Source organism: Pinus tabuliformis, chromosome 2_2 (assembly GCF_031772625.1).
Source record: "Pinus tabuliformis cultivar Carrire ecotype Pingquan chromosome 2_2, CPIR1, whole genome shotgun sequence".
NCBI lineage: Eukaryota > Viridiplantae > Streptophyta > Pinopsida > Pinales > Pinaceae > Pinus > Pinus tabuliformis.
This window is the reverse complement of record NC_142300.1, coordinates 745077563-745149651: the sequence shown is the minus strand read 5'-3', so window position 1 is coordinate 745149651 and position 72089 is coordinate 745077563. Positions and strand designations below refer to the sequence as shown.

The 72089-nt window shown below is 36.1% G+C and overlaps 2 protein-coding genes across 2 annotated transcripts; one reads left to right on the top strand and one right to left on the bottom strand.

The window, feature by feature from the left end:
• Positions 1-37212: 37212 nt before the first annotated feature.
• On the top strand, positions 37213-40676 carry LOC149194832 (metacaspase-6-like). The gene is made up of 3 exons (XM_089407817.1): positions 37213-37477; positions 40073-40378; positions 40495-40676. Exons 1-3 carry the CDS (start codon positions 37213-37215, stop codon positions 40674-40676), a joined length of 753 nt encoding a protein of 250 aa, XP_089263943.1.
• Positions 40677-44086: 3410 nt separating this feature from the next.
• On the bottom strand, positions 44087-47314 carry LOC149194831 (aquaporin NIP1-1-like; the record flags this gene model as incomplete). Its single annotated transcript, XM_089407815.1, has 6 exons — positions 44087-44254; positions 44565-44645; positions 44862-44960; positions 46305-46382; positions 46507-46701; positions 47081-47314. Coding segments are annotated over 6 exons (855 nt in total), but the record flags the coding sequence as incomplete, so codon positions are not given.
• Between the last annotated feature and the right edge of the window lie 24775 nt (positions 47315-72089).

Genomic DNA, 72089 nt, shown 5'->3' with positions numbered 1-72089 from the left:
GAGGAACGAGTGATAAATTCGGGTAGCGGCTGATTCCAGGTAAGGTTTGGAATTTTCCAATCATGGCAGTGTTACAAGAATGGCTAATAGGATCACTCTTCACAGCTGTTCCTCAAAAGGGGTAAACAATCAAGTGGAGGTGAATGATCGGCCAATACAAAGTGGAGGTGATGATGAGAATAGGACCAAGGCTTCAATGGCTGAAGTACTACATTCACGATGGTTATTTACTGGAAATTGGTTCATTTTTTAATGAGATTAAATGCTGGTGGAAACATTTGCTCATTGCTTATGTTTATTTTTTAACGAGCATGAAGTCCGCGTTAAAACTGCTCGATTAATCCAGTCGCATAATAAGGATGTCTCATATATAAAAACGACAATTTTCCAAAGCTTTTCCCCACATCCTTTCTTTATGCAAGTTAGGAAACGACCAATCCTACAAGTTTAAAGGGTTAGAGGACCTACAAATTTAAAAAATAAATGGTCACTCTTCACTTGCACGCCAAAAGGTTTGCATGCCCCCAGGTATAAAATAGAGTTTCAAGGTCACCCCTCAATCTACCGACAAAACATTTGTTTTATCGAGCAAGGTTTACCTCTTTCAGGTTACCAAAGATTGTTCTATCTGCATTGCAAACAAAACACTTCTTCGGTGATGCCTACCGAAATAGACAAAGGCGAGTGGTGCAAACGCCTCTACCCACATAACTTTGACAAGGGAATCTTATTCCAGTCTAACCCCCTTTTCCAATCACAGATGGGAGTGTCAGACTAGTCATATATCTCTCACTGAAACCTATCCTATACCTGAAGTTTTCTTGTCGAAGCAGACCAGGGTGCATGCCCCCTAGGTTTCAGTCATGTCCCCCGAATCACTCGCGCTCATCAGGTGGACAGACTGGAGATTGATGAGACATTCCTTGTGTGAAAAGACCATTCAGGGATGGTATATTACTATTTGCCATGTGTGAATTAGGAAATGAAAGTTGTTCTACGAGCTTGACCACTCTTCCTTCGTGCGGAAAACACATTATTCTAAAGAGTGATGAGACAATGGCTCCCATGCAATAAATATAGTCTCGTCCAAGGAGTAGATTATAATCCAGGGGTCTTTGGACCACCATTACGTTCATTTGAACGATTTTCCCTCTCAATGTTATGGGCACATTGGGAAGGATCCCTAACGGTCGACTGGTTCCTTTGTCAAAGCCTGTTATATTTCTCATCTCAGGCAAAAGTGATGGCAAACCAAGCGCTTTCCAAGCAGTTGATGAAAGGATACTCACAGAAGCCCCTTCATCTATGATGGTACCAGCCATAACCATTCTATATATTCGAGCAATGATTCGAAATGGTACACTAGCCGGTAAACGGGGTCTACCTAGTTGGTTCCAGTCGAAGGAAACAACTAGGTTGCTTGGAGGTGGGGCCGAATAGACAGCCGGATACGACCCTGAAGAACTTCCTTCCTGCGGTAAAGGAATGGGTAGACTGCCCCCATGTTCTTCGGAGTCTGTGCTTACGAAGAGAATTTGGATGGTGTCATCCTTGTTCTCTTCGGTGACTATATCATCTGAAGATGGAACCTCTGAAGGCAAGACTGGGTCAACTGCCGCCTCGACCTTTTGACTTTCGTTTGGTATGGGTTTAGATGGTTTATCTTCAATGATAGACACTTCGGCCGACCACAAGGGCGGGTTAGCCAGATTTCCAACTAGTGACGGACTCGGAAAGAGTTTCTTATATCCAGGAGGAAGTCATAACGGTGAAACTGGACGATCGTCCAAAACTCTTTTAGCCTTGTCTACACACAGTTTACAAGGAAATTTGCACTTTCCTTTTTGTCCAGGGGCTTCACTTTCACTAGTCGATGGTGTGTTTTCAACATGATCATTAGAGGTTGACGACACCGGGTTGTGCAAATGAGGAGACCAGTGCCTTAAGATCCGAGGGATGCAAGGACAATCTCTATGATAGTGGTCTCCTTTGCAAATGACACATGGCGATTTAGGCCTGGTCGGTGCAGTGTCTAGATTTTTGCTAGACGACGCTTGGTTGCCCCTTTTTGCCTTTGGCTCCTTCTTCTTCTCTTTCTTCATCTTTTCCTTCTTCTTCTCAGGTACTTGATTTGTGGCTTTACTAGCCCCATCAAGCAAAGAGGAAGGAGGAGAGGAAGAATTGGACGAAGTAGAGGGTTGGGGGGTAACTCTGGAATTGTCTAGTTGCTGACTTGATTGTTCAATAATTGCGGTGTTCTGAACGACGAAGGTTGAGAAAATCCATACAGGCAAGCCAATTGTCAATCCTGGAAGCGACAATGTGGCCATATGGGGTGCACCAACATCTCCATAAGAGGAGAAGGGACTAGGATTTCCTTCAAGGGGAACTCCTTGGTTGGTGGACTCCATTTTCTCAACCTAAGACCAACGTAGGAAAGGTGATGATTATTCCATTTAAAATAAATTTTAGACGCTTTGACACAACTTGTTTTTTCAATTTTAAAGAGTCGAGAAAAAATAAAAGATGACTCTAGTCGCCTTCGATTTTTAATGAGCCTGAAGTGACAAGTGCTCAGATGGACCTTTTCTGTTAAGGATTCTAAAAAGGAACGAAAGGGACTGCTCTGGAAATCTAGACAGAGGGATTACCAAACCAATCACAAAACTGCAGAATACTTTTTACGGTACGACAGTCAATCTTCCCGAATGCTGTGTTCAGTGCATTGCGATCGATACGGCATCAGACACAGCTTCCTATGGATAAAGGATAAAGCCTATTGTGGTCTCCCAAAACATACCCGATGGTATGTGGGAGCACAAGTCCGTACTGGCACTTATCGTCTCAAAGTGGAGGAATCACCCAACCAACATTGAAAACAACAGTTACCAGGTTTTATGACGTCGGAATACGTCTCTAGCCTAGACTTCTAGATGTTGTGCGTTAGGTTCCAAAGCATTGTTAGATTCATTAAATTTATTTTATAGTTGATCTTGCTTAAGAAATTTTCCTTTCAAGTTCACCACGTGATGTAGATGTACAATTCCTAAAATTCAATCTAAGATGACAAACTGTCGTTTTATCTTCTTTGTGCAATGAAAATCCTAGCTACTAAGGAAAGAGAAACAATATTCTTTCAACAAAGAGCAAAGAGTACACACTATATGCACGGTCCTAAATCAAACCAATCAAACAGTCTAAATGCAAATGCACATGCATGTATTTGTTTTCAGCCTTCTTAATATGGGAATGATAAAAAGAAAGCTAATGTGCAAATCTGAATTATTTTTCAAAGCGACAATTACTAATAAGTTTCTTTTCAAAATAAAAATGAAGACGATGAAAAAACTTTGCGATTTGGAAATGAAAACTTGCTTTCGACACTAGAAAAACTACTAATTCAGATCGAATACAATAGTAACAGGGTAATCGAATATCAAGAACAATCAGATTCTCTTCTATGACTGAAAACGACACTTGCGACACTTTCAAATCAAGAAACGACAGTACAATTACGTTACTTCTTTGTAAAGGAGAACTGAAAATGACTCAACAAATATATAAAAACATTTACAGTTCTTTGCACAATGGAGGCGGAATAACAGCAAGGAAAGGGGTTTCAAACATAGGTGTACTGACTACAGGCAGCAAAACTCCTAAATAGATCTGAAAAGAGTGAACACAAAAACCAAAGTTCAGGAACAAGGCCTTGTTTGATCAGCACACCTGTAACACAGTGAATTTAAAATGCAGCGCACCTACTACACTCGGGAAGTGCGCTGAATTTGAGATTCATAGAACAGACAGTGCACTGGACCAGGGACGAGACTTTGATTGGGTTCTGAGTCACAGTTTGCAGTTCAACTCAGGGATTTTGGCCGAGCAAGTGGTAATTAGTAAATCAATCACAGGGGTAGATCTAAGGAGGTTACTAGAACCACCACAAGGGCAATTAGAGAGCTTGTAAATCAAACAAATGTAGATAAACAATCAATCTATTCGATCCCCAGTGGAGTTGCCATTTTGTTACAGGGAAAAGTGTCTATGCAGAAATGTTAATCCCACTAAGGCTAGTAGCTACCTTAGAAACAAACAAAGTAAAACTACTTTCATTTTCCTTTATGAAAGATAGATGAGAGAAGAATAAAGGAGACCAACCTCTGTCTTGCGCTTGGTTCCTTTGCTTGATTCCTCTCTCTTCTGATAGCCCTTTGCTGCTTGCTTTTCTTGTATACCCAGCTTCACAGAGTACCTATAGAATCAAAGCAGCATAACACTATACTAGAACATGGATCTATTATCATAAACAATCTAGGATCAGATGTAAATTGACGATACAAATGCATAAAACATAAATCACACAAGAGTATGGAGGAAAACTTGAATAGCTTTATTGATAATCAAGAAAGAGCCAAGAGAGTTACAACCAATCGTTCTGATCCAACATCATCCTCTCAGCAAGTGAGCCCTTCTTCACCTCATGAAAAGCTTAGATCACCCAACACTATGATGTTGCCTCAAGAAACCAACAACAATTCCTTACAAGATGCAAAGTTCTAGCCTCTGGATCTCTGGGATGAGGGATCCATATATAGATGTCTGCAAGGGAGATGAGTCAACTTGTGATTTTTTATTAGTTTCTTCCCTCTGATAGTTCTTGCTTCCACTTGGAGATTGATGATCTCTTACTCATCCCTGATCGAATTCAGAGAGGCAAGTGTCACAGGAGAAGTTTCTGGAAGATTCCATGCTTCTCCACCTCGCGGATAGACACTTCCATTTGTCCCTTCTCGCCCATCGCACCCCATAGAAGGGCTTTTTGAAATGCAATGCACCCACTATGTGTATGTAGGTGAGATGCAACGCACTTTGCCTATGGAGCAGGTGAAATGGTCCAGTTTTGACCAGTTCTGAGTAGTTTTTCATGGAGAACTTCTGGGAGAAGCTGTAATCAGTTGACCTTGTTCATTTGGGGGTTGGAACAACACTTTTAGGGAATTAGGAGCCCTTGGTTTATGGACATTTATGCTTGGGGTTGCAGTGCCCAAAAATGTCTATAACGCTGGTGAGTCCTGTGAGTTATCAACAATGGTTGCATCCGTGGATGAAGACACACATGTGAAATCATGGATGGGAGGCTCACGAAAGAAGTTAGGAAAGAACGGAGGAGGGTCGGACATAAGGGAGTCATCCTTTGCTAAGTGTTGATGGTCAAGCTCCCACTCATACTCTTCATGAATGACAGCACATGTTGGTTGTGCAACACCAACTCCGTCAGTGGGTTGTTCCTTGTTCAAAACAAGTGAAGAGTTTGGAATGGACGAACACAAGACAACATCATCTGGTGGAACACTTGAGTGCAAAGACAAAGGTTGAAGAAAAGAATGCATATGAGAACTCGAATGACTCACAACCAAATATACGTGAAAATTTAATGGAGTGATGTTGTGAGAGTGTGAAGGATGAACAAATGTGCGAACATGATCCTCAGCATCATTGGGCAATGGTGGAACAGTTGAATGAGAGAGAGGCGGATAGTCTGTTATGACAGTGCCTGCTCCCGCATGGGATTGCGCAGTTCCATCAATGAAGAAGGTTGAGTGAGGCTTGACATCAAGCTTTCTCTTGGGGCGGGCATATTTCTTAAGAGAGTACTTGAACTGGTCCCAAAGATAAGTGAAATTCATCGGGCTCCTCAGAGCTTGAAAATGTAAGTCACATAGGCATTGCCAAAAATCAATAATGGATTCATGCGAAGCACTCCATTGTTGTAACATTTTCTGGTCAAGATGGTCTCGATCAAAATGATAGAATGTGTCTTCAATAAGATCAAAAAAGTGCTCAAAAGAGTGCATGGTGTCAGTTGGTAGGCTGAGCACCCTAGTAAATGGATATTCATGAAGTGTGTACGCAATCAATAAACTGTTATTTTCATCAGAAAACTTATCTTCCTAATAAATCATGAAAAGAAAGTTATATAAGTGTTGAGGCTAGGCCACTTCGCCTTCACCATCATATGTGTGAGTTGACAAGAGACTGAAAGGCTTCCCCGTGATGGAGACATCTTCATGATTCAAAAAACGCCTTGGGCGAAGTAGAGTGCAAGACTCCTTGAAATATATGCAAAGTTTCAAAATTGGATGAGAGGACATAGCTTGTCATCAGGCCCTCATTCTACTACCATAAATGTTGATGGTGCTAGACCTTCCACCATGTCAAGGGGATCTCTCTGATAAGAACTCCCAATTAGACCTCATACTATTTGGTATAGAAGTCCCAAAAATGGGTCATAAGGTAATGCCTTGACCGGGATGTTGCATAGAGGAAAGTAAGATAACTCTATTAGTAGAAAGGGTGTGACTGATGCAGAGAGTCAAGGAATGTGTACGAGAGTTTCCAATAGATCGAAGGGAGAGGAAGGTGAATGTGAGTTCCAAGTCACAAGGGATTGGTCCCAACTCGACTAGGAACACACCACACAAAGGACATGCACAGCTTCCAGGGGAGCAGTCTACTCGGATGCGGCAGTCACAACAACAAGGTAAGATAACACGAACAATAGTCATGGATAAGTCTAAGATGAGTGTGACGTTGATATAGCAAGGTTCATGACAAAGGTTTGTCTGATGTCCAACAGAGAAGTCGACACGGACAATGACATCATTAATAAGATATGCAAAACATTAACAACAAGATTCATATAATTGAATACAAATCAGTTCATACTCAAGTACATAAGTTAAACAAAATATATCATTAAGGCAACAGAACAGTCCAACTACAATAAAAACACATGCATGAAAATGTGATGGATGTTATTATTAAATAAGTGTAAGTCACAATCATACAATACACCATGTAAGCTTGCTAGCCCCAATAGTGGAATTTTACAGCCACATCATCCTCCTCCTCCAAAGAGGTGTACTAGATCCATGCAGTGGAGAAGCTAAGGTGCATTACAATACTCTCCAAGCCTTCTTCAAGATAATCTTAGTAGAATCTTGGCTGACCAAAAGAATATACAATGAGTTATGGGGTGGGGTGCCCCTGGACATTCCCCTTTGTGATAGTTCAACTTCCCTCATGACTCTTCACCTACACTATCCCTGTTACATCCAGCTATTGACACTTGGCTTACACTTGACATGACTTAACATTACAATGCAGATGTACTCATGTGATACAACATGGCTTCAACAAGCCTTGCAAGAAATCACTGACAGTCGGTCCATTGTGGTGAGACCAAATCTTTGACATGCTTGTGATGGTGAAGTTGGTGAGCTGATTGCAAGCTTGGTCGTCTGTGATGGTGTGCATGAACCTCATGGTGACATCTTGCTGAAGCGAACTCTTGATTTTGTTTCAAATGGTTCATTGGTTTGGCCCCTTCATCCAACTCGTCTGCTAACTTGCTCATGGTCTTCTTGGGTGCGGCTGAACCGGGACCACACTGATGCATAGCCTCTATGCTAATATTCAAGTGTTTGTCAATGATCATGCATGTGAACTTGCCAAAGTACATGTTCAGCTTCAGTTGGACTTGCTCCTTGTCTTCGCCTTGGTGAGTGTGCTAAATGTGTTGGGTTTCATGTGTGCACACAATGACATGCATGCCGCTGAATCCCTTGCATGTGATCAACCCTACTGCTCACCATGTCTACTCTATGTTAGCTGGTGGGATGGATATTTAACATGTCTAGGTGCAGTTTCATCCGTGAGTGCATGTTCCACGCACTGTTGTTCCTAATCCTGTTACAACTCATTCGTCTGTCTGTGCAAATTCATGTTCTTCCTGAGTTGCTACTTGAGAACATGCAACTCCTTCTTTGTTACATATTCTGCCTTCACACTATCTTCATGTCATGACGTCACTCCATAGCTGGAGTCTCCAAAGTTTCATTCATCATCAATGGACCTTCTTGATCTTGCAACTTTGTTCCGCCTCTGTGTTGTCAACAACCTTCCTCTTGCAATTGTTGCAATCATTGACTTCACTGCATTCATTGTGTTCGCTGCATTCGATATGTTTCCTTCAGTTGCTATTCATGATGCTACTTGTTGTGATGCTATTGCTTGATGTCCTAGTCTACGAACAACTTGTCGTATTCATGAGTAGAAAAACTCATAGACACTTGATCGACTACATCCCTAGGCATGCTCTGAATGGTGTCTTTGTCTCTTCTCTCCTGGAAACCATTGTACTTGTACTTCTGAGATGAATATGAACACCTACGATAACTAGAGACATGGAAACACTCATAGCAAGCAATCTATCAGTCGAAAACGAAAATGATCATGAGAATTGACTTGCAACATACCTGGGTAAATGATCTTGAAGGTTGTGCATTTCTGGCTGGAAGGTCGGGAGACTGACTGCCAAGACTGATCGAGGCAAAGTCTGGTTTACTAGGAGACTGGATGACTGCTAGAACTATGCAATGCACAGTCCAGTATGACTATTTACTATTGGGATTGCACAATGCGCAAGTCTAGCTGGGAAGGACTGCTAGCGGAGGGACAGATTTGTGAAATTTCTTGGTCTAAGTAGCCACTATCATCCAAAAATGTGAAAAATAGTCCTGGAGGCGAGGGTTTGGCTGGAATGCACAAATATGGAGAGGAATGTGAGCCTTCCTTTTCCAAATTGCGCAATGTAGCCTTGGTGAAAGCAGAGCCGAGGCCAAGGTTGGCCTGACTCGCCAACGGGCAACTGAAAGCTAGCAAGTCAAAGAATCCATGGAAACACTAAGTGATAGAAAAAGTGATTAATAGTGCATGGAAATCATGAATGAAAGATTCAAAAATAGATTAACATGCATGTGGGTGAGGCAGTTCATCGATTGGGCTAACATCTGTGCAAAACAATTTCATGCATGTGATAGTAGAGAGATAGCAACGAAAACTGAAAGAAAGCTAGAACAAGCTAGTATGCATGTAAGCGACAACAAACATTCAAATAAATCAAGAAAATCGTACTCATAAAAGTGAAAAACTAAAAAGTGATAGAAATGAAACACAAGGTATGGGAAGCGGGCTTATCCCAAAACAACTGAGTTGAATTTACCGACTGCCTCTAGATGTGATGTGGGATGTCAAAGTTATAAGGTTGATGTCAGGAGTGAGCTCCAAAACATCTAGTTGATGAATTTTGATAACATCGAGGTTGTGATGTGCATGCCACAAATCTATGGGAAGCGACATTGGGTGGGAGGTTTATGAATTGTTGCTTGCATGTAACCTCTCACTGCTAAACATAGATCCCTGAGACAAGGGGTGCCTTTGGATGTCGCCTTGGGAGAAGTAGCTTATGCATGCAATTTTGTTTTTCTCTATCCAGGAGGGAATCGTTCAACTCAGCTCCACATGCAAGCTACTGCTTGACTGCTGGAGAAAAATGCACATTTCTGGCTGGGAGCTTGGCTAGCTACCCATGAGATTTACACAATTTCTGGGCAGAGCAGTCGTCTACTGGAGAAAAATGCACATTTCTAGCTGGGAGATTGGCTGGATGCCCATGAGATTTACACAATTTCTGGGTAGAGCAACTGACTATTGCCCACATTTGTGCAAATCCTAGGGTGAATAGATTGCTAATGGGAAAATTTGCGCAAATTCTGCTGGGGTGGTTGGCTGGCAGGATTGTGTAATCCTGGAGCCCAGTAGGTTGTCACAGGGGATTGCACCGTTCCTGGAGGAAAGGATGGTTACCCTCTGGAAATGTACAAATTTCACTGGGAATGCTTAGCCTGCACCTGGACCAAGTCCGAATGAGCAACCTGTCAAGAGAAAAGATCAAACTATGATTGATAGGCTACCTCTAAGAAAGAAAGACACTGAATTTTGAGGACTTGATGAAGAAAGGAAAGCTACTATGAAGGTTGGTAGGGGGCTTCCAAAACAAGCTAAGGAAAGATTTTGGATGGTGGTTGTAGCCACCACAACACATTGCTTCTAGCCTTCGTTCTTCTTCCCATTTTTGCTTCTCATCTCCTGTTCTTCCTTTGACTCTTGTTCTACATGTTGTGATCTCAATTCTGCTACCCATAAGGTCTACTCTTTGTTCTGTTGTCGGTGTTCTCTACTTTCTTTTTCTTTTTCTATCAAATTTGCTAGCATGAAGATTGAATGCGCTTTCACTCTGCAACTTTGTTCTCCCTTGGTTATGTTAGCAACATCCTCTTTCACTATTCATGTATTGGATTGCTGCCTTCTGCCACTACTGCTAGTCTTCCTGCAATGTTAGTGTTGAGCATCTGCATATATTGGCAAGTAAATCAGTGCTTGCTCAATTTCTTCCCAGATAATGCTTTCAACACTCTTTCTTGAAGCATCTCCCTTTGGTGCTATGGTACAGTCACTGCTGGAGAGAAGCTCTTCGTGAGTGTGGTACCTTTGGGACATAAAAGAAACTCATGGAAAGCAAACATTAGCTCTTGCAAATCCAACTTCACATCATGATCAAGAAGTAATCAGGGCATCTAATGAGATGAATTGCATAGTTTTGACTGATAGGGGTGACTGACTAACTATTGGAACTACACACTACAAAGTTCTAACATTCAGTCACTCACCCATGTCACTCAAAACTACACAATTCCTCTCATCAGATGTTCTGATTGCTACTAGCAGTCAGTTTGGAATCTTGATGACTGGAACTGCACAATGAGCAGTTCAATCTGGGACAGGGCCTGGGAGAGACTGAAAATTGCGCAGTCTCAGTGACCAAGATGGGAGACTGGCTCCTGGAACTGCACAATGCAAATTTGGAACCATACCAAGACATACTCTACACAATTCTAGAAGCCAAGGCAGAGGCCTTGAGTTGCCAAATTGCACAATGCATGCAAGTGAATGTGAGATCCAAGTAGGGGGAGCCCAGATCTTTCTATGGGAGTGTGAAAATAGGGAGATACAAATGATGATGCAAGGATGGGTGCATATTTGGTTAATTGTAGATGTATGCATGTGAAACAAGTGCAAAAATTGATTAAATTGAAGGAACATGAAACATGTGCAGGGAGTCACCACAATGAGGACTCTTAGAGAAAAAATTGGGTCATGCATGCGACACTTAAGAAAGAAATGGAAAACTTGAAACAACACTTCTATAAGCTAAAATAAGTTAAAATTCCAACGGTCATTCAACAAAATGAGTGAAAAAACATTCCCACAACCTATAAAGGAAAAAGTGACAGAAAAAGCAACAAAAGACGATAAAAGCAAAACTCACCCCGAAAAGCGACGACACGCTCAAAAGGCTCCTTAATCTCCTAGGGAAGCTAGAGCTAGGTGATAAAATTCATAAGTGATATGTAGAGGATTCCATTACATATATTTGACCAAATGGATTTCATGACGCGAATGCTTGCGATCAAGAACAACAATGAAACTTAGCAAAAATTTCTAAAGATAGCAATGTGTCACCTTTGGGAAACTGATGAAAGATCCCTACTTCCAATGGATGTTCTCCTCTTAGTTTATTCCATTTTTGGGCCATTTCCATGCTCTACTCGAAAATATTGCATAGTTCTGAAGGGAACCGGGCAACCTACCAACACATGCATCAGACAACAGTTGAGGGAATGCTTTTATGCAATTCCTAGGTTGAGTGTGTTATCAAACCATCACACAAAAAGATAGAAAATATAGATCAATGCCTTAGAATTCAGCCTCTTTGACGGGGCAACCTCATTTAAATTACAGAAATGAACAATTCTTAGATGATACGAATGACAAGACCTCCTGTCTATATTTAGGAGTCTAAGGGGTCATAATATAATCAGAGCTGACATAACAATAATAATATAAGGGCACACTAATAATAATAGTGGGCTTCTATGGGGCATAATAATAACAATATGGGGACTACATGGGCACAACAATATAATAAGGGGGTTGTACTAATAACAATAAGGGGTTACACTAGTAGTATAGGGACCTAACATGCCCCTCTCCTTCAAAAAGTGTTGTCCTCAACGCTTGAGTAGTTCTTGATGCTTATGTATAAAATTCTTGTCCTCCCATGTGAAATATTTAGCAAGTAAGTTCTTCCACTTAATGAGATACTCTGAAATTGATTGATTTCGTAGCTGTTGGGTTCTTGCTTCTGTGACTGCTCCAGGATCCAATATGACTTATCCTTCCTCGTCAAGTTCTGGCAATATTGATTGAACGGGGATCTTCTGCAACTTTTGAATGAGTGGCGACACTTCTTCATCTTTATTCCATTCATCCCTTGCTTTGTTTATCCAATCTGGTTGGATAATAGAAATAACACAAAACAATGCTTCCACATCCTCATTCATTCTTGAGAGTGCATCTGCAACAACATTTGGCTTCCCGTTTTTGTAGATGATTTCAAAATCATAACCCAACATATTTGTGACCCATTTTCCTTTTTCTTATAAAGATAATATTTGTTCTAAAAAGTATTTAAGACTATCATGATTTAGTTTTACCTTGAAGTCTCTTCCAATTAGGTAAGGTCGCCATTTCTTAGGTGCATGTAGTATTTCTAACGTTTCCTTCTCATCAATATCTTGCTTGAGATGTAGCCATAAAAATACCCAATCGCCTACATCAAAAATTCTTTCACTGCGATGTTGATTTGCCTCTTATTTCGTTCGATTTGGGCATTATGATACAGGCGTTGTCCTTGATGGCAACTCACTCAGAGGTGTGATACAAGTGTTTTCCTTGGTGGCAACTCAATCAGAGGATAGATCTTAACAGAGAAGGTCAAGAGAGAGATATATGCAGGTTAACCTTGATGAAAGTGTGTATACACATGGGTAAGAAGAACAAAAGGCGCGTATACGTACACACGTAGGTTCATAGAAGGAAAGGCGCGTGCATGTTGGAAAACTATGTTTTGGTCCATGGTATTTTGGTATCATGGTAATTGGTCCGAAGTGTTGACCCCAGGTATTGGGTCCAAGGTATTGTTTCTATATGGTTTTGGACCATGGTATTGGGAGAAGCCTAAACTTATATAAGGAGAAGATCATTAGGCCAAGGGGGGATGTGCATGTAATGGATGGCTGATGATGTGTGAAGATCTAGTATGTTGGTTATGGGTTTCTGATGCTTGGCTCAATCTGAATCAAGTTGGAAATGGTAGTAAAGGTATAAGTAATTATCTTTAGATCTGTACGCGGGTTCTCTTTGGTGAAAGTGGATGTACACACTATTTTGACACAGTCAATTAATGTATACATTATGAGAATTGATGTTTCAGGTTGTTGTTGGTTCTAGTGGTTGTTGCAGAGTTTTGGGCTCTAGTCTGTGTTCAGGTAACTGTATTTTGATGATAGGGTTTCAGTGATTCAGTATTGGGTGATTCAGAGACTGATGATGTAGGTATAAGTTGATGATTTTATTGTAGTGGTGATTATTTTGTATTTATGGATCCAATCTGAAAATTTATGAAATGTGGTCCCTGGAAGAAAAGAGAAGGTTGTAGCCTTCTGTAGGTCAGCACCTACGTACTAGTACTTCAGCTAGTACAAGAGCTAAGGGGGTTGTAGCTCCATTCCAGGAGAGTCTGGAGAAAGAGAGAAGGTTGTAGCCTTCTGCAGGTAGCAGCCTGCATACTGGTATAAGACTGCACCAGTACAGAATCATTGTAAAAAGAAGTTTCTAGTTAAAACAAGATAGAGACGAATTACAGCAAATGGTTTTCACCCATGTTGGGTTTCCACCTTATATCATGGTGTTCATGTGTGCTCCTTATGTGCGATAATATATTCTATTTTACTACAACTGTTTACTGTTAATATGGTTAATAATGTCCTGATGCACTCATTGAAGGTCAACTAATTGAATTATAAGTTTACTGGATATACGCTAGTTGCAATTAACACAGTTGCGTATATACATGGGTATCATTAATTGAAGTAGCTTATATGAATCTGAGTATGGAAATGAAAAAGTGTTTGATTTAATAATACCGATTCACCCCCCCCCTCTCAGTATTATTTCCAACAATTGGTATCAGAGCAGGTCCTTCAGAAGAAGCTTGATCACTTGAAGGAAGATCTATCATCATGAGCAAATACGAAAAAGAAGCATTAATCATGTCACCAATCTTTTATGGGAGCAACCTTATCCATTGAAAGATAAGAACCACAACATATCTACAATTGCTTGGAACAAATGTTTGGGGAATCGTGGAAGGATGATATTCATATCCATAAGCAATTCCTACAGATGCAGCAGAGAGAAAGCAATATGAACTCAATGCCAAAGCTATTAGTGTCTTATTAGGAAGTTTGTCGTAATCAAAATTTGTCAAGGTCATGCATTTCAAATCAGCCAAAGAAATCTGGGACAAAATCATTCTAAGCTACGAAGGAGATGAACAGGTAAAATGAGAAAAGCTTCAAGCTCTTAGAATAAGGTATGAAAATCTTAAGATGCATAGTAATGAAAGCATAGCTAATTACTTCCTACACATAGATGAGATTGTCAATTGTATGAGGAATCTGGGTGAAGAATTTAAGGAAGTTGTCTTAGTTGAAAAGGTTTTAAGATCCCTGTCTGCTAAATTTTATTCCAAAGTTTCTGCCATAGAAGAAAAGGAGGATCTACAAAAAATCACTATGACGCAGCTTCATGGAATCTTAACGTCTTATTAGATGAGGAGCATCAGATATGAGAGAAGCCACATTTGAAGTATCAGCAAATGAATTAGGATACATTTTAGAAGGAGAAGATGAGGTAAATTTTGTTAAGAATCTTGAAGTGGAATCTGGAAGGTTCAAAGGTAAGCTACCTTTCAAATGTTTTTCATGTGGTAGAGTTGGTGACTACGCTGCTAGATGCCCTTAGAATAAAGGAAAGATATCTGATAGAAGTTATTATATCCATGATAAAAGTAATGACACATCCAATAGTGATGAAGACATTAGAATTCTCATGGCATATGAAAATAAGAACGTAGAACCAAAAGAAGTTACCAGATTAAAAGAACAGTTGGAGTCGGTAACCAGAGTAAGGGAGCAATTACAGGATGTAGTAAAAGATCAGAGCATAACAATTTAGAGACTTGAATCAAAGATCCTCTCTCTAAAAGAAAATCTTAAAGAATCAAAGAATTAGAATGAAGATGTTCTTGAAGAACAAGAACATGAAGTGTTCGAATTAAGGCAACAAGTGGAAGAAGGAAGAAAATCTGAGAAAACATAAGGAAGCAATATCTGCAAAAGGAAGAACAACATCAAGTTGAGGTAAATATCTTAAAAATTAAATTAGAAGAAAAGGATAAACTGTTACGATTTCATGATAGTACTAAGATTTTTGATGACATTCTCGGTAGTCAAAGATCCATTACTATCAAAACTAGTCTTGGCTTTTATGAATCTATTGAAGGTGAATCTAGCTCATAAGGTAAGGCAAGGAACTCTAATGAGAATTCTGAAATGCTCAACAAGGAGATGAGAGGAAAACCTCATCAACAACCAAGGAAAGAAATTCCTCAAATAAAATCCTTTACTCCTAACTATGGAAGTGATAGACGATTATTTCCTCCATTGAATAATGTTGAATGTTATGTATGTCATAATCTTGTACATGTTGCACCCATATGTAGAAGTAGAATGGTTCAAGACCATCACACAAGATCATCACATTCCAGGTACTTCAGAGGATATTTTATTGCTTGCAATATGTTTGGCCACAAAGTAATTGATTGCAATAGAAGGAACATAAAACATGTAAGATGTTATGCATGTAACAAATTTCGTCATAAAGCAAGGGAATGCAAGAGCAAAATTCAAACTCCAAAGCAAGAGGATTATACATCATCACATCCCAGGAATTGAAGAAGACAGAATTAGAGATAGAAAGGTGTGACATAACTCAGTTAGCTGACATAACAGGCACAGGGGAAACTGAAAGTGTAGACCTTCAGTATTCCATCTTGCATACATTGATATAATGAAGATAAGTCACGTATATACACGAGCTAGAGGCTGCAGATTCATGTATATGGAGCTCAGAAGAAAAAGGCAGCAGAACGGACTCGGGAAATGGTTCGGTCATGGTATATGATGGTTGGCATAGGATCAGGGGGAGCATATACTTCAAATAATGCATTGTTGGAGTTATGGTTAGAAGTCTTTAGTGATGATGCTTAGGTGGCTAAATGATACATCTTGCTATTTGATCAAAAGAATGGTATTGCTAGTTACAGAACTAGATGCTGATGCTTATGGTGCAGATCATATATGGTGTATGATAGTGGCTAATGACTATCATGGTCTTGAATGGATTGCTAGTCTTTCTTATAAAGACCTTGTATGTGCTTAGGGGGAGCATGGACGGATTGGTACATCTTGGCATATACAAAGGGGGAGCTCAATCAGAGATTTCAGCAGGTACTCAGGGGGAGTATGGACAGCAGAGGGAGAGAAATTCTTGGTCTGCCCTTTGCCCTTGATGTCAAAGGGGGAGAGTGACTTGGTGAGGTGGTTGCCATCAAGTCCAAAGGGGGAGATTGTTGGCATTATGATACAAGTGTTGTCCTTGATGGCAACTCACACAGAGGTATGATACAGGTGTTGTCGTTGGTGGAAACTCAATCAGAGGATAGATCTTAATACAACAGGTCAAGAGAGAGATATACGCAGGTTAACCTTGATGAAAGTGCATATACACACGGGTAAGAAGAACAAAAGGTGCGTATACGTACACATGCAGGTTCACAAAAGGAAAGGTGTGTACATTTTGGAAAAGTAAGTTTTGATCCGTGGTATTTGGTCCATGGTATTTTGGTATTGGTCCGTGGTATTTGGTCCGAAGTGTTGGCCCTAGGTATTGGGTCCAAGGTATTGTTTCTACATGGTTTTGGACCATGGTATTGAGAGATGCCTAAACCTATATAAGGAGAATATCATTAGGCCAAGGGGGGATGTGAAAGTAATGAATGTCTGATGAAGTGTGAAGATCTAGTATGTTGATTATGGGTTTGTGATGCTTGGCTCGATATGAATCAAGTTGGAAATGGCATCGAAGGTATAAGTAATTATATTTAGATCTGTACGCGTGTTCTCTCTGGTGAAAGCGCGTGTACACGTGGTTTTGACACAGTCAAGTAGAGTATACATTATAAGATTTGATGTTTCAGGTTGCTGTTGGTTCTAGTGGTTGTTGCAGAGTTTTGGGCTTTGGTCTGTGTTTACGTAACTGTATCTTGATGATAGGGTTTCAGTGATTCAGTATTGGGTGATTCAGAGATTGATGATGTAGGTATAAGTTGATGATTGTATTGTAGTGGTGATTATTTTATATTTATGGATCCAGTTTGAAAATTTATGAAACGTGGTCCCTTGAAGAAAAGAGAAGGTTGTAGCCTTCTGTAGGCCAACACCTACATACTAGTACTTCAGCTAGTACAAGAGCTAAGGGGGTTGTAGCTCCCTTCCAGGAGAGTCTAGAGAATGAGAGAAGGTTGTAGCCTTCTTCAGATAGCAGCCTGCGTACTGGTATAAGACTGCACCAGTACAGAATCATTGTAAAAAGAAGTTTCTAATTAAAACAAGATGGAGACGAATTGCAGCAGGTGGTTTTCACCCACATTGGGTTTCCACCTTATATCATGGTGTTCATGTGTGCTCCTTATGTGTGATAATCTGTTCTATTTTGCTGCAATTGTTTACTGTTAATATGGTTAATAATCTCCTGATGCACTCATTGAGGATCAACTAATTGAATCATAAGTTTACTGGATATATGCTAGTTGCAATTAACACAGTTGCATATATACGCGGGTATCATTAATTGAAGCAGCGTATATGAATTTGAGTATGGAAATGAAAAAGTGTTTGACTTAATAATACTGATTCAACCCCCCCCCATCTCAGTATTATTTCCAACAAATGGAATTATCCTTTAAAAGTTGGAGAACTTATTGTTGATGCTTGATTTGATCTCTCACTGCTTGAACCTTTTTCTTCTTGATATGTCCTTCTATCTTGAGAGTTTGAGTAGTGGTAATTATTTCCAATTCTTTAAAAGATATGGTTAGATTCATTTCTTCTTTCTTTGGGGTTGGTTCCTGGTGTATATCCTCTTCTTTTGATGTCTCTTGATCCTTTCCTTCCTCCTCTTCATAATCTATGTAAAATAATTTCTTCTCATCACACTTATGACCTTTAGTGTATTTTGTATCACAATTGTAACAAATCCCTTTTTCTCTTTTTTCTTCCAATTGTTGTGGTGTAAACCTTGTAGGTTGTGGAAGGCTAGGAGAAAAAACGCTTCCATAATTATAGTCATGAGTGGTGGGATTCCTTGTTTCCATCATTTCTGTTTCAATTTTTTGTGCCGACCTGAATGCCTTCTCCAATGAATCAGGTTCCCAAAGACGAACCTCATGTTGAATGTTATCCTTTAAAGTCGCTATGAAGACATCAATCCTTTTCTCCTCTGGAATACCATTTACCCTTATATTAAGTTTTTTGAAATCCTCAATGTGCTCTGCCATTCAACCCTTTTGTTTGAGATTTATCAATTGGCGAAAGTAGGTGTTACTCTTTGTATCCTCATAATGTGCTATCATTTCTTTCGTGAAAATAGACCAAGTGACAAGTGCTCTACGAGAACACAACCCTTTATACCATAAAAATTGATCCAGCTCTAAATATGGAGATGCAATACATACCTTTTGTAACAGTTGCACCTCATGTAGATCAAAATATTGCTCCATATGTAGTATCCAATTTATCGAATCCTTGCCATCAAACTTCCTCATATTGCCTTTTCTTGATTTCAGGAGCTCGATCTTGAAACGACTGTAACACTGTAATTTCAAATCTCCAAGTTCTGAAATTTTGTCTTGCAGTAGCCCTACAAGTCCTCTTTCTAACCTAGAAAGTCTGATCAAGATTGGATTCTGTAAGGAAGCGTTATGTCAAATCTCCCACGATGACCTGATTATTGACTGTTTTAGTAGATCGAAATTGTATGAAGTGCCTCGTGTCATTGTTTCAACCTTAGGACCTGCAGTCGATACACAGAAAACTAAAGTCCATCCTACTTCTGTAACTTCTTACAAAATTTCAATTTGATGCTCAGAGAGAAAGTTATGACAATTTTACCAAGGTCACCTATTTAGGATGTAATTCGGGAGCCTGTAGAAATCCTAAATGTCTTAGATTACATCTCCGAAAATGTAGCGAGACAAGATCTGAAATTTGGACTTGAGCTTCACCATGTTTTTGTTTCAAATGGGTTTCAGTTCAGAGTCTGAACCTTCGTAGAAAAAATATTATAGCGAAAAGTTCACAATGACATGTTTGAGATGAAATTTTGGAGCTTGCAAAAACCATAACTTTCTCAAATCATATCTCCAAAAATATAGCGAGACAAGATCTCAAATTTGGATGCAAGGTTCAAACCAATTTCTTCTCAAATGGGATTTTTTTTAAGCATATGAGACTTCGTAGAAAAAGAGTTATAGCGAAAATGCCACGATGACCTGTTTGGAGTAGCGAAACCCTAGAATCCATAGCTCTGATACCAAATGTTATGAAACCAACTCACAAAAAGGTGGAAAATATAGATCAACACCTTAGAATTCAGCCTCTTCGAGGGGGCAACCTCCTTTACATTACACAAATGAAAAATTCTTAGATGATACAAATGACAAGACCTCCTTTCTATATATAGGAGTCTAAGGGTTCATAATATAATGATAGCTGACATAACAATAATAATCTAAGGGCACACTAATAGCAATAGTGGGCTTCTATGGGGCACAATAACAACAATATGGGGACTACGTAATTTGTCAAGACCATGCAAGAACCAGATGCAAACCGAGTCACGGGGGCTTAGCTTGAGGTTATTCAGTGAAGTATGTAAACGAGCATAGGCTATAAAGAAAAACATGAATTTAAATGAAAACACAAGTACCTGAGTAGTGCAAGAAATGTTGCTAATATTTTGAGGAGGAAGGCTCCAAAACAAAGAAAAGGAAAAATTTTGGAGGTTGGTTGTAGCTGCTACAACATTAGTGACACAATGGTAGAACTCTATCTCCCTATATAGACATTGTGTTGTGAAAAGTGGGTCTAATGCGTCTAGAAGTATTGTTTGATTATTTGATCACCATGGCTTCCTCACTAGCTTGAGTTAAAGATATAGTACCTAAAATTCTCTTGATCGTTCAACACACATACCAAGCCAAGTAAACTCTGATGTTTCGATTGGGGATGATGGGTATATTGATGCACAAGTAATGTAGACTGTCAGAGTTTAAGGTTCATATGTGGTGTTGCTCTGCTCCCATCAAGCCTGGATAGTACCCCGATGGAGTCACTCAAGGAACACAAGCATCACTCAGCTGTCAACGAACTTGGACAGTACCTGAGTGGAGTTACTTGCTTCAACTCTTTGCACAGGAAGCCTTTCTCTTCTTTCACCTTTATTTTATTTTTTTCATTTTTCATTTTTCAGAGAACTGTGCATAGGAACTTATTTATTTTATGAGGGGGAAGAGGGATCCTGACTTATTGAGAGTAGAAGAGGTTTTCCCTTCATAGAAGTATGTTATATATACCTTTGACATACTTGTTAAGGTTTTCCCCCTCACCTTACTCTACTTTATTGAGTTGACAAGGGTTAACTGAATATAGAAAGCCGATTAGAGTAGGTGGTACTAGTTATAAGTGCAAGCGTTGTGTTTTCACCAAGACTCACTCTGAACAAAATGCATTTTCCATCAGGGTATCATCAAATCAAGACAACAAGCTCCTCATAAAAAGAGAGGACAATAGATAACCAGTTGTTGATAGTTGTAGAAGTCCTCTTGTACTTCACCCTACTTTTCTCAGGAGCCAAACATGTTTCATGTGAAGCCAATCCTATGGGTGCATAAAAAGCAAGGAAACAAAGAAGAAAAGGACATAAGTAAATGAAATCAAAACAAGCAAGCAAAGAAAAACATGCAAGGAAAGCAAACAAGAAAGAAAACATTACTCCTACTCCTAAACTAAATAATGCATGGGCCTACTCACATAAAGTGATATTTCCAATGTAGCCACCAACTCATTGGTTGACCCATGTTGGTGAAGGCATAGTCATTGAGTAATATATAAAACTAAACGAGTGCACTAAAAAGATAATACAATGAAGACCAACACACTCGAAGTTTAAAAGTATCCATAGAAAATAAAAGAGTAAACGTGCAAGACAAACATTCTATGGACATACCATGGTGTTGCAACACATTACGCACAAATGATGAGCATGTAAACTCTTTTGACCGTGACAAATGAGAAAACATGAAAAAGGAAGACACCTTTCACTTAGCAAGAGTGCTTGTTGTGTATGATTCCTCCAATGCATGAGTGATAGGATCATGTGATTCAGGTGGAGGATGTGAAATTTGTACTATATTGATCTTCAATGTAAATAGGAGAGTGGTGAGGAGCCTAGGGTGTTTCAACACATTTATTATTGGAAGTGGAACTGACCTCAAGGCAATGAGGACCTGACATAACCATCAGCGGGTGCTAAAGTGCCTTGAAAGCTTGAGGGTTTTCCACTTCATCAACAAGTAGATCATCAAAGACTAGTGACTTAGAAAGATCAACAACAAATTAATCAACATGGTGATCGAATGAAGGAGTAAAGAGATCATGACAACCACGATTAGAAAATTTGAGATGTTCATCAACATCCTCATGATCTGATGAATCATACAGAGGGGTTGATAAGAAACAAGATTGTTCACCCTATGAGTTTTCAAAAATAAAATATGATGGATTGGGTGGATTCATAAATAAAGATGTGTCCTCTCCGCAATGCAATGACAGATTGACATCTGGTGTGTTTTGTGAATGATCAGAAGTAGAAAAATTCAGGGATGAATTTTCACAGGACAAGTCAGAAATGGTAGAATCACAAAAGATGCGATGAAAAACTAGATGAGGTGGAGATAGAAGGAGGTCATTCTTCATCGCAGGTTTTTCTTTAGATTCCCACACATAGTGATCAAAAGTAATAACATAGGTTGGATGCGAAACGCCAACTTTGTCGACAACTTGATCCTCGCAAACAACAAATGTGCAGTCTGGAACAGGAGAACACAAGATAGTACAATCCGGAGGGTCAACATAATGATAGGACAGAGGCTGAGAAAACGATTTCATGTGACAACCAACAAGCTTACAAGCCAAATCTGTGCAGATATCCAGATTAGGTGTCATGGGAGAATGTGACATTTCAACATATGGGTTCACAATTTGTCCCAACTTGCACTGTAAAGCTAGACTTGTTTGCTGAGGAGAGGAGGGAGGGTCACTTGTGACAACAACCTTTTGCGTGTTGGGTTTGGCAGCTCTAATAGTGAGGTATGTTGGGAGGGGTTCAAATGATTCTAACACATGTTGATTTTCAGATACGTGAAGAAGATATTGAAATATTTCATTGAGAAATTTCCAATCAATTTCATCTTCTAGGATTTGAAAAGAGAGGTTACAGAATCGATTCCAAAATTGTAAAAAGGATTGATGAGCTTGTTTCCGTAATTCTAGAATTTTTTTATTGAGTTCTTTGTGATCATAATGATAGAAAGCATGGACCAAATCTCTGATCATGTGATCATACGAGTGAATGGAGGTTGTGGGTAATGTGACACACCATTTTAGTGCATTCCCTCTGAGCATGTAAGCGGACAACAAGAAGGAAACATCATCCAAGAGGACTTCATTCCTTTTATGGAAACCCATGAAAGTAACTCCGTGACTAATAAAATTTGCTCCGCCTTCACCATCATATGCGTTACGTGACATGTTATTAAGGAAATCCTTCGACACTTCAAAAACATATCCATGAGACAAACATGTCGAAGGTTTAAATATAATGTAAGTAATGAAAGATGTGTAGATATTCAAAACAGACTTTGAGGACTCAGCTTGTCATATGGACCTCCTTCTACCGCTAGAAATTTTGACAATGTTGGACCTACTAACATGTCAAGGGATCTCCCTGGTAAGAAGTCCCAACTAGACCTCAGACCATTTGGAGTAGCAGTCCCAGCAGTGGGTAGTAAAGCTATGCCTTGATTGTTATAGCACGCACAGGTAGGTGTGATATCTTTGTCGGAAGAAAGTGTGTGACCTTGCAGCAAATCAAGTGAGATGCATCAGGGTTCTATCACATAGAGGGGGAAAGGAAGTGTGTCCCTTAGAATCCTATAATAGTACACAACATGAATGGAACACATGAGCTGAATCCCATCACAAGCTGGAAAATAGAATAGTCGACAATCTGAAGTGATGGGTTAAACCACAAACACATCTGCAACAAGATTCATACAATTGCATGCAAAATAGTTCATACAAAAATGAGTAACTTTAATAACATACATTGATAAAGCAACCATAATAGTCCAACTACAATAACAACATATGCATGAAAACATGTTGGCTTTCTTATATATTATATTAAATGAAAGTTCCATCCATACATACACCATTGGCAGTGACTAGCCCCAATAGTGGAACATTATAGTCAGCAACGCTTGCTCCTCGAAAGAGATGTACTCCCTCTACATTGTGGAGAATCTAAGGCTCATCACAATACTTTCCAAGCCTTCTCTAAGAAATGCCTAGCCAAAAGCTTGGCTCCTAAAAGCATGTTCTATGAGTTATGAGGTTATATTTATAACAAAGGGTGGGGTTACCCTTGACATTCCCCTTTGTGACTCTTTTCCTACCCTCATGACTCTTCAACTTCTTTAGAAAACTCATTACATTACATAGTGACTGTTCACATTCCACTAGTGACACTTATAATTTCACTTACAACATGTTTACATAATATACAATTTCCACATATAACCATGTGGGACAAAATAGGCTAGAGATAGCCTAACAAGACAAAACACTATGACTCTGAGGTTTAGGGAAAGACCAACTCGGCAACATCCACTTGATGCTTCTTGTTCATGTATTGGTGCCAAGCTCAATACTATGTTATGATGTCCCCAAAATTCATAATGATGTCTTGCTAAAAACGGACCCTTACCTCCATGGAATCTGGGCATGTGGTCTTAGAACCTGTGTTTGTCTCATCCTGAAGCATTCAAAACATTGTCATGACCGTGGGTGGACCACTACTTTTCATGTTCTCCATGCTCAGCTACAAGTCATCACTGGTGCCCTTGTTCATCAACTACTCCATGTACCTATTGACCACTGACCAAACTTGGTTCTCGTGCCTTAGCTTTGGTGAGAGATCCTACATTTGTTCACTCTCTTCCTTAGCTACTAGATGTTCCAACTTATCAACCTGTATTGGAACTATTTTCTCTGTCATTATGTCTTGCCTTTGTTCTTCTTCTCATCTCTTTCTCTTCCTTCAACTCTTATTATACTTGTTGTAATCTCAGTTGTACTACTTGCAATCTATGATCATCGTTATGTTGTCTATGTCTTGTACTTCATTTTTCTTCTAGTGTTAAAGCTTCCTGCATGAATGTTGAATGCACTTCCTCTATAAATCTTTGTTCTCCCTCTATTATGTCAACAACTTCCTCTTTCCTTGTTCATGTATTGGATTTCTTCCTTTTTCCACTATTGTTGGTCGTGTTTCCATGTTAGCATTGAGCATCTGCATATATTGGCAAGTATATTGGTGCTTTCTCAACTGCTTCCTCCATACTTCTTTCAATGGTCACTCTTGAAGAAAATCTCTTTGGTTCTTTGGTGCTATGGTACAATAACTATTGGAGAGAAGCACTTCATGAGTGTGATACCTGTGGGATAGAGAAGATACTCATGGCAAGAGAACATTAGCTCTTCCAAACCCAACTTCAAAACATGATCAAGGAGCAAGTAGGGCATCTAATGAGAGAAAATGCATAGTTTTCAGTAACAGGGGTGACTAACTGACTATTGGAAATACGCACTGAACAGTCCCAATAGTTAGTGTGGAAGTTTGATGAATTGAACTGTGCAATGCACAGTTCAATATGCGAAAGGGCTTCGAAGAGACTGTGCATTGTGTAGTCTAAGTTACCAAGTTGGGAGACTAGTCCGTAGAACTAAGCAGTGCACAGTTGGAGTTAGTCAAGGACATGATCTGTTCAATTCCATAAGCCAAGGCAGAGGCCTTGAGCTGCCAGATTGTGTAATGCATACAAGGGAATGTGAGATATAGGAAGGGGGAGCCCATATATGTCCATGTGAGTGTGCAAACATGAGGATCTGAAAGATGATGCAAGGATGAGTGCAGATTTGGTAAATTTTAGATGTATGCACATGAAGCAAGTGTAGCAATCGATTAAATTGAAGGATCAAGAAGCATGTGCAGGGAGTCTCTGCAACAACGACCCTTAGAGAAAAAATTGGGTCATGCATGTGATTCTTAAGAAAGGCAACACAAAACTTGAAACAAAAATTCTACAAGTTAAAACACCAGCAGTCGTTCAAAAAAACGTGAAACAACATTCTCACAAGCTAAATATGAAAAGTGATAGAAGAAACAACAAAAGCTGATAAAAGAAAAACTCAAACTTAAAAGCAACGACATGCTATAAAGGTTCCTTAATCTCCTAGGCAAGCTAGATCTGGATGATTGAATGTATAAGTGAGCCCTCGAGGTGTCCATTACATAGATATGAGAAAATGGAGTTCATGACGCATATGCTTCATATCAAGGACAACTACAACACTTAGCAGGAAGTTCTAATGATAGCAGTGTGTCACCTTCAGGAAACTGATGAAAGATCGCTACTTCCCAAGGGTGATTTTCCTCTTAGCTTCTTACTTTTTCGAGGCACTGCAATGCACTCCCTAGAAAGTTTGCACAATTCTGGAGGGAACCAGGCAATCTCCTGATGCATGAATCAAAAAACAACTAAGGTAATGCTTCTGCAAAATTCCTGGGCCGAGTGGTTATTGATGCCTCTCATTCTTTGCGCAGTTTCTCAGCTAAGGACAAGTTGTCACAAGGTATATGTAGTTTTAGAGCCTAATCTCACTATAGAGATGTCCTATGCAATTCTAGAGAGAAAGGAAGATTTTTGGGTTGCTCTACATAATTCCTAAGAGAAAGTCAGATTGTCGGGCTTCTCTGCGCAATTTCTGAAAGCAAAGCAATTTCCCCTCGAGGACTGTGTAGTTTTTCAAGACACCACAAGAACCAGATGCAAATTGAGTCACAGGGGGTCATCTTGAGGTTAGTCAGGGAATAAAGTAAGCGAGAACAAGTTGTAAAATGAAATATGAATTCAAATAAAAGCACAAGTACTCGAGCAATTCAAGACAAGCTACTAATATTTTGAGGAGGGAGGCTACAAAACAAAACGAAGGAGAAATTTTTGAGGGAGGTTGTAGCCACTACAACAAAAGTGTTAACATAGAGGGGAAGGAGAAGAGGGAAGTATGAAGGCTTCAGGCTTTAGACTATCCTATGTGCTGGAAGGAGGAGGCAACCATTAGAAAAGCATAGTTTAACTTGTTAAAGGCTCACTATCTCTTCATATTACCCCATGTGTTGAGGGAAGCTTTTCAAGGATGATATTTGAGCAATGAGCACAATGAGAAGAAGGAAGGCTGATGGCTTGAGGCTTAAGACTGTGTTATGCATTGAAAGGGAGAGAAGCCCTTAAGGAAAGTGTAATTTGAGTCAACAAGGGGTCACTATAAATTTGTAATGCACTTTTCCTTCTAGGCTAGTGCAATTTGATGCAACAGTGAGGGATTGTTCAATTGGAATGCACTTTCTAGTGAGGGAAGCCATATGAATGAAGCCACTTTTCCTATGAGGATTTTCACTCCATGGTGAGGATAGGATAGTTTTTGTATTGCATACTATTCCTCTGCAAGAGGTGGAAGGGATCCATGCTATTGTCTAGTAGTGTTGTATGCGCCATCAAAAGGCATAGGTGATCAAATATTAGTGTAGTGAGTCAGTATCAGCAAGAGTACTTAGGTGACTACCCTTGGAAGTTTCATAATGTGGTACAACTTGAGATGATCTTGAGGAGGAATTAGTGCACAAATCTTGGTGAGAAAGGTTACATCATTGAGCCTCATGAATAAGATAAGCTCATATCTTGATAAGAGGGCTAATTCCTTGACAACATGCACTGGGTTGAAGGACCAAGAAGAGCTCCCAAAATGGGTATGTGTGGGACTAGCAGAGTAAGAGAATGAAATGCATCATAACAAGACTCAAAATTGGATCACACACATAAATTCCATCAATACAGGCCAAAGGATTACATAGGACTCATGAACATCAATCACACCCTCAAAAAACAACAAAGTGACTCTTATTTCTAAGTGCGATAGTTGAAAAACCATAATGTGACACTTAGAATACAAGTTACGACAAATGTGTGGACTATGAACTAAAATGGCACTTAGTTATGGGAATGTGTCTAGCACATAATATGATGATATGTAAGAGAATTTAAAGTGCACTGTAACTAACTCTAGTGATGTGAAAAATTGCAACACATATAGAGGTTAACATACCTAAAAACGATACCTACCACCTTAAGAAAACATAGTAACGACACTTGCAAATGAGAATTAAATTGAAAGTGAAACATGTCAGAGGGAAGATAACATAAAACACCACTTATTAAAGTGAAAGTAAGCCAAAATGATAGTCGCAAATATGAAAGTGACAATTGTGAAAGTGAAAGTGTGCAAAGGATGATAGTTGAGAAAAATCACCAAAATAGAAGTACAAATGCAGCCAAAGTGAGGAATGTTGTCAACTGAAGTGTGCACTGACTTTCAATATGGTTTGAACATTGCCCAGGAACTTTCTTGATGGACGGTGCTATGCTTGCTTAAGATTTCATAAAGGAAGTGCATGTATAAGTTCATTGGGGATTGAACACGTGTGAGCAAGTAGCTTTGCGAGTTAAAACTTTGAGAGGAAGAATTGAACACTTCACAAAAACATTAATCGGTGAAGAAGTAACCGTAGAGTGACAAATCTTAAGATCCTCAGTAGGCTCCAAAATTCAGGTGTAAACAAAATTTTGGAGGATGTTGATCGCAACGTCAAAAATACCCTAAGTCAGAAAAATGTACAAAATAAAATAAGTATGAAACCTTTGTATCAGATATCAAGCTAGCATTGATACTTTTCATCATCCCAATATTTTTCCTCATTAACTAATGTTGTGTTGGCGTGAGTATATAGATGTCCTCATCACTTGTACGTTTTGAGCTACTAGATTCATATAATCAATTTTCTTCTTCATTGTCAAATATAATTCTCATCCTACTAGAATGCATTCACAAAATGTCAAAGAAACATTTCCAATAACCTATGATTAAAGCTAACTAGTATACATGATTAATAGAAAACAACTTTGTCAGAAAAATATCAAAATTTTCAACATTCAATTCATCGAATATGCACATGAACTGATCATTAAATTGTATGAGTATTAAATCACATTTACTTTGAATGTTATGAAATGGTGGTTGTACTATGATACTATCAATAAGCCTTGTAGCTATAATCTGGCTCCCTGACTATCTTGTTTCTTTTCCTCTCTACTCATGCTTCAAGCTCCACAAGATTTTTTGAGAACTCAATTCATGTTATTTGAAATAATGCTTACCATATTGATAACAAATAAGATCATCTACATCATTAATAGATGTTCACAGTTGCAGTTCAATCAAGAGAGGTGATGGCACAAAGTTGTAGGAATACACGATAACCAGAAAATTTCATTAAATCAATATTCCTCTGAATTTCCCATTACATCTTGCACATGGTATTGATAATAGTTGGAATTTCAATGCCAAATGCGTTATATAAAATGTATAAATTTTTTTTAAAAAGGTAATGTTTCAAATTTTCTCATTTTAGCCTGTAACAAACATCCTCATTCTATGAAATTCAATATTAATACTAGCTTCAACTTAAAAATTGAATAAAATTGAAAAACACCAACTAATTCATTAATATGTAATTTTTTGCAGAATAGAGATCTATGGAAATTCATAGGGAGATACCAAACATTACATGATTTTTCTTCCTTTAAACACATGTTCCCCCACACAACACCTCTTCCTCGGATGCATTAAAAAGACACTTCATTTAATATTCGATAATAAGTATTTAATTCACAAATCGAAGATCACAAATGCACATAGCATTTGAAAGTTGTGAAAACGAAGATTTCCTTTCTCATCTTTGATACCATTTTTAAACGATCAAAGCTTTCAAATATACTGATGTGAAAAGTTAATCGTCCACCTTTATTTTCCACCCGATGTAGACATAAACCAAAATTTCCATTCCCAAAAATTTAATAAACCAAAACCACCAATTAATCAATTAATATGTATTGTCATGTAGGGGAGAGGTGTGTTAAAACATTTTGTGGATGCGAAATCTATGTAGAGGATCGAAACATTGTGGACACAATTTTCTATTCCTTTCTCCGAACACATGTTCTCCTACACAACAATTTTTTTCACAATCATTAAAAACACACTTCATTTAATATTGCATAATAAGTATTTAATTCAAAATTGTGAAATGAAAAATGCACATAGTACTCATGAACCTTGAATGCCAACGTTATCTTTTTCTTGTTTTCAAATGATTAAATTTATTGACATAGTTTTGGAAACCATACATCAAATTATCGAGTCATTCCTATATGAAATAAAATGAGCCCATGTCAATCCACCATTAAGGGGAAACATATCTAAAGATGCAGAACATTACGAATTAAATTTTTTATTCCTTTCTCCACACACCCATTCCCACACAAAAAAATCCTTTCATACACCCATCAAAAAGAGACATGGAATAAAGTTCCCTCTACAGCCCTATTGCTTATTAATTTATTAATACATACTGTCATGCGAGAGGGAGGTGTGAAATAGAAGGACCAGAACATTGTGAAAGAAATTTTATGTTCCTCACTCTGCAGACTTTTTCTCCCACACAATACATTTGTTCACAGGCATTACAAAGACACTTAGTTTAATATTGCATGGTCATAAGTATTTAATTCACATATGTGAAATCATAAATTCACTCAGTACTCATAAATTTTTAATACAAAGATTTGTTATTTCTAGTTTTTAAACAATCAACGTTGAACACAATTTTGAAAACCACACATGAAATGTCAAATAAAATGATCCCATGTTGATCCACCCTAAAGGGGAAATGTATCGAGATGAAGAACATTACGAATTAAAGTTTATATTCCTTGCTTCACACACCCGTTGTATTGCACAATACTCCTTTCTCACACATATTAAAACTATACTTCATTTAATATTAGATACTAAGTATTTGTTTAAAGTTAAAATAATTTCGTGTGTGTGGAATAAAGTTCCCTCTGCACCTCTTTCTCCTGCACATACTCCCTCTTCCACACATCCTTCATTTTACATAGATTCATAGCACTATACAATTGTTCTCCCAGGTAACTAAATCTGTAAAATTTTAAAATGAAATAAGAGATAACACTAGAAATCCATGTCTTGCTATTAGTGTCAAATAACTAGCCAAGAAATCATCCTCCTCGGACCATCACCCCTACCTCACTAATGTAAAGGACTTTCTCGAAGCATTCTGTCAATGTGAGTGTCAAAAGACTAACAAAATGGCTACTTACAAAATTAGTTTTTTATTTTTTTTATTTTAAAATTATTTGTCAAAGACTAACAAATATTGAAAATAAAAATCCCTCCACCAAGGGTATTATGTCACATCACTAAATAAAATTTCTAGAAAATATAATAAATTATTTTTGAATTTACCAGAAAATAAGAATATTAAACATTTTCCCAAACTTTGATTAAAATTGCAAAAGTTTTGCACACAAATAGATAGTCAACACAAAGATTAATAAAAATTAACATGGATATACTATATTGATGTAGTGACTTCCGCATACCATAACTTTAAAAAATAGTAATTTAAAAAAAATTAGTGTTTTAAAAAATATAGAAATTAAAAAAAAATAGTAATTTGTTTCTTCTTTAAATAACAATTCTTCTAATAAAAAAAAAGAGATTGCTAGAGTTGATTGTAGGAAGGAGGGGGATTATCAGCCATGCTGATACTGTGTATTATTCTGTATTTTTGTGATTTGTAACACTGATACTGTGTATTATTCTATATTTTTTGTGATTTGTATCTTGGCTTCCGTTGGGCTACATCATCTGGTATCAAAGCAGGAACATGGCTGGAAGAGGAAGAGGAAGAGCAGGTCTTGCTCAGATGCGGCGAGAAATGCAGAACCTTCAAATGCAAGTTGCTTAACTTACGAACCCACTCATTAACCAAAGATTAATATGAAGAGAAACATCTGATGAGGAGACAGACCATGAACATGAAGATCAACAAGTAGAAGAGTAGCTAGGGAACCTGACTTATAAAGAGAGAGTGCTTAGGGCTTTAGAAGGGAGAAGCAATGGGGTAAAAATGGAAGTCCCGGACTATGGAGGGAGTCTTAAACCTGAGTAGTTGATAGATTGGCTTAACACCATGGAGAGCTTTTTTGAATGGAAGCCTATGAGAGAGGAGAAGAAACTAAAATTTTCATGCACCAAATTAAAAGGTCACACCATGATATGGTTGGATCATGAGTAGGGGAGTAAGAAGGGGAATCTCAGCTCCTTGAGAGGGTGGTTTCAATTTTGGTAGAGGTGAATCATCTCATAGAAATATGAAAGTATAAGATACATGAAAAAATAACCCGACCCAACCCCGAGGAAGTGGATTTCAAAGGGGTGGAGGTTATGGAAATGGCAGAGGAAGACCTTTTATTTGTTTTAAGTGTTGTGAAGAGGGTCATCGATCATTCAAATGTCTGAATTCTGATATATGAGTGCCAAGGCAAAGATAACAACTAAGGTTAAGCTTGGCCCAATCTGAGGATGAAGAAGAAGTGGCTAACATTCAAGTTCCACTAGATATGGGGAGAACCTCATGGTGCGGAGAGCCATGGTGATTCAATGCTCCTAGTACTTTCATGTGGTTGATGAATACTGTGCTTCACCTTTATATTGGTAAGTTTATTGTTGTTTATTTTGATCACATTTTAATTTTTAGTAAATCCAAGGAAGATCACTTGCAGCATTTAAAGATAATCTTGGATTTATTGAGAAAGCATCAGCGTTGTCTAAACTTGAAGAAATGTAGTTTTTTCCAAGAAAATTTGGTATTTCTTGGTTTTGTCATCTCAGCAAAAGGAGTGAAGATGGATTCTGAAAAGGTTAGGGAAATTTTGGAATGGCCCCTCCCGAAGATCATAACAAAGGTAAGAGTTTTCATGGGTTGGCTACATTTTACAGAAAGTGTATTCGTAATTTCAGCAATATCATAGCACCCATCACAGATTGAACCAGAGGAAAGACATTCTTATGGACCAAGGAGGCTGAGGAATGTTTTAATTTTCTAAAGAAAAAGGTAACAAAGGCCCCCATCTTAGCATTACCAGATTTTGATAAAATTTTTGAGGTAGATTGTGATGCTTCACATATAGGCATTAGAGCCGTGCTCAGCCCACAGGCCCATTGCATTTTTTAGTGAAAAGTTGAATGAGGTAAAGAAGAACCACTCCACTTATGATGGGGAATTTTATGCAATCATACAAGCATTGCGACATTGGAAGCATTATTTATTGTCTTAGGATATTGTGTTATTCATTGATCACATTGCCTTAAAATATTTAATAATCAAAAGAAATTGCAAAATAGACATGCAAAGTGGGTCTCTTTTTTGCAAGGCTACAATTTTGTTCTGAAGCACAAATCTGGAAAACAAAATCAGGTTGTAGATGCTTTGAGCCAGCGTGTTGTTCTTTTAAAAACTATGGAAAATCAGGTAATTAGGTTTGATTCAATCAAGGATCTTTATCTTTTTGATCCTGCTTTTGGAAAGATTGTGGAGCATCTGAAGAATCCAGATGTGGGGAATGTGGGCCTTGTTTGTGATGAATATTTCCTGCAAGATGGTTACCTCTTCAAGAGAAAAGAACTTTGCATCCCAACTAGCTGTATACAAGAACATATTATCAGGGAGCTTCATAGTAGTGGCTTGGCAGGGCATTTTGGGAAGGATAAGACATTCTCCTTAATAGCAGATAAATATTACTGGTCGACGATGACGAAGGACATCACCAAGTATGCGACACAATGTAGGATTTGTCAAGTGGCTAAAGGGCACTCCCAGAATACAGGGTTGTACATGCTGTTACCTATACCCATGAACCCTTCGTCAGATGTGAGCATGGACTTTGTATTGCGGCTCCCACGTACATAATGAGGTAATTATTATATTTTTGTGGTTGTTGATAGATACTCCAAAATGGCTCATTTCATCGCTTGCAAAAAAACTAGTGATGCATCGAGGGTGGCACAATTATTTTTTCAGAAATTGTTAGATTGCATGGTGTACCCAAAACCATTACCTATGATAGAGATACCTGGTTCTTGGGTCATTTTTGGTGGACTTTGTGGAAGAAAATGGGGACTAAGTTACAGTTCAGGAGTGCCTATCAACCCCAAAAAGATGGACAAACCGAGGTAGTGAATTGATGGTTGGGAAACCTATTACAAAGCATTGTTGCTGAGAAGCCTAAGCAGTGGGATTTGGCTTTACCCAAGCAGAATTTGCCTACAATATTTCTGTGAATAGATCCACAGGTAAATATCCATTTTAGATTGTTTATGGCCAAAATCCTTTAGGTGTCCTCAATCTGTTGCAGCTACCACTTGGGGACAGAATTAGTGATGATGGGGAAGCATTTGCTAAACACATTCAACAATTACAGTGGACAGTGAGACAAAAATTGCAAGATAGTAACCAACAGTACAAAAGTCTAACAGATGTTGGTCGACACCCTCAAGTCTTTAACGAGGGTGATTTGGTGATGGTTTATTTGAGGAAAGAGAGGTTTTCTAGAGGAACCTACCACAAGTTGAAGTACAAGAAGGTTGGTCCTTGCAAGATTCTTAAGAAAATCAATGATAATGCTTATAAGGTTGATTGACCAACAGATCTTGCTATTTCACCTATGTTCAATGTTTCTGATTTATATGTATTCCATGGGTCGGATGAGAGAAATAACATCGAGGAGGAGGTGGATTGGCAACAGACCATTCCACGTAAGATAAAGGAACAAATTGCAAGTATCCTAGATAAGAAGATTGTTTAGACTCAACAAGGACAATATAACAAGTATTTGGTATAGTGGGAAGGCTTCGCACTGGAGGAAAGTACATGGATCACAAAGAGGGAATTGCAAGCCTTGGACCCCGTTTAGTGGCAACAGTTTGAGAATAGCAACTTGCAGGAGCTGCGTTCTTTTCAACCAGAGGAGAATGATGCAGCGACTTCCACATACCATAACATTAAAAAATAGTAATTTTCAAAAAAATAGTAATTTTTTGTTTTTTTTTAAATAGCAATTCTTCTAATAAAAAAAAGAGATTACTAGAGTTGATTGTAGGAAGGAGGGGGATTATCAGGCATACTAATACTGTGTATTATTCTATATTTTTGTGATTTCTAATGCTGATAATGTGTATTATTCTGTATTTTTTGTGATTTGTATCTGGTTTTCCTTTAGAATACATCATATATACTAATGGGTGGATCAATAATATGGTTGGCACACGCTAGAAAATTAAAATGTTTTTAAGAATTGCAACTAGAGATTAATTTTGAAAATATAAGTATGTTTATGTTAACGATTAAAGTCATATCATACATCTTAATTATAGAAGGAAATGGCAATACATCTAATAACATTAACCTCATTATTTTGTAATTTAGAGGCGTTTAAACGTTTCATGATGCTTTCCTATGAAAGATAGAAATGAAAAGAAATATTAAAAAATTGTTAAAAATATATATATATATATATATATATATATAAAATGGTGGCACAATTAATGATTTATTTGATGTAGCCCCGTATATAATTCATTCCAAAGGAAAAAATCCATTTTCTGCCTAGTCTCCATGGTACGAATTTAACACAATATATAGAGATTTCCTCTTATCAAGAACGCAAGTGGTAGAATCTTTCTGGGCTTTGGGCAGATAATAAGTAATAAAGCGGAATGGGCTCCAAGAACGACTATGAATTTGAGCAAATCAGGTGCCTGGATGTGACGAACACCCATGCATGCGATACCTCTTAGGGCAAACCAACTTTTGAAGCCAGCCGTTGGTAACGTGAATGCTATCAAAGCAATGGCTACCTGTTACCGCTCGTCTGGATGTCAGGTGAGAAAGATAGGGCCCAAGGAGGCGACAGGCGATGTCCCGCATTACCCCCAGGCCACAGCATATATATTCTAAGCGAATGAATGGAAGTGCAAATGCTTTAGTGGCGTGAGATATTTTCCATCCTTTTCAAATTATCAATCGATGAATATTTGGGACCTCTAAGGGTTGAATATATTTCATGCAGAGAACTGGAGACACTAATGCTGTCATTATCAAAGACGTTGAAATGAAGTCATGATTATAGTCGAGAAAGTACGAAAAGACTCGAAAATGGATTCCAATTTCCCGTACTCGACAAAATGTGTCAACTGGCATTGCATGCTTTAAAAGATAAATTGTTGAATCTGTTTATTTTCATTTACGCGACTAAAATATAAAACACTTCACCACTTTTTTATGCAAATGGGAGACAAAATGATTTATTCGGAGTGTGCTGGTGATTGGTAATTGCTGAGGATGATAAACTTGTAATTTTATTTTTCGTGTGCGTTAGTCGAATAGAAAACGATCCATCACATTTTTCTTTCATGCGTACAAATCGGAGAGACAAACACCTGAGCACAAGTCTGAAAATCGTGTTTGCTTCCATTCATGAAAATAAAAAATTGGACTTTTGCAAATAGAAATCGAGAAAACACTTTTGGGCACCATATCGTGCAACTAGTTGTTAGAAAAATAATGCGTACTTGTGTAACATTGTTAGAAATATAATGCGAACTTGTGTAACATGATTTTAATGGAAACATGACACTCGAGTGAATGTACCTGAATTAACATAAACACAGATTTAATACCAGTGGAGAAGGATTTAATACTTTTATTTGCAATTGTTTTTGTGGGCGGATATTATTTAATTTTTTTGAGCCTACTTTATTAGTCCCTGCCATCTCGCAATCGGAGGGACTATAGTAATCGTTAGTCTTCGACTTAGCATTAGTTTACAGTTTTTTTAGTGTGTTATACGGCGCTTAGTATAAAGTTCGAAAATGCGCTGTGCGGTGTTCTCCCCAGATAGCCAAACTCTGATTCCCCGCTGAAGCTTTCCCATCTTATTTGGCCTCTTCCCGAGGCGGAAGAGGCCCGAACATAGGTTAAATTGCTATTTAGGCCCAGTTCATTATGGCTGACCGTCAACGGTCTCGTGTTAACGCTAGCATTAATTCGTTAATTCGTATTATCTGCAAACAGGTATATGCTAAGGTTGCAGGGTATGCTACGGTTTGATCTTAACAGGTGTTGTGCAGTTGTCCGTGCCTGGCACTAGCTGACTGAGTGTCTGTCGCATGATCCTCATCAACAGGTGCATCGTATGTAACATAACGTCAATGCGAAGTAGGAACTAAGGTTCTGTAGGGTAAGCCCCGTCCCGGGGGACTATGGATAATATATCCTCTCAGGCAGGAAGGGAGAAGGCAAGCAGCAAGATAGGTTTGATCGAAGGCATTCAGTCAGGGGGGAAAGGTCGAAGCGTGTCTTCCGGGTGATGGACATCAATCTTATTTTAGACCTGAGCATGCTACACACGCTCAGCAGAGTCCGGCCCTCGGCTTCTTGTGGGTGGCATGGGGGTATAGATAGGCTACGGCTGGTAGGGATCCCCAATATCAACGCCTCTGACCAATGTGCATATGGAGCAGCAAAACCCCCACAGGGAAGGCAATGGCAGGCCTGTTCTGATACTCACAAGCTGCATACACTGTTTTGATGGATGAATACAGATTTGCCGATTTAACAAGTACAGAGCTCATTTTGTTCATACAGCGTGAACCTGGGTGGGCGGCGGCCCGGGGCATACCGATGTTTTGCTTAAGAATATATACACAGTAAAAGACGGTAATCAATCTATCAGGAAGTAACGAATTGTCCTCATGTCCATGAAAACCAGTCCAGTCAAGTCAGTCTCAAGCATAAAAATCTGCAGAGCAAGGGAATTCCTTCAATTTCGCTTCCAGCTCGTCAATGGCGATCGAGGAGGGTTTGAAAAATTTCCCGGCAGTAGAATTTGATTGCTGCGTTGTGACGGGAGGACGAGGATTTGTGGCTCGTCATCTTGTTCGGAAACTTCTGGAATCCGGTCGATGGATCGTAAGAATTGCCGATTTTGCTCGTACAATGACTTTGGATGAAAACGAAGAGCAGAGTTCGATTCTTGCTGAGGCTCTCAAGTCTGGACGGGCTGTATACTATGGCGTCGATGTCAGAAACAAGTCGGAGCTAGTTGAAGGTTAGGCATATACTTCCAGTTATTAAATCTTAATTACCGGTATTGATTTTTTCCGCGCTGGATCATAGCTTGCTTTTTCTTCGGGTTCTTCGGGCCGGTTTTGGCTTTCAATGCCTCTGCTGCGCAATTTGCTGTAAAAGTTCAATGGATTTTGTGGCAATTACCTGTCGTTTTGCCGTTTCTGCGATTTTTTTCTTGTTTGAACGTTTCTTCATTGGAAAGAGATTAAAAGTGATAGATATTGTGGATATTTTCATTTCAATTTTCTTTGCTGCAGTTTTCTATTTACAATTGCATTTAGTTTTAACAATGTAAACTTTGAAACGGGAACTGTAAACTCAAAACGGGAACTCTGGCCAAAAAACCCCGAAAAAACATCAAAAACAGTGCTAAAAACGAAAAGTGTTGATGCTGGAATAACACCTTTTTTTTTCCAAGCTAAATTTTCAACATGTTTTAAAAATATTAAGGAATTTAGACTTCTGTGATCCATAACATTGTTTAGAAAATCTTCGGCAAAATCACATAACCAATCTTTTGTCGACGCATTTCGAACCAACCAGTGTGGTTCATCGTCAGGACAAGTTGAAGAACCAATCTGGCTTAGCTTGATATACCAGATCAGATTTCAACTTAGTAACCTGCATGCGTGACCGCTCGAATTGATGAACCTTCTTAGCAGCGGCTTCTCCGTGCAGGGAAATTATTAAAGAATTTAGACTTCTGTGATCCATAACATTGTTTAGAAATAACCAATCTTTTGTCGAAGCATTTCGAACCAACCAGTTATGTGATTTTGCCGAAGATTTTCTAAACAATGTTTTAAAAATGACGGTGAAAACCAATTTTTGGTGAAAAAATTGTCCAAAAAACGCCCTCAAAACAAAGTGTCGATGTTCGAATAACATTTTTTTTTCTCAATGGTAAATTTTGTGCAAAAAACACCCTCAAAACGAAAAGTGTTGATGCTGGGATAACAATTTTTTTTTCAAGGGTGAAATTTCAACATTTCAAAATAATAGCATAAAATATTTTATCATGACTCCAAAAAACATTAAAATTTCAAAAAATTAAAATTAAAATTAAAACAATAAAAAAACACAAAACAAAAAAATAAAAAATAAAAATAACAAAACATAAATAAAAATATATACTAAAAACAAAACATAAAATAAAAAACACAAAACAAAAAAAATCAAACTTCAAAAATAAAATCAATCATAAAAATGTAAAATGTAAAAAAACAAAACAAAACAAAACAAAATTAACCTATAAAAAATAAGAATTAAAAAACTAGAAAAAAAATTACAAATTATGAACAAATAAATAGTAAAAAAAACATATCTAAAAAAAAATTGGAGAAAAAGACAAATATGTAAACCATAAAAAAATTTGGGAAAAGAAGAAAAAACACATTTAAAAAACTGTAAAATTAAGTTGGTAACAATAGAAAAATTAAAAAAAAAACCATTAACAAAAAACTAAAAAAGATTAAAATTAAAAACAAACTAGATTTAAAAAATAAAATAAATGGAAAATTAACCAAAAATAAAAAATAAAAATGAGTGAAATTAAGATTAAGTAAGTAAATATTGAGAAATAAAAAAAATATATATTAACGAAAACTAGGAAAAAAAATAGAAACAAACTAGTTTAAAGAAAAAAATAGAAAAATAACGAAAAAAAATTTAAAAAACTAGTGAAATTAATATTAAAAAAAAACACAAAAAATGTAAAAAAAAAAATCTCACAAACCATAAAGAATTTGGAAAAAAGAAACAAAATTAAAATATATACATTTATATAAGTAGAAATAGAGAAATTAAAAAAAAAACATTAGAAAAAACTAGGAAAAAAATAAAAATAAAAATAAAAACGAACTAGTTTAAAAAAAATAGAAAATTAAAGAAAAAAATCTATAAACTAGTAAAATTAATATTAAAAAAACTAAAATAAATTTAAATTATAAAAAAAAAAAACCCAAAAAATGGTTATTTTTTATTAAAAAAACAAAAATGCAATTATCTTTTATTAAATATACCTATTTTATTTAAAAATAAATAAATATTTTTTTTTAAACAATCTTGTCTTTTATTAAAAATAAAATAAAATTTTTAAACAATTTTTTTATTATTATTTTTTAATTCAAAAATTCAACTTATTAAAATTACATTTTATATTTTCAAAAAAAAAAAAAAAAAATTAAACCTACATTTTATGTTTAAAAAAAAAATAAAAAAAATAAATTAAATTTACATTTTTAAAAAAAATCTTTTTTTAATTAAAAAAAAAATTTACAATGTTTTTTTTAAACAATTAGTTATTTATTTCAAAATATAAATCATAAAAAAAAAATTTAATATTTTTAAAATAAATTTTAATTTTTTAATTTAAAATTTAAAAAAATTAATAATTTTTTTTTTAAATTAATATATCAAATAAATTAATTCGAATTATGTTTGTTATAAAAAAATTAAAAAATATTATTAAACCTTTTTTATTTTTTATTTGTTAAAAGATTTTTTAAAAACATATATTATTGTTTTATTTAAATAATAATTAAAAAAAAACAACGGCCCCCGGCCGCGCCACCAGCGGGCGGCGGGAGGGCCGTGGGTCGATTTCCGGAATCGACCACGCCCTCCCGCCGCCCGCTGGTGGCGCGGCCGGGGGCCCAAGGGCCTGCCAAAGAGAATATCAATTTGCTTATCGACACAGACAAATCATATACAAAGCCCACCGGTGAAAACATTATCAGGGCTCTCGTCAAAATGATTGAGCAGGCCAAACCAGGAGACGTGCTCTTCTTTCACTACAGTGGCCATGGCACTCTGGTTCCAATGCAAAATTCCACCGGCTCTGACGAGTGTATCGTCCCATGTGATTTCAACCTGCTTACAGGTCCTATTTCTATATACCCAATGTCTTTATCTTTATCAATTCAATCATTTATTTAACATTCATGATCATTCTGATTATTATGAAATATTCAATATGTGATATATGGCATATTGCAGATGAGGACTTCCGGTTAATGGTGAACATGTGCCCTCCGGGGACATCTTTCACCATGGTTTCAGACTCGTGTCACAGCGGAGGCTTAATTGACAAAGAGAAAGAGCAAATTGGACCTCATGCCACAGCCAACAGATCGTTAAAAGGCCCGAAAACATTTTCAAAGAGATCCTGTGGGATTTGAACATAATCTTGGTCTCAAACATGAAAATGGATATTATTTGACTTTCAGTGGTCCTTCTCACATATATTAATAAACCAAATCATGAGTCTATCAATTCATTATCTTAATCTTTCGCATTTGAACCTGAATCCTATTTTTAAACATGCTCCGTGTGAAAGTTTCAATAACGAATCCGTCTCGTTTATATAAATAAAAACCAAAGTCTCACTCTTATCAATTTATTTTAAACATGCGTTTTTATGTGGTGTGGTAATAAATTTTATCAAACTGAATCAGTCACTTTAACCAATACACACTTTTATACTCGTTATCAATATCAGTACGGTGTTGTTTTTTTTTTTAATTATTATTTAAATAAAACAATAATATATGTTTTAAAAAAATATTTTAACAAATAAAAAATAAAAAAAGGTTTAATAATATTGTTTAATTTTTTTATAACAAACATAATTCGAATTAATTTATTTGATATATTAATTTAAAAAAAAAAATTATTAATTTTTTTAAATTTTAAAATAAAAAATTAAAATTTGTTTTAAAAATATTAATTTTTTTTTTATGATTTATATTTTGAAATAAATAATTTTTTCTTAATTAAAAAAAGATGTTTTAAAAAAAAATGTAAATTTTATTTTATTTTTATTTTTTTTAAACATAAAATGTAAGTTTAATTTTTTTGTTTTTAATTTTAATATAAAATGTAATTTTAATAATTTGAATTTTTAAATTAAAAAATAATAATAATAAAAATTGTTTAAAAATTTTTTTTTTTTTTAATAAAAGACAAGATTGTTTAAAAAAAAATTATTTATTTATTTTTAAATAAAATAGGTATATTTAATAAAAGATAATTGCATTTTTGTTTTTTTTTAATTAAAAAAACCATTTTTTTGGGTTTTTTTTTTTTATAATTTAAATTTATTTTTGTTTTTTTAATATTAATTTTACTAGTTTATAGATTTTTTTCGTTAATTTTCTATTTCTTTTTTAACTAGTTCGTTTTTATTTTTATTTTTTTATTTTTTTCCTAGTTTTTTCTAATGTTTTTTTAAATTTCTCTATTTCTACTTATATATGTATATATATTTTAATTTTGTTTCTTTTTTAAAAACTCTTTATGGTTTGTGAGATTTTTTTTTTTTTTTTTTTTTTTATTTTTTTTGTTTTTTTTAATATTAATTTCACTAGTTTTTTAATTTTTTTCGTTATTTTTCTATTTTTTTCTTTAAACTAGTTTGTTTTTATTTATTTTTTTCCTAGTTTTCGTTAATATATATATTTTTTATTTCTCAATATTTACTTACTTAATTTTATATATATATATATCTATTTGTTTTTTTTTCCAAATTCTTTTATGGTTTATGATATAAATTTTTTTAACATTTTTTATTTTTTGTTTTTGTCTTTTTTATATATATTTTTATATTTGTTTTTTAGAGACAATTATTTCATGTGGATTGAAAATTTATTTAATGATGTATAAATATGTAGAATATCGAAAATGTAAAATATCGACCTTCTTCTTTGAATATGCAAATCAATAAAAGCCCCACTACAAAAATAAAAATAAAAAAAATAAAAACTAGAAAATATAAAGAAAAAGATCACTTCCAAAATTATTAAATCTATGAAATAATTATTTACATTTCATACATTAGAAAATTTGAAGTCAAAAAATAGGTCTTTTAAAAAAAGGGTTACGAAATAATTATTTACATTTCATACATTAGAAAATTTAAAGTAAAAAAATAAGTCTTTTAAAAAAAGGGGCTGATGCAGAATAACCATTTTTAAAATTAGCATGAAAATCACTACCATTCTAAAAAACAATGTACATAAAAAAAAATGAAAGTGCAAAAAACTATGCTCTAAAAAAAACATGTGTATTCTGCATCACCCCTTTTCAAAATCGGGTCACTTTTTTGCTATCTCTACAAAACGGGTAACAGTATCAGTTCCCGTTTCAAAGTTTACATTGTTTTTTGTGGATTTTGTGCGGATGGTAGGGTATTGTGTTTCCATGGATTATTTCATGGTTTAATTTTGATCATGAGATGAAGCATGTTGCTGCTTTAGCATGGAGATTTTCGAGTGAGATGTTTTGAAGGTACTATTAACAGTTTAAATGAATTTGCCGATAAAAATTTAGAGTCCATTGCCAATTATTTTACTTTTCTATGAAGTATTCAGTTTTCTTGATGTTCAGAGTGCTGGGATTTCATTGTAAATAGATCAAATGCAGAAACTTACTGCGAGTTTTCTATCGATGTTTAGCTTGCCGATTTGTGTTCGCTATAATACGATGCAAAGGTAGTCCTGCAGCACTTTTAATGGAGGGTTCTTGCTTTCCATGTTTGATTGAGCCCTTCTTTAAAAGGGATGGGATGCAAGAACCACTGTTAACAAGTTTTCTGTTAAGAACCGGTGTTAATAAGTTCTTTTTGGAAGAATTCTCTTGTAAAGGTGTGCTTATTGCATTATCCGCATTGAAGTATCAGACTCTCTTGTTAATAAAGGTTCATGGCCGATAAACAATTTCCATCCATTAACTAAATGCTAGTAATCGATCCATAGGTTTCTCTTTTCCATAGATCCATAGGTTTCTATTTTCCATGGGGTTTTTGTAGTTCATGGATTTGGTTTCCTTATGGAAAGACGATATTTTTTGGCCATGAAACATAGAATTATAGGAGCACAGATTTCCATATCTCGAGCTACATTTTGGCCGGCTGTGTTAATTTTCTGATATGTTTTGATGAGGGAGATTGAGGTCAACATATGGGCTGCATTCACGTTTTTAAAACTCGAACCTTTGGCATCGCTGTTTGAGTTTTCTGCTCATTCTGAGTTTAATGTTTATGGAAAGAGAACCCGTAGATAAGAGTGGTTAACAAAAGGTGAAATCCAGTTAGAGGAGGAACACAAGCAACCAGATCACAGTATTGCATTTTTCTCTTTGGCTAACCCTGAGTGAAAGGATGTTGATAGGTAGCACATGCAGATGCTATCTGAAAATATTTAGTAGATACTGATATTTATTCTACAACTTAGAGTATATAGCCTATTGCATTAGAGAACAGCAACCTGATCAGAAATAATGGAGACAAGGTACGATTGCTATACTTATAGTCTCTGTTATCATTTATTTTCCTGCAACATTGCATTCTAATGTTTCTATTATAGCTTATCTTTACTCAATAAATGCCTGTTATTTTATGAGGCCAGCTTTTATTTAATTCTTTGTCTTTTGATTTGAAGAACATGTTTCCACAATATTTGCATCTTCTTGTGGATATTCCTATCGAAATTACAATATTTGCAATAGGTTTGGAGTTAATTTAGTATTTTTGGTGCAAGTGCGAGTTCTCCATTATCCCTTAGAGTATTTATTGTTGGAATTGATTTGAATTTTATGTAGGCAATGGATCCGTAACTGGGCCTGCTCCTGGGTAGAGATAAATTTTTATGTGCTGATAATAATATGTGAGCAAAAGCGATCCAGGTAAGGAACTAACTGATTGAAGCTTCTTGGAAGCTAACTGATTGAAGCTTCTTGAACCTTCATTATTGTCTTTTTGCTGCAATGACATCTTCATGTTTATGCAATTTATGTGTAACTGTTTTAGTCATGTATCCTAAACTTCTCATGATATTGAATCTATACTAATGTGCAACTTGTATAGTATACCAACACCTTGAGGTAATGAACGGTGACATCTTCATGTTTATACAATTTATGTGTAACTGTTTTAGTCATGTATCCTAAACTTCTCATGACATTGAATCTATACTAATGTGCAACTTGTATAGTATACCAACACCTTGAGGTAATGAACTGTGTATATTCAATACTTTAATGTCATCTCAGGAGTGGACTACAAGCATTACCTCCCACACTTCTAATATCTTCGATTGACAAAAAGCATTGGTGGAATACGAATAGCTACCATTGCAAGTCTCCTTTACTGCCTGCAGCAACAAGTATGGAGAAGTTCTATATTCAACACCTGCTGAAATGCCAACTGATTTAAATTCTCTAAACATAACAGTAAACAACTCGTAAAATAATACCATATTAGACTAGTAGTCAAATGGCATCCTTAGAACTACCATCCTTGTATGAAGAATACAAAAATTGTGCCTATGATTCTATGGTATCTTATTTTGCTGTTGCAGGGTACACACCTGGTATAATTCATCTGAAATAAGTCCCTTTCCATGTGCAAAAGGCACCTGTGTGCTGTCAAATGCTTCATCTGTAATTCCATTTCCAACCAGATAACCCTGAAAAACTAGCCATGCAAGAAGTCAGACAATGAGAAAACGTAACGTAGTTTCTAGTCATCAACATATTTTGGAGAGGCCTGAATGAAGGCTATGAATTTCAATTAGATTAGCAAAGAGTTTTGACCTTAAGGTTCAAGGTTGGGTACTTAATACCAGCTTCATTTTCTGTCATATACCTCTTATGTATCCTTTAGTTCAATCATTGAAGTACAGTATCAAGTACTAATGGTTACACCCCTCTCTTATTCGTATTCAACGCCTATTTTTTACATCTACTCAACACACATGAGAGGGACTATGTTGGTCAAGGGGGTCTGTTGATCAACCCGCTCATTACACAGTTTTGACCCAATCCAAACACTGGTTAATGCCTATCATGGGCAGCAGTACTGAACATAAAGGTATGCCATGAAAGCATTGGCCAATTAATTCTTGTCTTCTTTATACAAACAGCTCACATATTGTTGTAGTTCCTTTGCTCTATGTATTTTCTAGTACACTGTGTCAATAATTGTAACACTGTAGTGAGCAAAATGAATAATCCAATTCAATATACAGCAATTCATACAATCCAATCTTCAAAACTTGAGCTTGACAGAGCAATGTATGTATAGATTAACCAAAATTCAAGAGTGTAATCTTGTTCAGAGTTAACTTCAGGGAAGATTTTAATCATAAAATGAATTCTACAGAACTGAAATCAATCCAGAAGCCCTAACCAGAAGTTTGTAACCAAAGTTGCTACAGAATTACTATAGATCTGGAACTATCCTTTAGCTCCTTCTTTGCTCAGGATCTGCTGACATAGGAGCCACAATTCCCTTCCTTTTCATCACTGTTCTGCCTCACGTCAGCTACAGAGGCCCGAACCTGTGAGGGATTTTACAAGGTATCACTGGAGGGTTAATATGCTGATAACGCCTGCACTCTATGAAGCACATAATGTTTTTAAGGGGTCAAAGGTTTTGAACTTATGGACCTTAGTACATTCTTAACCATTTACTATTAGTCAAGCAGTACGATACTTGTCAAAGATCTTTGTTTGTTGAATATAATAAATTAACCCAAATATGAGTTGCCTAGAACAAGACTTATTTAGACTTTAAACAGGAAGTCTTTGCATTTGTTCTCAAATCTTTCTCATTCTAGTATACTGCAGCATATAAATAATGACATAAGACATTCCGGAAATCAAGATTGGCATGTAGTAGGGTAAGGACATATTGGTCAAAGACCAAAGCAGATCCATTGATTAATCAAGGTGAATAGGTGGTCAGTGGATTGATGGATGCTCCTTTCTGAAGTAGTTGGAAGACCTCTTTTGCATAGAAACTTTAAAACCTTGCTTTGATCATACCCAGCTATGATTACATTCATTGCAATCGTTGTTCCAACTGCCAGTCCTGCCAATTCTCCTATCTGTTCCATTGGAAACTCGCGGTTACTGTAATAAGAAATTTAATGGCATGTGCAGGCATATCTCATCCTTATTAAATGAATACAAATAGTTCAAGAAAAATCGAGGGTAGTCAGAAATAGATACCGCTTTGGTATCAGTAGAGACAGCAGAAACCACAAACATTAGGAAAAACGTGATAAGTATTTCTAACACGAAGGACTGCATGTCTGAGCCAGTAGGTACTGTGGCTGCTATGTGTGCCACTTCTCCAAACATCAAACGGAGGACAAATCCAGCAGATATTGCTGCAATAACTTGAGCTCCTATGTAGGCTGGAACCTGTGATTTTAATCCCATACAAAACCATATTTCAAACTTTTTTTTTCATTTTTTATATTTCTGGAATCTGTAATCAACATAACGATCCCGGAGTGTTAAACTTCTGTCCATTGCAGATTCCAAGAATATGTCAAGATTCAAAGAATCTGAAATCAACATATTCTGAGCATGGAATTTATGTAGATTGCAGATTCTTAAATTTTCTTAATCTGACCATTAAAAAAAGAGTTGATTAATTAATCTCCCTTTATCTCTCAAATTCTCAAATATTCCCCCATCTATAATCAACAAATTCTCAAATATTCCAGAATTTACAATCAACATAATTTTAGCAATCTCCGTCCATATATTAATTTGCCTAAAACAATTGTATACATACTTGAGCCCAAGGAAATCTTCGCAGAAGTGCAGAGGCCAGAGTCACTGCAGGGTTGAGATGAGCTCCAGAAATATGACCTATGGCATAAATTATGATCATTACTGCCATTCCCCAAACAAGCGATACACCCAGATGAGTGATGGAATGATCGCTTTTCTGATCAATAACGACTGATCCACATCCTGAAAATATCAGGAAAAATGTCCCAATAATTTCTGCTAACACCTGCACTAAATATGTTCAAGTTCAAATATCATGAAAGTTAACAGAGTAGTGTTTATTGCGACAGTACCCACACCTCAGAAAATGCAATTTCCCTCTTCTTGTGTCTAAGAGAACAAGAATTCACCAACCCTACAAGAATTCGCGGTACAATACTGCAAACAGCTTAACTGAAAAGGAAAGTCTGAATCAGGGTTATAATGTTTTTAAGGGATCAAAGGTTTTCAACTTATGGACCTTAGTACATGCTTAACCATTTACTATTAGTCAAGCCCTAGAACAAGACTTATTTAGACTTTAAACAGGAAGTCTTTGCATTTGTTCTCAAATCTTTCTCATTCTAGTATACTGCAGCATATAAATAATGACATAAGACATTCCGGAAATCAAGATTGGCATGTAGTAGGGTAAGGACATATTGGTCAAAGACCAAAGCAGATCCATTGATTAATCAAGGTGAATAGGTGGTCAGTGGATTGATGGATGCTCCTTTCTGAAGTAGTTGGAAGACCAAGAAAATAGTGACCTACAATCTAACACTAAGATTCCATTTGAGATCTGCCCCTGATGTCAGATACATCACCTAATTTCCCATTTATTGCCGTCACATACATCATCTCATATGCCATCTGCTTCCGATGTCAGATAGATCGCTTAATTGCAAATTGTTTATTAGAATATCTTGGCCGCAATCTAACCCTAAGATTTCATTTGAGATCTGCCCCTGATGTCAGATACATCACCTAATCTCCCATTTACTTTTGCCGTCACATACATCATTTCATATGCCAATCGATTGCTCACTTAACGTAAGTTCTCCGTTTTATAGCGATCATTTAATACTGGCCTCCTCCAATCTGATCTTCAAGTATTTCAGATCCATTCCAAATCAATCCGTATACGTACTTACTTCTGCACGTGTCAGCAGTTTACCCCGCATTCAAGTCTTGTGATCTTGCATGGCTTTCCTTATTTGGTTGTACAGTAAAATATTCTCAAAAACCCAGTTCCATTCACACTTAAAACCAGTTTGCAAACACATTGAACTCTTTTATAAATTGGCAAAAGCAATGCCTAATTTCTCGCTTACAAAAGAAAACCACCTTCTCCACCTAGATATTGACATACATCTCTCTGCTTCACATTACATGGAATCCATTAGCATAAGCCAACTTACTCAACTAGCGGCATTGTTTCTCTTAGCACTTGTTCTCATGACTCTTCTGATTATCGACATCGTAAAAGTAGAAACACGAAGAAAAAAGAGACCAAGAAAACAATAACATCTTGAACGAAGAGCATATGATTATGGAGTATGTTTCAGTTGTATAGTCAAAATTCTGAATCTCACGCCTATTTTTGCATTACTTTACGCGTTGTCTTAATTCCCCGCTTCCTTGTCTGTTACAGGTCTACGAAAGATGCTTCAAATATGCATTTGGATCTGCCATGGTGCTGAAACTCTCATTTTTATGCTTTTATCGTCTCTGCTGGCATGCCGATGATTACAAAACTAACATATCAAGCTGACAAAGGAGAAGCACTGCAAACTGCCCTGATTGCAAATAACAGTGTTCCTTGAATCTAAAGAATCTAACCAGTATTCCAGTTTCAGTCTGCTTCATAGGCATAATGTCGTGCTTGTCTTGTATTCTTCACATGTTACAGTCTGTCATAAGAAATGCTTATTTTAACTTGATGCTATGCATTTGTATCTGCCATGGTGCTGAAACTCTCATTTTTATGCTTTTATCGTCTTTGCTGGGATGCCGATGGTTACAAAACAAGCATATCAAGCTGAAAAAGGAGAGGCACTGCAGACTGCCCTGATTAGAAATAACAACGCTCCTTGAATCTAAAGAATCAGTGTATCATTGATGCCAGTATTCTAGTTTCGTTTTTTCTATATATATGAAAACTGTCTGAAAAAAGTATCAATTTGCTTTATAGGCATAATCTGCTTCATAGGCATAATGTCGTGCTTGTCTTGTACTCTTCACATGTTACAATTTGTCATAAGAAATGATTATTTTAACTTGATGCTATGCATTTGGATCTGCCATGGTGCTAAAACTCTCATTTTTATGCTTTTATCGTCTCTGCTGAGATGCCGATGATTACGAAACTAGCATATCAAGCTCACAAACATCAAATAGGACCTACTTGGCTATGCCCTTAAGGCTACTCCTGGCTGTGATTGACTTGCTATGCAAAGACTAGAGGTTCTATGTCTAGAAGTGATTCTATGACTAGAGCTTCTAGACTAAGCAGAGGTTCTAGTAAAGACTGTGAGTATGGCGCATGACTGTGTACTTGACGATCTGGGATAGTCCGATGATATCCATTGCCCAAGCTCGAAATGGCCAAGGCTTGATAATCGGGTCTAAGTCGGAAGCCGGCTTGTGCTGCATTGGTCCATACCTCTGGCAGGCTGCTAAAACTCTCATTTTTATGCTTTTATCGTCTCTGCTGGGATGCCGATGATTACGAAACTAGCATATCAAGCTCACAAAGGAGAGGCAGTGTATCATTGATGCCACATCAAATAGGACCTACTTGGCTATGCCCTTAAGGCTACTCCTGGCTGTGATTGACTTGCTATGCAAAGACTAGAGGTTCTATGTCTAGAAGTGATTCTATGACTAGAGCTTCTAGACTAAGCAGAGGTCCTAGTAAAGACTGTGAGTATGGCGCATGACTGTGTACTTGACGATCTGGGATAGTCCGATGATATCCATTGCCCAAGCTCGAAATGGCCAAGGCTTGATAATCGGGTCTAAGTCAGAAGCCGGCTTGTACTGCACCTTAGTTTGCCCGGGAGTCAGTCTTTTCGATGAGCTAACTAGAAGCTTAGAGGAGAATTCTATGACTAGAGCTTCTAGACTAAGCAGAGGTCCTAGTAAAGACTGTGAGTATGGCGCATGACTGTGTACTTGACGATCTGGGATAGTCCGATGATATCCATTGCCCAAGCTCGAAATGGCCAAGGCTTGATAATCGGGTCTAAGTCGGAAGCCGGCTTGTACTGCATTGGTCCATACCTCTGGCAGGCATCGCAGCTTTTAGCATGTGCTATGCAATCTGACAGGACCTTAGTTTGCCCGGGAGTCAGTCTTTTCGATGAGCTAACTAGAAGCTTAGAGGAGAACGCTAGTGTGCACACTTCCGGCCGGACAAAGGTTAACTTGATGCAGGGACTCGCTGCCTCGCAGCTTCCCTTGTTTAAATGTTTTTTTATAGTTAAATATATATTTTGTTTTTTTTTAATTTTTTATTTTGCTAAACATGAGCAAACTTTCAACTTTGATGATAGAAGGACAATGTTACACATCATACTAGGTTGCAAAATGAATCTCTAAGCTCAAAAATATGTACACACTTATATCACATGACTTGATAATAAGTACCTACTCCGTAGAATCACTGAACATGATAAAATTGATAAATGATTATTTCTTTGTTAGATCATTATTCAACCGTCAAACTATATTTATATATTATTGAATATTTATTATGCAAATTGACTAGTTTCTAAATATAGTCTATATTTATATATTATTGAATATTTATTATGCAAATTGGCTAGTTTCTAAATATAAATCTTTATATTTATATAATTAAAAGTAATTTATATCAATTTTGTGGACTTTAATTTATTATTCTAATAATTAAGGAAAATTTTAAATTTTAAGTATATTTTTATCAAGATTATAATAGAAGTTTCAATTGGATTTATTAAATGGTGAGCTCCTTATTTAAAATTTAAAATTTACTAGTAACATATTCATATTATACAAATTCATACTTTCTAGCTACTTTAATCAATAACATATCATTTTTCATAGATATTAGCATAACCACATTCAATTAATAAATATTGTTGATATACTTAATCACATGCACAACCACATTAGTAAATGTGATTGAAAAATGCCAATAAGCATTAATGGTATAGAGCAAATATTAAGGACAATATTAATATTCATATTGATAAATATATAATAATTATTAATTAATATTATTATTTAATAATATTCTTCATTAAATTTAATATCATTATTAATTAACAAAATTTATTATTGTTATTCTTTATTCAATAATTTAAATTTTTTTTCATAATTTATATTATTTTTTGCTACTTAATTTAACCAAAATTTTTTACATTAAACACAATGATTAATATTATAAACTCTATGAATAATATTATACCCTATAAATATGAACCCTTAGATTGATAAACCCAAGGGATTATATTATAAACCTAGGGGAATAATAAATATAAGGGATTAACAATAAAAACGTTAGGGAATAATATTAAACCCAAGGGTTTAATATTACAAAACCAACATGATAAATCCTAAGGTAAATATTATAAACCCTAAAGTAATCGTCGTTGACCATGATGAACCATGGTTCTTTTTCAAATTGAGACAATATTTATCACAATGTGATGTTCAACCATGGTTGACTAAGGTTGATCATTATTGTTTTTCATATGGAGACAATCTTTGTCATAATGCCACGTTGGACCATGGTTGATTTTAATATTGAGAACGTCTTTGTGAGAATGTGATGTTCAACCATGGTTGACCATGATTATAAACCCAAGGGATTTATACTAAACCCAAGGATAAACATTATAAAATGTATGAATGATATTATACCTTAGGAATATGAACCTTTAGATTAATAAACTTAATGGATTAATTAAAAAGCCGAAGGGATAAATATTACAAACCCAAGATATATAAACCCTAAGATAAATATTATAAACCATAAAATAAACATGGTTGAGCATGGTTTATTTTCATACTGACACAATATTTGTCATAATACAACGTTGGACCATGGTTGACCATGCTTGATTTTCGTACTCTGACAATTTGTGTCGCAATGTGACATTGTACCATGGTTAACCATGGTTGAAAATGACTATAAACCTAAGGGATTTATATTAAACCCTAGAATTCAAATTATAAATCCTATGAATAATAGTATACCATATGAATATGAACCCTTAGATTAATAAACCCAAGGGATTCCTATTAAAAACCCAAGGGAATAATAAACCCAAGGATCAATACTAAGAACCCAAGGGATTGCAAACCAAAGGGAACAATATTAAACCCAAATGATTTATATTATAAACCCAAGGTATATAAACCCTAAGATAAATATTATAAACCCTTAAATAAACATGGTTCACCATGGTTGGCCATGGTTCATTTCCATATTCAGACAATCTTTGTCACAATGCAATGTTCCACCATGTCTGACCCTGGTTGAGCATGATGGATTTCCATATCAAGACAATATTTCTTACAATGTGATATGCGAGCATGGTTGATTATCATATTGAGAAAATATTTCTCACAATGTGGCATTGTATAATGGTGTTGTTACAACTTCATCAGCCTCCTTTTCATTATTATTTGTATAAAAGAAAGAAAATAAAAAGGACACTATATAAAAGAAAAATATTATTTAAAATGAACCCCTTCTTTTTCTAAATAGTTATTTTTTTTAAAAAATCTATAAAAGAGAAATTATAACATAAAAAGTCAAAAAACAAATTATAAAATATCAAAGTTTGAGGTTGGACTTATGTATTTGGTAAAAACAAAACTCTTGTTCCTGACCTTTTGACTATCACGAGGTCGGCCTTCATACTCAAACATATTAAAAGACCATCCTTGGCACCCGACCTCTCGAGTCCCTACCCCCAACTCCTAACATCCACCTTACTCTCGACATCCGTCTTACCCCAAATCCCATCTCTCAACATCCGTCTTACCCCTAGCATGATGTATGTCGGGGTAGGGGTCACCCCTGCCACAAAGTTATTTGTAATATCATGTCAACTTCCAACTACCCAACTGATTTCCACCGCGACTAGGAATAAAATATTGTATTTATTAGTTTACATGCCAATCATCATTTTATTTTAGTTTTATTTTGCTTCTTTTTAAATTAAGTCATAAATTGAAATCACTTATATTTGAATACAACCTTTCCCGAACTCTGAACTTCCAACCTCACCTCCATTTTCGAATGAAAGAAGTTAAAACATCTCGTCACTTTAACGAAAAATTAACACTTTTCATGGGAATTTATTGTTGCTCATCCCAAGATTTTAAACAATATTTAGCAATTTCCTCCTTTCCATTTTCTATTTTCCAACATGTTTGTCACACCCTTCTTACACCGCTTGTTTGAAGCTTCTTTGTGATTACAAAGAGAGAAGTTGAAATTCACTCTAAGGCTTCTAATTTGTGGTAAACATGCACTCTGATAGAGAATTTCATTAGTAAATTTGATATTCCTTACAAAAAAATGAATTGTTTTTAATTTTTTTTCAAGACATAAGATGAGTAAGAAAGGTAAATCTACCATGTCAAAGCAAGCTATCGAACATATTAAAGAATGACTAAAGGGAGAAGAAAAATTGAAACCATAAGATTACAATCTCAACACAACTATGATTTTTGACACGACCTTCAAAACTCATATGGAAGGTATGATGAAGTGAGAAGACATTTATATTTTCTCTGAGAATATAAGTTGGTTACATTTAGAAACTTCGACCACAAAGGAAAACACAGTTTGAAAAAATTAGAGGTATGGAATTGCACAGAGTTATTGCTAGAGCTAACAATTTTCCTTACTATGACATGATTGCATGGGTTATGGGACATGTGCATATTTATACCCGCACTATAGTAGAATGAAATAAAAATGTTATAGCCTCTTCGAAACCAGAAATACTTTCATCAATTTATAAGCTTAGTCCTCCCGAAGTTTTCTTAACTGCCTAGTTTCTATATAATTTCAGCAAAATCTTGTTCAAGAACTATGAAAGGTATTATGATAAATTTTTTAGATATTGGTTACGAGAAGATAGAGAAGGGTTGAAACTTGAGTCATCAAAAGAATATCTTGTTGCCAATTTCAAAAAGGCCTATTAGGTTCCTCATCAAAATGTTGTCCCAATTATATCGAGAGAAAGACCCTAGGCATTGCAAGTTGCAATGGATGGATTTAATACATAGTCTACTCAATTATTCAAAATTTTCAATTGGATTTATATTATTTCTCAGAATTTAACAGATTCCCCAAAGTTATCCATTTTATACTCTCCAGTATATGAACATATGTTTTGCATGTCACCCTATATTATGGATACTATAATTTCTTATGCTCAGTTTCCTTCGATGAAATGGAATTACCCACTTGATCAACAACTGCTTATTCAAAATTATGCCTGTATTTTGCGGGAAAATAACTTAAAAAAATTCATTTTTGTCACATTTTCAATTATATGATAATCCCTTTCCATGAGGTTATGTTTTGAAAAAACCCTCCTATGGTTAGTCAAGCCCTTAAGGAGGTGTTAGAAGAAATAAGAGATTGGTATGTGGAAGAATTATTCACATATATCAGAGTCTATGGAAGTGAACTTGTCCCTCATATTATTCCTAGATATATTGTAGAGAGGATTTCTTTAGGTGAGGTAACCAATCAAACTTCTTTGAATGGTCGAGCTTAGAAAAATGAGCAAGCTTCTGAAGAAAATTTGGTCAAACTTCCCAATATGCTTTGGAAAAACTTGCCTCAAGGATTGTGGACATGCATTTAAGGAGGCTAAAGAACTCCATCATGTTTGGTTTTATTCATAGCCCCTTTATGATTATGACCTTAGAGGAATCATTAATTAACATTATAAGGTTGTAAGATTCATCGAAACCTTCACACACTAAATGCCTCTTTTTGATAAGATTTTCATTACTATTGATAATTTTCAGCAACCTTGTGAAAGAGGACACCTGGTTAGTAGGAAGGATAGAAGTAAATTGTAAGATTTAGAGAAAATATTTATGAGGAATTACTTAAATAAAAAAGTCTTTATACAAACATTGGAATTGAATAAATGAAATCTCTTGACATTCTGAAATACAATTTCAATCACATTATTTCGAGCCCTCTTTCCTTTTCTATAAAAACAACAGAATCTCAAATTGAAAATTTTCCTAATGTTTCCTTTACAGCTCTAGAGACAAGCACATCCAAAGAAAACACTATTAAAGAAATATGCTAGATAGCCAGATAGAACAACAGGGCAAAAGGATCACATAAGTCAAATATTAGAAACAATAGAAACTAGAGAAATAACAAGAAATATAAAAATATATATCCTCTACCAAGAGTATAATTATTATTCATGGTTTGGATGAAACCACTCAGGTAGATACAAAGTCCAAGAAAATTGATGGGCAAGTTAAAAATATGTTCATTGATACAAATAAAGATGAGCATATTACTTGCACCCCTTAGTCAACATTGATCGGTTTCTCTAGCAGAGAAAAATAGTTATTTGAGTAGTAAGAGAAAAATACTAAATTTTTTATTCCACATAATTCTCATGACACTTCCATGACTCTTATTTCTACTAAAATTCCTCTTGATTCTCTTTTATTTAAACCTATGACTAAGGTTGAAATGGATGCTGAAATTGTTCCATCCTTGACTGAGTATTACTTTAATGCTCAAACTGATTCAGTTGTGAGAAGAACTAACAAATGAAAGAATGGAATTTTTGAAACCATTTCAGAATTTAGGAAAGTAAAATGAAATGTAGATGAAAATGTTGAAGGATCCTCACAGAATCTAGGAGTCATTGTCAATTATAATCAACACCGTGTTAGTATACTTTCCATGGCCTATAAGAAATGTATGCCAAAGATAAAAGTTTTAGGAAGTGAAATAAAAAATAATAAAGCATTTAGCGAAGAAAGTTGGCAAAATCGTTCTTCATCACTTGTACAAGGGTTCACCATTGAAAGAGAAAACTTACATAATCAATTTCAAAATGAATTGAAACTAAAGCATTCTACAGAGATCAAAGCAATCAAAAGGGCACATGAAGACCATAATCGAATATTGAAGGAAGAATCTGACAACAACATTGAAACCACAACCAGAGCATTGAAGGAAGAAACTGAAACCCTTAAGTCTCAATCAAGTCAAAGTCATGAACCATAATATAGTATAAATATTTTTAAGGTGTAAGAAATACAAGTTAGTTAAGTATTGAGGAAATACTAGGCAAACTTTTATAAAAAAAAATGTATAAAATTTGCAAATTTTATCAAGATACTTTGGATCCTAAAGAGGGAATTGAATCTCTAGTCGAAGAAGATAAGTACATTAAAGAAAAATTTACATCAATTCTTGAATGGGAAACACAATTTCATATTGAGAACATTTCTAAATTCTATAAACTAAATAAAATACTAATGTATGTTTCTTTCAATCAATGATAGTTTGAGGCCAAGTGAACCAACGAATGCATCAAAAGGACCACTAAATAGTGTCTATCAGCATGAGAGATGGGAATTTTTTTTATAGAAGAATTCAATTTATCAGTATCCAAACCATTAAAAGAAGCAATATCTAGGTCAATGTAACATCATCTAAAAGGCATTGCTACAGATGACCAGGAAGTCATAGATGCCAAGAAAATTTTTAGTGATATCTACATTTTTTGTTTGAGCAAATCAAGTTGATTTCTTAATTTAGTATTAATTGTTAAAAGAAAGATATTTGTTCAAAATCTAATATCAATGTGGCAAGTCAATATCAATCATTTTCATCCTATGCACTTCTCAACAATTTATCAATTGTTCTCGGATTAGGCTAAGTATATCAAGATAAATTTAACTCATCTATTCATCATGGAGAAAAGGGGCTTCGATGATGAGGAGGAATTTTCAATGGCCTCACAACTTTTTATGGAGAAAATCCTTTAAACAAGGATTAAATTTTTAAAAGAATTTTTTTTTATCATATAAAATCCTTTAGATTTTGTGGTTTAAGACAATTAAACAAACTTTCACATTTTCATAAGTATTTGTATGAACTACTACGTTCTTGCAAGGTTCCATAACTGAACGAAGCTTAAGGCTTGTATTTTCCAATGTATTTTTGAAGTGAAATCTTTCTGAAGATGAAAAGTCGAAGTTGAATGCGTGTTGACCTATGAGATTGAATTCTGTCAAAAATTTAATTTGTTAATGGATATATCTTCTACTCAATTCTTGACTTTATTCATTTTTATCTCTGGCCATATATTAGGATATTTTATTAAAGAGTTCTTAGGAAATGTTGCATCTTATTTTCTTTATCAAAGCAATTTTCTATCTCTGCTCGCATTGCCTCATATTCAAACTGTAGTCAAACAAATTTCTCTCATTTTTTAGATAGGTTCTTTTTAGTTATTTATTTCTCGCATTGCATGAAAATATAATCTTAAAAAAGAATTGTATTTCTCAATCAATTTTTGAATTGAAATTTTTTTGGAGACCAAAATTTGGAGTTGAATGTGTATTGAGCTATGACATTGATTTCTTATCATCACTTTAATTTCTTAATGGGTGTATCTGGTACACAATTCTTAATTTTATTCATGTTTATTTGTGGTTGTATATAGCGATTTTATGTTAAACACTTCTTAGGATATATTATAGTTTATTTTCACTATCAAAGAAAATTGTGATTTGTTCCGCGATTTCATATCTGTTTGATAGTGAAGCTCGATACTCAAATTATAATGTAGTTATTTCTACTCATTTTTAACAAAATTTATTTTCATGTAATTTATTTCTAAAGTTGCATGCAAATATGTTTTTAAAAAAATATTATAAATAAAGAAAATAAATATGTTATAATGAGATGGAATTTAATTGTTCCTCCTCTTTCTTCCTAAGTGTGACATATGCGCTAATTTTCATTTTAGCAAAACGTTGAAAATAAAATGGTGGTGAAATTTCTAAATGATCTAACGATTTCACTCTTTATATAGCTGGGAATGTCGAACCATACCTCTCTTTATCTCCAATATCTATAGTAGCTCGTTGCAAAGTCATCCCCTACAATTTGTGTATAGTGAAGGCCCACACCATTTTTGAAGAAATATGTTTAATATTCCCCCTAACAACAGGTGTTATGGGTGCAATTATTAGACAATTTATATCAAATGGTGCACCCGTGTACCTTTCAAAAATAAATGTACCAAACACTGGAAGCTCAGGTGGTCGGCCCTAGTTTTGCACCAAGAGTATTGAAACTTCTAAGGGCTCCTCAATTTAAATGATCAACTTGGGAATCAAACAAACTTAGATGTGACAATGTTGTATGGACAGTAGGTTAGGTTCTACTCATGCCACCCTGAGTCATGACATCAAATATGGGTTTTTCAGAGACCACTCATCTAACTTAACAATAGTGAAAACTCCTGATGAAACTAATTTTAAATATGAAAGCGAAAATGTCATTCATTCAACTTGTAGATGCTAATTAACATTACGTGACAGAAAATGGCTAGTCTACTTGCAAAAGTGAAGCAACTCTATTTTTCACATTTCATCAAACCAATAATCTACTAGCATGTATCATTGATCTTCTTTACATTTCCTTGAAAATAAAAAATCTAACTTGTAACATGGTCATAAATTTAAAACATTAATTCTATTTGTTTTGCAGTGAGGAAAAGAGGAAGTTGGAGGGGTCTAAGAGATTCTCTAGATCACCAAATCACAAGTTGGGGGTCATCATTCATCTTATCCAAGCTAAGGTTGAAGTGAGGACCAAAGCAGGTGGAGGAAAAGGGTATTGCAAGCATTCTATAGGTGCTACTACAGGAGGTCCTGTACTGCTATAGGAGACCCTGTATTACTATAGGAAGTTGTCTATTTCTAAAGGAGGGGTTCTGAGAGACTTTTGAGGATGGGGATCGTGGTTTGAGGGAAGGATAAGGTGGATGAAGGTAGGAGGGAGTGAATGAATTTTTGAGAAGCCTCGTAGCCAAGCCCAATGCCTCTCGGAGATCTGTCTTGCACCAAGGTGAATGCCCACAATGTCCCTAATTTCCTAAACAGTATGAATATGGAAATAGAGTTTCAGAGTAGTGTGAAGGGTAAAGGGAGGATATGGAGAACACTAAGTGGAGATGAAAATATGTTCCCACCCCTGTAGATCAATCACTGCCTTACAACTAGCCAAATGCATGCATCAAATGATCAATGACACGGTGAGATAAACTTTCATTGAAAATATGAGTTGAATTTGGTTAACCTCTATTCCATTTCAAAACACTACTTTGATCACTAAGCTAAATCCTAAGTTGTAGAAAGTAATCATGCAAACAAATAACTAACATCTATCAATTTCCAAGAAATCATAAACAAATGTCTTTCGACTAAGATTTTAAATCCTTCCAAACACTATTCCCATAAGTGAGGTGATAAGGAAGCCTGCAATCACAAGTTCTTATAGCTTAACATCTGTTGCAACAAAAGAAATACATGAAATTCCTAGAAACAAGAACAACACAGAAATACAAAAGAGGTACTAAAATCTTTGGTTTGGGCCTAAACCCAAGGGTTTGAGCCATCTAGAACTAGCTCATATGTAGCTCAATAATAAACTTCTCATTAGCAGAAAATAATAGTCTCATACATGACATGAAATTTAACAATAATAAGGTCAAGCCTTGGGCTCAATAACTACTCATAGCTGAATAAAAAATTTGAATCCTAATGAGCCTTTTAGTTGGTTTATTTATACAAAAAGGTAGCTGATGGAATCTCCCTTGAAAATTGGAGTGGTTCCCTTCAATATCTCGAAAATTTTGGATCTGGTCCTCCTTCATCTTCACTTTCAATTGGATTTACTAAGTTGTAAGGGAATTCAAGCTTGCGAGTGAGGATTTGGTGATCTCAAGTTGAGTTGGAGAGTTCAGGAGGTGGACAAGCTTCCACTTATTCTCTCCTAGTTGTCTCCATCAAGCCCCTGCATAGAAATTGCTTCAAAGGTTCTTATTTTTCCTGCAATTTAATCACACTGGGCCACATACTATGAAAAACACCTTTTACTCTTCTTACTAAGCATATTGTGACTAAAAATGTGAATTAATGTGAGAAAAGGACAATTCTAAGGGTTGGAGGATAGCATAATGAACCTCAAGATATACCTATTAGTGGGACCCATCATCAGGTGGTTTTGAAGTAGGCATATAGAAGATATCTAAAATATATCCAAGGGCACCATTAACCAACCCATCTTCAACCCAGAAATTACACATCAACATGACACTCTTTGCATGGCATAACAAGACCTCATTGTCCGATACATCACCATCATTGTCAACTATTTATGCTCTGGTGTGCTCTGCAACACACCTCGGAATAGGATAATTTAATGATTTTAGCATCTTGAACAAGTTAAAATATTACATCTTGAACAAGTTTCCCTAAATTTCAACTAAATTTCAATACTAAATAACTTTAAATACCAACAATTAGCCTTTTAAATCATAAATATATACATAAATAAACAATATTTGGAAATTTTCAATATAAAAAGAACCATAAATTGTGTAATTTCATTTAAGTAATATCAAAAGACTCTATACAATCCACAAATGGATAACCAAAGTTGACACTAAAGTGCGTTGTTTGGTCTGCAAAATAGCATATTAGTGAAAGTAATATCAGTAAAAAATCCATATTCATGTTACAATAATGTTCAAAATATGTTTTGAAAGATTCAAAAAACATTACATCTTGAACAATGTCTATAAGAAAACATCTTGAAGCCTCAAAGGCTAAATTATGATATCCACTGGTAGTAGTGGTATATCAGAAACAGAATATGTATTTGGAAAAAGTGTGAAAACATTTATGTTTTCAATAACATCATTGAAACCTTCAACCAATTGCACATTGAACTAAATTTTTCTAAGAGGGAGACACCATCGACAATTGTTGTTGTGCATAATCTAATATGTAAATCATATATCTTTAATTGCACTTCCATGCAACAAACAGAAGAACTTTTCCTTCAGCTACATGAAAAGGTAGGCAGCCTAAGCATTTATTATTTATATCCATTGGTATAGTATCAGGCAATCTCCATCTGAACCCCGAGTCAACTTTAAGATATTCTAACCTTTGTCTATTCAAAGCTTGGCCAAATTCAAAAATGTCTATCTCTTCAAGTAACCAAACACACATAGAACCATTTTTTACAAGACAAAGTAGTTGGTTCCCATACAATCCTAATGACATACATCATATGTCAGCAATAGGAACAAATGAAAAACCCCACTTATTTCTTATAAGATCCAACCAATAGATAGTGTAACCATAGGAAGGGTAATCATCATAATCTTTGTCTAAATAAAGCCAATATATATATATATATATATATATATATATATATATATATATATATATATATATATATGGAAGATAACCTCCTTTGGCATTGTTACACCACCAAAAGGAGGGTTCGTCCTTCTCCAAACGATTTCTACCCTAGTGTAGATAAAAAATTGTGATTCCATACTTTTACACATGTTTTAGCATATACCAATCATATTTTCGTGGACTAAATCTCTCTAACAAAGAGAAGAATCCCCACTCTCCAACATTAAGACCTCCAAGATTTTTAAAGGTCTTTGTAAAATGGTTTACTATGAAATAATTCTTATCCTGAAACAAACTTCCAGTCACACTAAACATAATGTTTGATTCTACTATAGATTCAATTCTGTATATACAATGAAGAAAAGGAAAAATCAAGAGAGATATGTGTCCTTTATCATTAAGGTAAGATCCAACAAAGTAATTATGCTCAATATCAACTGGAAAAAAAATAAATCCAAATTCTTTGTTGGCACATCGATTGCAAGCAACAAGAAAAATCAGGTTTTCCAATAGAACACTCCATTCTTTACAAACCAACCAAAATTTTCTCACCGACGATAAAGGAAGACAAAAAAATATAATTTCTATAATCTCAAATGGAAGAAACTTCCAAACACTTGGATCCATGACAAAATCAACAACTTTCCTAAAAGCAAAGTAAATATTGTATGTTACATTGCAAAGGATAAAATATTTAAAAATACTTATCTTATTAAACATGAAAATTATGATATTAAATATGCTAAAAATATGCTTCATGAACATTTAAAAAAAACATTATTTAAAAAATTAAAATTATTTAAAAATATTAACATAATTGAAGAAAATTAACACTGAAAAATTAATATAATTGAAAAAAAATCAAATGTTGAAAAAATAACATTATTTCAACTAACATTGCCTCAAAAATAATATTACTAGGAAAAAATTCATTTTTTTCAAAAATAACATTTTTTTGACAAATGTAAAATGTTAAATGAAAAATGTGAGATGTTAAATTGCAAGTTCAATCGAATTGGGATTAATTTTTTTACTTCTTATGATTCTTGAAATCACGTTATTTTTTTATTCGATTCTCTCCATCATGGCCTTACATCTGGCAATTCTCTAGATCCTCGCCCTGGTTTCCACCTACTGACCGCAAGGGTAATCGACTCAAACTCATTCATTTTCAACTCTTTTCCTTTCAGAGCCAAGCTAGGTTTGCGATGTATGGTAGGGTTAGGTTGTTCCCCTCTACCCCACAAATATATTAAGAACGACGCTAGTAGAATGATGTTAATGGCTCTGGTCTATGTCTGACAATAGAGAAGGCAAGGAAACCCTCTTCCTCAATCTAACTTTCATTCATGTATTACATTTCTTTCAAATTCACTATTCTCGACACTAAATAATAGTTGTCTTGCATGATTGCTGACTCACTCATTATCAACTCTTTTTCTCGTGAATCCGAACTGGTTTTTCGACCTACAACATGTTTGGTTCTTTCCACAACCATATTAACAATGATGCTGCTAGAACCCTGTTCATGGCATTAGTCTCTTTTTGATAATAGCAAAGGAAATAAAACCCTTTTCGCAACTCTAAATTTCATTCATGCCTTACATATCTTTCAGATTCACTATGCTTGACACTAAATTACAGTTGTCTTGTAACATTATTGCTGACAAAGTGATTGTTTTGTAGGGAAATCCTCCAAGAGGTGAAGCATAGTGCTTGAAGACCGTTGAAATATATGTGTCATTTTTCATTAAAAGGGGTTTACATTATGCTACGGTTTTTTCATTATTTTTTATTTTACACATTCATTGGAGCTGTTAGGGTTTCACTAAAGCTCCAGTCCCGACCTCCGCTACAATTTTCCTTTCCCCTCTACTCCAAAGCCGGATTAAACCTCTGCATATCTATAACTTTTGTTCCTCTCTTTGATTTCTTCCACATTTATTATGACCACTAATAAACTAGGCATGTTTTGTAGGATTCTTTCCACCACCTTCGCCGTTAAGGAGATAAATTCTCCACCATGTCAACTTGTTGTTGCTGCTACAACGCCCTCCAAAAATAAAAGTACATTTGAATTTTGGAGCCTACTATCACTGTTGTATCTAGTCTCTCCTTAATAGCCAAGTCTCTTCTCATGTTATTCTATGTGTTTCAAGTTTTCTTCAATGGTCTGAAGTATTTTTGCATTGATTAGAACATATTTAAGTGCATTCCATCGTCGCAACACATTTTTTGTTGTAAAATGACACTTTTGGGTCTGAGTTGCAAAAACACCACTCGTTTCACTTGTGGAATGTGTACAAAGTGGTGTATTATTGTATATTTATCATTCTTCAAATTTTTCTAAGTTTTATTGATGAGTTGATATGTGTCGCACATGTTTTTATGTTCACTTATTTTCCTGTCTTCCAGACTTAGACAAATTTTCATTTTAAAGAAAACCCATTAAGGCCAAGAGCGCATGAGAACAATTTGAAGCTTTGGTCGAGCATCCTTTATTGTTTGGAAGTGGACCATGAAACCTCCAAAAGTTCAAAGCGCACACTTTAAGCCTGTTTCCCCTTCCTTGCTCCAAATTATGCCCTTCTAGAGACTAAGTCTTCCTTAAGTGCACTCCTTCGACTAGAAGAAGTGCACCCTCCTTGAGCCCATGAGTACACCCTTAAGGCCTTAATTTTTACCCCTAATCCTTCCCCAATGCACCAGGCACCCTATTGACAATTTGAGCACACGAGTTCTCTCCAAAGGCATGAAGCTTTGCCCATTAGCCTTCAAAATTGTGCCATGTCCCTCCTAGGCCACTTAGGAGCATGAGTGCACCCTGAAGGCATAAATCCCTCACCCTTCAGCTTTTAGGAGTGCGCCCTATTCCCTCCATCTCTTCCATGAGTGCACATTGCACTTGGGAATCTTGAAGCCTTCCCCTTCATCCTTGATACTTGTGCCATGCGACCTACCTTGACTTCCTCTCTCTTGTGAGTGCATGAGCGCAAGTCAAAGTCTCGAAGCCTTTTACCTTCAACCCTTCATCCTTTGAAATTTTTCCCATGCAACCAAAAGCTCCTTTTGTCCCTTTCAAATGCACTAAAAAGGAATGAATATAAAATTTGCATAAAATATGGTAGAGTAGGATCTTTTCCGTCTAAATCACTCTACCAAAATTCATATGTAATTCCAAAACTCATTTTAAATTCCAAAGGTTGTAGAAGTCAAAAGGTCACTAGGAGTTGGAAAGTCAAGAGTCATGAGGATGTGAAAGGTCATGCCTCGAAGATATACAAGGATCCTCATTTTCATGTAAAGGATTTTTAACCTTGCCTTCTCCCACAAAGAATTAGAGAGACAAAGTTAGTACTTTTGGGGAGAAAGAAGAGGCTCTAATGCTCCATTATTGGAGCTAGTGATGTTCATTGTATTTATGTATCTTGGGACTTTTGCTTAATATTGAAGCCTTCTAGTCCGTCACATTTTCTCACATGGATTGTGAATTTTTGTAAGACCATTCTTTGAATGTTTATGGTTCATGTTTTCTTTCATCCATACTAGAGTAATTGAACTATTTCAGCGACTTTGGTGCTTACTCATTGGATATGTGTTGTTATGTTTATAATGATCATCACATCCTTGTGAACTATTTTGCTTGATGTTAGATGATCCTTTCTCTTTCATGTATGTCTCCCTTATAATACTACTATTACTTCTCTCTTAGTGGCTCACTTTATTTTCCCCTTTGCAGTAAGAAAACCTTCATACATTTGCAACCAAATGTTCACAAGGTGCACTTTCATGGTCATTCAAAAGGGCATTTTTCACTTGTCTCTCATGTTGACAACTAAAATCAAGGCATATATTTAAGTAAACAGAAGTTGGGTCATATTCTATATGCGACTCCCACACCAAACATTGTGAGGTCTAGTCAGAACATTATATTGGGAAGATTCGTAGTATGTTGGAGGCATCCAACATCATCAAGATTCTGGCACTAGAAGGAGGGATAGAATTTTTTTATGGATGATAAACTACACATCCAAGTCATTCTTATTCTAGAGAAGGTAGAAAATTTTCTAGCAACACTCTAAATCCTATTCTAGAAGTAGGAGGATCTCCTTAACCTGGCCCATAGTTGGCATAAAAAGTTACATATGAAAAAATCTCAGCACTTTGACCTTTAACCCATCGGTCTTCAAAGGTCGTCAGATTAATTCCTCGAATGCAGGACCTCCCACATTTTCCAAGGAATAAAGAAACAACTTCTACCGATATATTAGTTTTTACATTGGAATATTTAGTTTGTACAACTCTTGAAGAGTTAGCAGAATCTTCGGACGATCATGTATCAAGATCATCTTCCACCACTTAATGAAGGATATGAGGATGACGTTGTTCTTTTTGACAAATTTTTTTATGGATTAGATGGTGAACGAGAAGAATCCTCAAATTCTAAAAAGGAAGAGGAGAACAAAAAAGACTTGCATTGGATGGCCCAAGGGCCTCTCGCTCTTCCATACATTCTCCATGGGATTCTTAGACATTCGAAAAAGTTATTATCAATGTTCAATCCAGGCAAGAAGACAAATACATAATATCACATCGATGAATTCTACATGTATATACAGATGTTAGAGGTAAGGTACTATGATGTTTCTTGGAGACTTTTCCCTTATAAATTAGAAGGTAGTATAGCAACATGGTACCATAGTCTACTTGTCAATTTCATCCAAAGTTGGAGGGAGATTAAGAAGTTATTTCTAGATAAATTTTCTAATGATGAAACTACTACCATGTTACTGAAAGAACTCATAAACAGTAAAATAGGGTAAAAGGAGTGTTATAGACATATTTGGGCACTGCAACCCCAAACTCATATGTCCATAAACCAAGTGCTCTTTAACACCTAAAAGTGTTGTTTCATACCCTAAATGATCATGGTCAACTGATTACATCATTTCCTAGAAGTTCCACCTGAAAAACGACTCAGAACTGGCCAAAACTGGACCATACTAACTACTCCATGGTCAAGGTGCGATGCATACTAGCTGCTACACTAGCCAGGTGAAATGCATACGGAAAGAGCCTTCTATGGGGTACGATGAGCAAGAATAGAAAAATGGAAGAGACAATTTGCTAAGTGGATGATCATGGAATCTTCCAGAAACTTCTCATATGACACTTGCCTCTTTGAATTCGCCAGGGATGAGTAAGAGACCAATGAAATCTTCAAGTGGAACCAAGAGCTACCAGTGGAATGACACTAATAAAAAACCCAAAGCTAACTCACACCCTTGCAAGACATCTGTAAATGGATCCCTCATCTGAGAGATCTAGAGGCTGGAATTTTGTAATTTGTAAAGAAGTGTTGTTGGTTTATCTATGAGAAGAGACATTGTATTGTTGGGTGATCTTGCTTTTCATTAGGTAAAGAGAGCTTTGATGTTGGGAGGATGATGTTGGATCATACAGCTGGGTTCTAATCCTCCCTTCTACTATTAATAAAGCTCTTTGGTTTTTCCTCCATATAATCGTGTATTTGTGAATCTTGTTCTTTATGAATGCAATTGTACGGTCAATGTATTTCTGATTCTGCATTGTTTATGATATTATAGATCAAGATGCTTTGATGGTGTTTTGTTACTTTGACTCTATAGGTATTTTTTGAAGCAGGACAAGTAGGAGAGGAGTGGCAAGCTCTATCAAAGGGAGAGAGAAACCAAGCAAGGAGCCAAGCGGAAGATCTAGGTTGGTCCCCTCTGCTTCTCTCTTATCTATCATACATAAATGAAATCAAAAATTGCTTTGATTGTTTGTTTCTAAGATAGCTACCCATCTTAGTGGGACTAGAAGATCAAAAATATACTAGTCTTCCTGGAAACAAGGAGAAAGTGAAATAATTTAATTAAAGATTCAACTATATATTAAATAATGTTGGGTTGTGTTATATTCTTTCCACGACTAGCCCACGTAGTTAACCAGGGGGGTTATAGTGGGGCCAGAGCCCCCTTTCGTTGTGTAGCAGGGGGCAGTGTCACAAAGGGTTTGAGGTGTACCCGTAACCCCACTTTATGGGGTCTGGGGAAGCGCCCCAAAAAATTTTGGTTTTGGACCCTATGTTAGGTTGGGTAGACCCACCTATGGTTTTGTGCATGATTTTCGCACATGTTTTTGACGCAATGGTTTTCGGTCAATGGTTTTGGATGCGATGGGTTTTTGGTCCATGGTATTGGATGCTTCGGCTTGTATAAATATGTATTATAACATTTAAAGGAAAATAATGAAAAATCAAACTGGTAGTCCCAGATTTGGGAGCCAGGGAAAAATCTCTGTGTTTTATGTGTTATGCTCTCGTACTTTTGTTTTCTATGCTTTAGAATTCGTATGCAGGTAATTTCTTTATGGGGTTAAAACCTAAATTTGATATCAGAGCTTTTTTTGGCTTCAAGGGAATTCCTTTGATGCTGAGGGGTTTTACTTGGGCTTGTGGTAGACCCTGTTCAGTGGGAGATCTGCAAGATCGATTTTGGTCGTGAAAGAAGATGCCGAGCAGTGGAAAGCTAGAGATCGAGAAATTTAATGGTTAGAGTTTTGAGTTGTGGAACTCAAGATGGAGGATCTATTGGTGAATAAAAATTAGTGGATCGTGGTAGATCCAGGTACTAAACCAATGGGAGTGACCGATGAAGAATGGAAGAAGTTGGATCAGAAGGCAAAGAGCACAATACGATTGTGTGCCTCAGATTCAGTATTGCTGAATGTATCTGGGGAAGCTATGGCGAAGCCTTTGTGGGACAAGTTAGGGACTTTGTACCAATCTAAGTCTCTGGTGAATAAACTATTCCTACAGAACAAGTTGTATAACCTGAGGATGAATGATGGAGACTCGGTGACAGAGCATCTGAATGAATTTAATACTGTGGTAAGTCAGTTAGCTTCTGTCGATATTAAAATTTTAGATGAATATAAGTGCATCAGTTTGTTGTGTTCTCTACTAGATTCATGGGATAGTCTGGTTATTGTAATAGGTAGCAATGCAACTGCCTTGTAGTTTGATGAAATAGTCTCATCCTTGCTAATGGAGGAGATGAGATGGAAAATATGGAGAGCTAGAATGGTGATGCCTTGTCTGCACGAGGATGGTCCCAAAACAAAAACAAAAATAAGTCATCGAGTGGGAGATCTAAATCTAGAGGGAGATCTAAATCCCAAGGAAAACCCGTAAAGGTGGTGTGCTGGAAATGTGGAAAGGAAGGGCACTACAAAAGGGAATGTAAATCTAAAGCTCCCGATAAAGGAAAGGGATCTGATGAAGCTCCTTCTGCAAAGGCGAAAACCACCTCAGATGAAGGTGGGGATGTCTACTTGCCTTCTTCAAGTACACATGTAGATCATGAGGCATGGTTGATTGACTCAGGTGCATCTTTTCACTTCACTCCCCATAGAGAGTGGTTATGAGAGTATGAGAAATACAATGGTGGTGATGTCTTCTTAGGGGATGATAGGAAGGCTAGAATTGTTGGTCGTGGAAAAGTAAAGTTGAAGTTGCAAAGTGGAAGGGTTAGAACACTTCTAGGTGTTCTGCATATTCCTGCATTAGCCAAAAATTTGATTTCTGTAAGCAAGTTGGATGATGTAGGTGTAGAAACAATGTTCGAGAAGGATACCTACAAAATGGTTCGGGGAGCACTGGTATTAATGTAGGGAGTTCGGATTGGAACTATGTACAAGCTTCAAGGTAGCACTATTATTGATGGGTGCAATAGTTCTATGGTTCCTGAAAGTGGAGCATAAAATCTAGTGGTCTCTGGATAAAACACCATGCTATGGAATCAAAGGCTTGGACATATTGGAGAGAAGGGCCTTCAAATACTTCATGGTAAAGGTATGGTAGAAGGTATGAGTAATAGCTCTCTAGATTTTGATTTATGTGAAAATTGTGTATATGGGAAGCGGAATCGGGTGAGTTTCCCCTCTTGTAGTAAGAGGGCGAAATAGATATTAGAGATCGTGCATAGTGATGTGTTTGGACCTGTGAAGGTTCCATCACTGGGTAAGTCTATGTACTATGTATCATTTATAAATGACTTCTAAAGGAATACATGGATATATTTCCTTAAGAATAAATCTGAAGTCTTTGACAGATTTAAAGAATTTAAGGCTTTGGTGGAAAACCAGACAGAGAAGAAGATAAAGGTGTTGAGGACAAATAATGGTGGAGAGTTTTTCAGTATGGAATTTGAAGAATTATGTAAGAAGTGTGGTATCGAACGACAGAAGACTACTCCATATACACCTCAGCAAAATGGAGTTGCAGAAAGAATGAACAAGACATTGATGGAAAGGACAAGAAGCATGCTTAGTGGTGTCGGGTTAAGACAAGAATTCTGGGCAGAGGTGGTGGATACTGCATGCTACTTGGTCAACAGGTCACCTTCATCAGCATTGGAGGATAAGACTCCACAAGAGGTATGGACTAGTAAGAAACCTTCTCTTTTACATCTGAGGGTATTTGGATGTGATGCATATGTACATGTTCCAAAGGAGAAACGAACCAAGTTGGATAGTAAATCTGAAAAGTTCATATTTATTGGGTATAAGGATGGTTTAAAGGGATATAAGCTTTGGAACCCAGTCACACAGAAGGTTGTGTACAACCGAGATGTGGTGTTCAGAGAGGTAAAAGATGTTACTAAACGTGAAGTCAAACCAAAGGAACCTGAGAAGATAGAGTTTGAGGTTAAGGAGGAAGAATCATACTCTACAACAGAGGAGGAATCAGAAGATGATGAGCCACAAACTCCAGCTGTGAGAAAATCAGTTAAAGAAAGAAGGCAGCCAGAAAGGTATAATCCATCTACTTTCTGTTCAAATTTTACTTTGTCTGTTACTGATGATGATCCCAGAATTGTGAAGAAAGAAGTAGATTCACAGGATGGCAAACTCTGGAAAGAGGCCATGGTTGATGAAATGGCATCTTTGCACAAAAATGAGGCTTGGGATCAAGTGGAGTTGCCAACTAGAAGGAAACTCATTGGCAACAAATGGGTGTTCAAAAAGAAGACAAATGTAGAAGGAAAAGTGGAGAAATACAAAGCTCGGTTGGTAGCAAAAGGTTATTCCCAGGTGCCAGGAATTGATTTTGATGATATTTTTTTCCTGTTGCCAAGCTAACTTCTATTAGATTACTTTTATCTGTTGTTGCTACTTTTGATTTTGAGGTAGAACAGATGGATGTGAAGACAACATTTCTTCACGGGGATTTGGAAGAGGAAATATGCATGAAGCAACCTAAAGGCTTTGCAGTGAAGGATAAGAAAGAACTGGTATGCAAGTTAAAAAAGTCTCTGTATGGGTTAAAATAGTCACCAAGGATGTGTTATAAAAAATTTGATACATTTATAAGGGGACTTGGCTTCACCAAAAGCAAAACAGATCACTGTGTGTATTTTAAATTAATTGGTGACCATGTTATTTATCTGGCCTTGTATGTGGATGATATGTTGCTAGTTGGAAATGACAAAGAAATTATCCAGGATTTGAAGATCCAGTTTTCCTCCAAATTTGACATGAAATATCTTGGTGCTGCAAACTATATGTTGGGCATGGAAATTAAAAGATATCATACAAAGAGGAAGCTCTGGTTAAATCAGAGGAAGTATGTTGAGAGAATACTGCAAAGGTTTAATATGTAGGATAGTAAACCGATGAAGGTTTCTATTCTAGTAGGTGTGGGGTTCTCTACTGAACAGTGTCCCAAGACACTGGAAGAGGAAGAGGACATGTCCTGTGTTCCATTTGCAAGTGCAGTTGGTAGCTTGATGTATGCAATGGTCTATACTAGACCAAACATTGCACATGTAGTGGGAGTACTGATTAGGTTTATGTCAAAACCAAGGAAGGAGCACTGGACAACAGTGAAGTGGGTTTTCAGGCATTTGTATGGCACTAGTGATTATGGTTTGTGCTACCAAGGAAAATCAAGATTGGATAGAATGTTGGATATTCATGGCTTTGTTGATCCAGACTAGGCTAGAGATCGAGATCATAGAAGATATACAAGTGGGTATGTGTTTAACCTATTTGGAGGTGCAGTCTGTTGGATGAGTAAGAAACAATATGTAGTGGCACTATCAACTACAGAGGCAGAATACATGGCAGCCACTCATGCAAGCAAGGAAGTGGTTTGGTTGCAGAGATTGTGTTCAAGTAAGGGGTTAGTACAGGGAGCTATAAGGATAGACCGTGACAACCAAAGTGCAATTTTCTTGGCAAAGAACCCCGCATATCATTCAAAGACAAAGCACATTGATGTTCAGTATCACTTTATGAGGGATATGATAGAAGACAAAAGGGTGTTGCTGGTAAAGGTGGACACTTTGAAGAATACTGCAGATGAATTGACAAAATTTATGAGCTCTGAGAAGTTCTCTTGGTGTAGAGATACAATGGGCGTTTCAGGGCTGGAAAAATGACTAAGCTCTCTTGTGCCCCCCTGTGGAAAGAAAACAACAAGTGGGAGAATGTGGGGT

Excerpts from the sequence above, each read along its gene's own strand:
- LOC149194832 (XM_089407817.1), top strand. The coding sequence starts at position 37,213 with ATGGCGATCGAGGAGGGTTTGAAAAATTTCCCGGCAGTAGAATTTGAT. Across the intron at positions 37,478-40,072 it reads CAAGTCGGAGCTAGTTGAAG|CGGGCGGCGGGAGGGCCGTG; the intron begins GTTAGGCATATA and ends CCGCGCCACCAG. Across the intron at positions 40,379-40,494 it reads TGATTTCAACCTGCTTACAG|ATGAGGACTTCCGGTTAATG; the intron begins GTCCTATTTCTA and ends GGCATATTGCAG.